The 72089-nt window shown below is 43.3% G+C and overlaps 1 pseudogene; it reads left to right on the top strand.

Moving 5' to 3' along the window:
* The first annotated feature begins 4681 nt into the window (after positions 1 to 4681).
* On the top strand, positions 4682 to 44648 carry LOC140198416 (H-2 class II histocompatibility antigen, E-S beta chain-like; annotated as a pseudogene).
* The last annotated feature ends 27441 nt before the right edge of the window (positions 44649 to 72089 follow it).

Consider the following 72089-nt stretch of genomic DNA (forward strand, 5'->3'; position numbering starts at 1 on the left):
TCACAAATAAATAATTTTATTTTGAATAAAGTACATTTTGTTAAAAAAATAACCTGTTTGTTACTTTCTCAAAACATTTGTCAGGTAAGATCTTCCTTTAGTAGGCTGTGGACCAAATGCTGACAAACGAGACTAGCTCAGGAAGGAATCATTGTCAGCTTGGATGAGCTGGGCCACAGGCCCTGTTTCTGTGTGGTATTACTCTGAAAAGCTGAGGAGTAGCACCTTGAAATACTTGAACAGGGTTGCAACTCTATGAGCATCTGCTTGACAACTAACAACACTGAACTACATTTAGGTACGATCATCAGTTTACTAATACTAATCTTACATAGAAACATAGAAAATAGGTGCAGGAGTAGGCTATTCGGCCCTATAAGCTTGCACCGCCATTCAGTACGATCATGGCTGATCATCCATCTCAGAACCCTGTACCTGCCTTCCCTCCATACCCCCTGATCCCTTTAGCCACAAGGGCCATATTTAACTTCCTCTTAAATATAGCCAATGAACTGGCCTCAACTGTTTCCTGTGGCAGAGAATTCCACAGATTCACCACTCTCCGTGTGAAGAAGTTTTTCCTCATCTCGATCCTAAAAGGCTCCCCCTTTATCCTCAAGCTGTGATCCCTTGCTCTGAACTTCCCCAACATTGGGAACAATCTTCCTACATCTAGCCTGTCCAACCCCTTTAGAATTTTATACGTTTCAATAAGATCCCCCCTCAATCTTCTAAATTCCAGAGAGTATAAGCCTAACCGATCCAGTCTTTCATCATATGAAAGTCCTGCCATCCCAGGAATCAATCTGGTGAAGCTTCTTTGTACTCCCTCTATGGCAAGAATGTCTTTCCTCAGACTAGGGGACAAAACTGCACACAATACTCTAGGTGTGGTCTCACCAAGGCCTTGTACAACTGCAGTAGTACCTCCCTGCTCCTGTACTCAAATCCTCTTGTTATGAATGCCAGCATACCATTCGCCTTTTTCACCGCCTGCTGTACCTGCATGCCCACTTTCAATGACTGGTGTACAATGACAGCCAGGTCTCGTTGCACCTCCCCTTTTCCTAATCGGCCACCATTCATATAATAATCTGTTTTCCTGTTCTTGCCACCAAAGTGGATAACCTCACATTTATTCACATTAAATTGCATCTGCCATGAATTTGCCCACTCACCTAACCTATCCAATTCACCCTGCATCCTCCTCACAGCTAACACTGCCGCCCAGTTTCGTGTCATCCGCAAACTTGGAGATGCTGCATTTAATTCCCTCATCTAAGTCATTAATATATATTGTAAACAACTGGGGTCCCAGCACCGAGCCTTGCGGTACCCCACACATCACTGCCTGCCATTCTGAAAAGGTCCCGTTTATTCCCACTCTCTGCCTCCTGTCTGCCAACCAATTCTCTATCCACATCAATACCATACCCCCAATACCGTGTGCTTTAAGTTTGCACACTAATCTCCTGTGTGGGACCTTGTCAAAAGCTTTTTGAAAATCCAAATATACCACATCCACTGGTTCTCCCCTATCCAATCTACTAGTTACATCCTCAAAAAATTCTATGAGATTCGTCAGACATGATTTTCCTTTCACAAATCCATGCTGAGTTTGTCCAATCATTTCACCACTTTCCAAATGCGCTGTTATCACATCTTTGATAACTGACTCTAGCATTTTCCCTACTACCGGTCTATAATTCTCCGGTTTCTCTCTCCCTCCTTTTTTAAAAAGTGGGGTTACATTAGCCACCCTCCAGTCCTCAGGAACTAATCCAGAATCTAAAGAGTTTTGAAAAATTATCAGTAATGCATCCACTATTTCTTGTGCTACTTCCTTAAGCACTCTGGGATGCAGACCATCTGGCCCGGGGTATTTATCTGCCCTCAATCCCTTCAATTTATCTAACACCACTTCCCTACTAACATGTATTTCCCTCAGTTCCTCCATCTCACTAGACCCTCGGTCCACTACTATTTCCGGAAGATTATTTATGTCCTCCTTAGTGAAGACAGAACCAAAGTAGTTATTCAATTGGTCTGCCATGTCCTTGTTCCCCATGATCAATTCACCTGTTTCTGACTGTAAAGGACCTACATTTGTCTTAACCAATCTTTTTCTTTTCACATATCTATAAAAGCTTTTACAGTCAGTTTTTATGTTCCCTGCCAGCTTTCTCTCATAATCTTTTTTCCCTTTCCTAATTAAGCCCTTTGTCCTCCTCTGCTGGACTCTGAATTTCTCCCAGTCCTCAGGTGAGCCGCTTTTTCTGGCTAATTTGTATGTTTCTTCTTTGTTACTTTGTTCATCTTACTACTGTTAGTATTGGCATTGTCTCTTCACATTTATATTCTTATTGAAAATTAAAAAGTTGGAAGTAGAGTTGATATTAAAATATGTATATGTTACCACATACTACCTTGAGATTCATTTTCTTGGGGGCTTTTACAAGATAAAAAAAATAGAATTTTATGGAAAACTATACATAAACAAAGACTGGTGCAAAAGAAGACAAACTGTGCAAATAAACATAATACTGATAACATCAGTTATAAAGAGTCTGAAGGTGTGCCTGTATGTTATATAATTGGTTAGAGTAGTGGTGAATGAAATTACCTATGCCTGTTCAGGAGCCTAATGTTTGTAGGGTAATAATTATTCCTGAACCTGGTGGTGGGGGACCTAACAACACACACAAACTGCTGGAGGAACTCAGCAGGCCAGACAGCATCAATGGAAAAGAATAAACGGTCGATGTTTTAGGACAAGACCCTTCATCAAGACTGTTTACTCTTTTTCATAGATGGTGCTTGGCCTGATGAGTTCCACTAGCATTTTGTGTGTGTTGCTTGGATTTCCAACATCTACAAATTTCCTTTTGTTTGTGGTGTGGGACCTGGGGCTTCTATGGTCATGTTTGGTAATACCACAGTTATCATATGCCTGTTACAAAGACAAGAGATTGCAGATACTGGAATCTGGTGCAACACACAAAATGCTGGAGGATCTCAGCTGGTCAGGCAGCATCTGTGGAGGGAAATGAACAGAAAATATTTCTAGTCAAAATCCTTCAACTGGACTGAAAGAAAGAGTGGTATAGAGGTGAAGAGAAGGGTTGAATCCAGAGCTGGCAGACAAGAGATTTCTCCAGGTGACAATAGTATAAATAGATAGGGGAGGGAGTGAGAATGTTGTCAGAACCTGAGAGATGATAGGTGGAAATGAAGAAGTGATGAAGATAATGGAATCTGACAGGAGAAAAAGGGGAGCTGAAATACACAGAGGGAGGTAGGAGGCAAAACCAAAGGGAGGAGTGTGTGGGTGATGGAGATGGTGGGATAGGGAGAAGATTTAGAGTGATATGGGCTATGTGGATCATGAGGAGATTAAAAAGAGGCAGAGGGGAGGAGCTACCAGAAGACTGAGATTTCCACATTCATGAAATCAGGTTGGAGACTGCCCAGGCCGAATATGATGCCTTTCCTCTAATTTTCATTTACCATCAATTTGGAAGGAGTTGGAGGAGACTAAAGAAAGACAGGTGTGGAAATGGGAATTAAAACGTTTGGGAGCTGGGAGACCCAGATGCCAATGCCAGATGGCTTGCACCTGGTTTATGAAGTAATTACCCAGTCAGCTTCTGGTCTTACCAATGTAAAGGAGGCTGAACAGAAGTACCATGTGTAATAAACAAGGCTGGAGGATTTGTATGCAAATATCTGCCTCGCCTGCAAAGTCTGTTTGTAGTTTTGTAGAGTAATGAGGGAGGAGGTGTGGAGACAGGTGTAACACTTCTTGTTGGTACAGAGGGCGGTGCATGGGTGGGAGAAAGAAAAGGGATGGATGGGGAGAGCTGAATGGACCGGAGAATAACACCTTATGGAAAGGGAAATGGGGAGAGAAAACTATGGTTGGTGATGGGATCATGTTTTGAAGCATTTTGTGTTCCAGTTAGGTATTCTACAACACAGCAGTCTGAACAATGAACAATTTCTGGTAACCATTCCCCCTCTGGCATTTTTCCTTTTTGCCCAGATCTATCTGCCCATTATCACCCTATCTCTTTCCCTTTTCCCCTCCCTCTCCCTATCATCAACACACTCCTACCACCAGTTCCTTTCCTATCAGATTCCATCATTTTAACTCTTGTGTCACCTGCACCTTTCACCTCCCAGCTTCTGTCACTATTCCCACTTCATCTGCCTATGAATCCCCACTCACCTCAATCCACCTATCGTCTGCTAGCTCTTGTCCCACCTGCTTATGCTGGCCAACTTCCTACTTATCTTTCAGTGTTGATGAAGGGTGACTGCCGAAACATTTACTGTACGTTTCTCTCCGCAGATATTTCCTGATCTACCACGTTCCTCCAGCACCTGATATGTTGTTGTTATTTGCATAATATATTTGGCCACATATAGAATTAATAGTCTGTGTCTGGCTGTGATTGGTGGGTTTTACATCATTGTAATTGCCACTACTTTGCTAAGCAGAGGGTGATTGGTTTTTCTCTGGCCGGCTGTGATTGGTTTTCCTCTGCCTGACTCTGATTGGTATTCCTCTGGCCGGCTGTGATTGGCTTGTCTGCACCCAGTTGTGATTGGTTTGTTCTGCCGGCTCCCTATTTAAAGCATGAGTGCCGCTCTACTTCCGTAGTTTCACAAGTGTTTAACAATGACAGACGGGGTTGTTTGGCTGCGCGTCCTGGGATTCAGGGGAACGGTTCTCCTCTGCATTGCGCTCTTCCTCAGCCAGCGGAAAGCCAGGGTCGGTAAGTACTGGAGTGTATCGTCGCTCTGGAATTGTCCCAGCTCAGGGATGCCTGTCACCTCTGTAGCAAACAGAAATCGCCTACGTACTGAATGGGTCCGATAGTACGCGTAGAAGCAAAGGATTGTCGGCATTTCGGGTCGCAGCGCTGCACGTTAACAGTCCCTCGGCGCTTTTTGCTCTAAAATCCAGTTCTTGAGTCTCCCTGTGAATGGTCCTGTCTCGACGCCCTGCTCATCATCCCCCGCCGGGTCTCGAGGTTCTCCAACGGTTCTCGTTCTCGTTCCACTGAGAAGTTAGGCAAAACGTATCTGGGTTGTGTGAGGAAAGACAGCAAATAATCCATGGAATGCTGCATTTGGCTCTATTTGTAAATTATATCCCTGTTATGACTAAATCGCCACGGTTCTCTAAAGAGCTCTAATCGCTCACGCACGCTCTAGTTTATTTTAGACTAAAATAGCATTAGATTAAGACTGGTCTCCTTTGCTTTGATCCTTGAGAGAATATTGTAAATTTAACATCTCATTCTTTCAATTTCTGGAAATTTTTAGCGCAATGGGTCAGTACCTCTCTATTTTCTCAGTTATGAATGGGATTCTATTTGTTGTTCTAATCCAGGGATCATTTCCAAAGCAGGAAGCTAGAGAGTCCAGTGTGCAGTCATCTTCCAAAGCTTGATGTAGACCACTGGCTCTTGAGATTTGTTGTGTTCAATCTTGCATTTTCAGACTACTGTATTTGAAATATAAATTCCAAAAAGAAAACGCATGGGTATCTGGGTGCCTTGAGTGCATGGTTTGTGCATGTTACTGTGTAGGTATGATAATTAGTCAAAAAACAATGTTATTTATTGTGCATTAGTGAAAATAAACCTGGGAGATTATACTTAATTTGTGGTGTCTTGGGGTAATGAGGTGACTCTGAACCAGATGGTGATCACAGATGAGGCAAGTAGTTTTGTCTTGTGATCACAATACACAAACTTGTAGAATATAGAGACATGTCTTGCAAACTGGCTTTTGTGGAAGTGGAGATGATTGTAGTGTGTTGTCTACAATGAAGATTTTACAAGGCAACTTGTAGGCTGATTGAAATGGTTAAGCCATACAACATCCATCATGATTGGTAGATTATATTCAAAATTGGATTGGTCATAGAAAATGACTGACTTGGTTTCAGTATTGACCAGTGAGAAGTACCTCGATATTTTAGGACAGTGTAAAACAGGCTGGTATACTTGAAGGAGGATGTGCCAGAAGGGGCAAAGTTGGTCCACTGGGAGTTCAGAGTGATAATCCATGTGTGGAGCTAAAAGGGGTGATTTTATTTTTTGCATCTGTATTTACTCAGGAGATGGACAGTTTATAGAAGTGAGGCAAAGCAGCATCAAATTAATGGTCCCTATACAGATTAGAGAAGGTGCTTGCAGTCCTGAGGCAAATTAAGGTGGTACAATCCCCCAGGGCCTGACAAGGTATTCCAATGGACCTGGGGGAGGCAAGAAATTGCTGGGGCTTAGCAGAGATATTTAAATTATCCTTGGCAACAGCTGAGGTACCAAAGGATTGGAGGATAGCCAGTGTTCTGTTCAAGAAAGGCTTTTTTTAAAAAAAACCTTGAAATTATAGACCAGAGATCCTGACGTCAGTAGTGGGAAAGCTATCAGAAGACATTCTGAGGGACAGGAAATACATGTATTTAGATAAACATTAAGGAAAGCTGGCATAGCTTTGTTGAAAGTTGTACTTTTATACTTTGTTGCCAAACAATTGGTACTACAATGTACAATCATCACAGTGATATTTGATTCTGTGCTTCCCACTCCCTTGATTACAAATATTAAATATTAAAAATATTTAAAATAGTAAAAATTAGTAAATTATAAAAAAATTAAATTATAAATCATAAATAGAAAATAGAAAAATGGAAAGTAAGGTAGTGCAAAAAAACCAGGAGGCAGGTCCGGATATTTGGAGGGTATGGCCCAGATCCGTTCAGCAGTCTTATCACAGTTGGAAAGAAGCTGTTCCCAAATCTGGCCATATGAGTCTTCGAGCTCCTGAACCTTCTCCTGGAGGGAAGAGGGATGAAAAGTGTGTTGGTTGGGTGGGTTGTGTCCTTGATTATCCTGGCAGCACTGCTCCAACAGCGTGCGGTGTAAAGTGAGTCCAAGGATGGAAGATTGGTTTGTGTGATGTAGGCAAGGCAGCAGGTTTTGTCTACAGACTTTAGCAAGGCATTTGACAAGGTCCTGCATGGGAGGTTCAAGAAAATTCTTTTGCACAGGATTTAAGATGAGGTAGTGAATTTGATTAGGTAGGGTGGGAGAAGCCAGAGTGGTAGTAAATGGTTGCCTTTCTGACTGGAGGCCTGTCATAGGGATCGGTGGTGGGTCTGTTATTGTTTGTCATGTATATCACTGATTTGGATGACAGTGTGCATGGAGTCCAGTGGACAGGGAGGAAGACTATCATGGCTTTCAGTAGGATGTGGATCAGGTTGGCAAATGGACTGGAAAAATGGCACATGAAATTTAATGCAGGTGAGTGTGAGGTGTTGCACTTCAGTAGGACCAACCACAATAGGATTACAATGAATGGCAGAGTACTGAGTGGTAGAACAAAATGATTCGGGAATAGAGATCTGTAATTCATTGAAAGTGGTGTCACATGTACATGGGGTTGTAAAGAATGCTTTTGGCACGTTGACCTTCATGAAATAAGTTTTGAGTACAGGAGAAAATCTGCAGATGCTGGAATTTCAGGCAACACATAAAAATTGCTGGTGAACGCAGCAGGCCAGGCAGCATCTATAGGAAGAGGTACAGTCAACGTTTTGGGCCGAGACCCTGTCTGGCCTGCTGTGTTCACCAGCAATTTTTATTTGAATACAGGAGATGGGATTTTAGGCTGAAGTTCTACAAGACATTGGTGAGGCCTAATGGATCAGAATCGGGTTCAATATCATTCAAGTATGTCATGAATTTGTTATGCAGTAGCAGTACAATGCAATACATAATTTAAAAATTACAGTAAGTGTATATTAAATAAGTGAAATTAAATAACTAGTTTAGAGGAAAATAGTGGGGTAGTGTTCATGGGTTCAATGTCCATTCAGAAGTCTGATGGCAGTGAAGATGCTATTCCTGAATGGTTGAGTGTGTGCCTTCAGGCTCCTGTAGCACCACCCTGGTGGTAGCAATGAGAACAGGCCATGCTCTGGTTGATGATGCCTTTTTGAAACATTACTCCTTGATGTCCTGGATGCTGGGGAGGTTTAGGTCCTGATGGAGCTGACTGAGTTTATAACTTTTTGCTGCTTATTTTGATCACGTGCATTCTTTCTACCCTGCCCACCCCTAATCTGATGGTGATGCAACCAGCTAGAATGCTCTCCACAGTACATCTGTAGAAATTTGAGTGTCTTTTGTGATATGCCAGTTCTTCTCAACTCCTAATGAAATTGCTGCTGTTGTGCTGCCTTTGTAACTACAGCAATATGTTGGGCCCAGGCTAGCTCCTCATATGTCGATACCCAAGAATTTGAAATTGCTCAATCTTTCCACTTCTGATCCTTCTGAAAATGGGCATGTTCTCTTGTCTTGCCCTTTCTAAAGTCTGCATTCAATTCTTTTTCCTTGCTATTGTGTGCAAGATTGTTGCTGCAACATCACTCAACCAGCTGATCTGTCTTCTGTATGCTTATTACCATCTGGAATTCTACTAACAATAGCTATCATCAGCAAATTTGTAGATGGTATTTGAGCTGTGCTTAGCCACACAGACATGGGTCATAGAGAAGAGCAGTTGGTTAAGCACACATCCTTGTCTGCCAGTATTGATTATCAAAGAGGTGGAGATGTTATTTCTGAGATGCATAAACTGGTCTTCTGAGGAAGTCAAGGATCTAGCTGCAGAAGGAGGTAGAGACCCAGGTTTTGGAGCTTTTTGAATAGAACTATAGGAATGCTTGTGTTAAACACTGAGCTGTAGTCAATAACAGCAACCTGATGCAAGTATTTGTATTGATCCAAGGTTGTGTGAAGAGCCAATGAGATCACAGCCACTGTAGACCTATTGTGGCTTTATGCGAGTTGCAGTGGGCCCAATTCCTTGGCCAGGAGTTGATTCTATCCATAACCAACCTCTCAAGGCACTTCATCGTAGATGTGAGACTACTGGATGATGGTGATTAAGGCAGCTCACCCTGCTCTTGGGCAGTAGTAAGATGGTTGCCTTTTGAAGTGGATGGGAAGGAGAGATTGAAAATGTCTTTGAACATACTTGCCAGATGGTTGACATAAGTTTTCAGAGCCCTAACAGGCACACCAGCAAGGCCTGTTGCTTTGCAGGGTTTCACCCTCTTGAAAGACATTCTGACATCATCCTCCAAGCCATGCTGCAGGGATCATTGGCTGTAATTTTATTCTCCCTTTCAAAGTCTGCATAAAAGGCTTTAGCTCTTCTGGGAGTGAAGCATTACTGCCATTCATATTAGATTTCACTTTGCAGAAAGTAATGATTGAAAACCCTACCAGAGTTGATGTGCTTTAAAATCTACCTCCAACCTGGTTTGGAATTGTTCCTTTCATCTCGATGGCCCTCTAAGTCATACCTGTATTGTATAGTCCTGAGTCACCAGGCTTGAATATCACAGATCTAGCCTTCAGCAGACTATGAATCTCCTGGTTCATCCAGTGTTTGATTCAGTAATGTACAGTATGTTCTCCTAGGCACACACTCTTCGACACAAGTTTTGAAGAAGTTGGTGACAATTGTAGCATATTCATTCAGACCATAAGATAAATCCTTGCTCAGAGTCCACTGACTCAAAGTATTTCTGTAAGTGCTTGTAAATCATGACCAAGATTCTTAGACAGGATTTGCAGGCATTTAGAGAAGTATAATCTATTAGAGACAGTCAGTATGGCTTTGAGTGGTAGGACAACTGCAAAAGCCTAATTGAAGCAGATTGTTGAAGGTGGAACAGTGAATGTGGCTTGTATGGATTTTAGTAAGCTGTTACTTTTCCTCATTCAGAAACAGGTATGTGGGATACAGGGAAATTTGGCTGTCAATACAGAATTAGCTTGCCCATGAAAGGTGAAGAATGGAGGATCTGTTGGACTCCTGCTTTGTGGATTTTTAAAAAAATGTGTATAAATGACTTGGATGATGAAGTGGAAGGGTGGGTTAATAGATTTGCAGATGACATAAAAGTTGGAGTTGTGGAAAGTGTAGAGGTTTGTTGTTAATTACAACAGGACATTGAAGTGGTGCAGAGCTGGGCTGCTGTGGCAGATGGAGTTCAACTTGGAGAACTGTGAAGAGATGCACTTTGGGAGGTTGAATTTGAAGGCAGAATGTAGACATCATTCCTAAAATGTTTCAATCAATTCAATATTGATTTTGCATTTGAAGTTCCTGTATTGCCTCCAAATAGTAACCAAGATGTGGGGTTGAGATTGCAAAGGGAGCTGGAAAAAGTATGTAATAAGGTTAATGACACAATTGTAAGGGATTGGGGAAAATCAGGTTGGCATCTGATTGCAAGAGGGGAAATTGCTGAATGTCTATGAGATGAATTTTTAGAGCAGCTTGTGCTTGAGCCTATTCAGGGAAAGGCTATCTTAGATTGGGTGTTGTGTAATAACCTGAATCTTGGGGAGCTTAGTGTAAAGGAATCTTTGGGAGGCAGTGATCATAATGATTGAATTTGTATTGTAACTTGAGAGAGAGAAGCATGACTCATGCATCTGTATCACAATGGAATAGAGGGAATTAGAGGCAGGTGAGAGGAGCTTGCCCAGTTGATTGGAGGATGATACTGGCAGGGATGATGGCAGAACAGATGGCTGAAGTTTCTAGGAATGGCTTACAAGGCACTGGATAGACATGTCCCCCAGAGCAAAAAGCTCAAATGGCAGAACTAGCCAACTGTGGCTGACAAGGGAAGTTAAGGATTGAATAAAAGCCAAGGAAAGGGTATATAAGGTAGCAAGTGCATGGGAAGTTGAATGATTGGAAACTTTTAAAATCCAACAAAAGGCAACTAAAAATGCAACAGGGGAAAAGATGAAATGAGGGCAGACTAACAATAATATAAAGCAGGACACAATTTTTTGTATAGAGTAAAAGGGAGGTGAGAGTTCACATTGGACCACTGGAAAATGATGCTGGTGAGGTAGTAATGGACAAAGAAATGGCAGATGAACTCAATGGGTACTTTGCATCAGTCTTCACTGGATGACACTAGCAGTGTGCCAGAGGTTCATGAGGGTCATTGTTATTTCAAATAAAGGTGCTAGGCAAACTCAAGGTCTTGGGGTGGATAAGTCACCTGGGCCAGATGGACTATATCCCAGAGTCCTGAGAGGTTGCTGAAGGGATAACAGATGAATTCGTCATGATCTTTCAAGAATCACTTGATTCTTGTGTGGCCTTAGAGGACAGGAAAATTGCAAGTTTCACTCCACTCTTTAAGTAAGGAAGACAAAATAAAGGAAATGAAAGGCCAGTTAGCCTAACCTCAGTGGTTGGGAAAGTATTGGAGTCTATTAAGGATGAAGTTTTAATGTTCTTGGAGACTAATGATAAAAGTCAGTCAGCATAGTTTCTGTGAAGGGAAATCTTGCCTGACAAATCTGGAATTCAAGGAAGTAACAAGCTGGGTGGACAAAGGAGAGGAAGTGGATGTCATTTGCTTGGATTTTCAAAGGTATTTGATAAGGTGCCACACATGAGGCTGCTTAAAATAAAATCCTATGGTGTTTCAGGAAAGGTAGTGGCTGATGGGCAGGAGGTAGTGAGTGGGAATAAAGGGGACTTTTTTTGGTTGGCTGCCAGTGACTAATGGTATACCTCAAGGGTCAGTATTTTGACCACAGCTGTTCACATTGTAGCAGTGTTCCTCAGGTCAATATTGGGATTGCTACTTTTTGCATTGTTTGTCAACCATTTGGGTAATGGAATTGATGGCCTTGTGGAAAAGTTTGTGGATGATACAAAGATAGGTGGAGGAGTAGGTAGTGCTGAGGAAACATTATGATTGCAACAGAACTTGGACAAATTGGAAAAATGGGCAAAAATGTCAGATGGAATAGGTCTGGGAAATGTATGATGTATTTTGGTAAAAAAACTACAGTGCAGACTACCTAAATGGGGAGAAGGTTCAAACATCAGGTGTTGAGGGACTTGGGAGTCTTTGTGCAAGACTCACAGCAGTTTAATTTACAGGTTAAGTCTGTGGTAAAGAAGGCAAATGCAACATTAGCATTTATTTCAAGGGGAATGGAATATAAAAACAATGAGATAATGCTGAGCCTTTATTAGACACTAGTCAGACTGCGCTAAGAGTATTGTCAACAGTTTTGGGCCCCATGTCTCGAAGGGTGTGCTCTCATTGGAGAGAGTCCAGAGGTCCACAAGGATGATTCTGGGAACGAAGGGGTTAATATCAGAGGGGCATTTGGCAGCTTTAGGCCTGTACTCGAATTTAGAATGTGGGGTGATCTCATTGAAGCCTACTGAAGGTTTAAAGGACAAAGATGGATGTGGAGAGAATATTTTCTCTGGTGGGGGTGTCCAGAACTAGAGGGTATAGCCTCAAAATTGAGGGATGACCCTTTAGAACAGGGGTATGGAGGATTTTTTTTAGCCAGAGTAGTAAATCTATGGAATGCTCTGCCACAGACTATGGTGGAGGCAAAGTCCATGCATGTATTTAAAGTGGAAATTGATAGTTTCCTGATCGGTCAGGGCATTGGAGGATATGGTGAGAAGGTGGGTGTATGAGGTTGAGTGGGATCTGCCATGATGAAATAGTGGACTGGACTTGACAGACTGGGTGGCCTAATTCTGCTTCTGTCTTGTGGTACCTCTTTCCTGGTAGTGGTAATGAGAAAATGGTATGTCCAGGGTGTTAGAGGTGTATGGTATGTTTGGGTTTGTCCATTGGTGTTGAATAAGTTTACTAGAGCCACATTTGGAGTATGGTGGGCAACTCTGGTCACTGTATTCCAAGGATGTGGAGGCCTTGGAGAAGCTGAGCAAAAGGTACAACTGGATGTTGCCTGGATTAGAGTATTAGCTATAAAGAAGCAAACTTGAATTGTTTTCTCTGTACTATGGGAGGCAGTGGGTAGACCTAATAGATGTTCAAGGTACATTTATTGCATGTTTACTCTACTGTATACAACCTTGAGATTTGTCATCTTGCAGATAGGCACAAAACAAACAATAGAATCATTTAAAAGCCAATAGAATGAAGACTGTCAAAGACCCAATGAGCAGAAAAATTCTGTAAACAATAAAAGTAAACAAGTAATACTCAGAGCATGAACTAGAGCTCCTTAAAGTGAATCCACAGCCACGAAGCCAGTTCACTGGTGTAAAGCCTGATGGCTGTAGGCCACAACTTCAGAAGCAAACAAATCTCATGGAGCAGTGAGCTGAACACCGGTCCATCCCCCATCCCTGGGTTCAATACCCTGACCTGTTCAATCTGGACGGGCTCTTAAACTGGCCAAACTTCAGCTCAATCCTTTATCTTGGGCCTTGGCCTGGGCCCCACTGCCTCAATCTGACCCCAAGTCTGCTTCAGCAAAGGCCACTGCAACCGTACCCCCAGGACTTCAATTCGCTAAATGCCCCAAGATGAAGCATAAACACCAGGTTGTACAGTTGGTTCAAAAGTAGCTTGCAAGGGGAAATGGCAGCCTGATAAAATATATTTTGAAGCACAGGCAGATGTGTCTTGAGATTAGAGAATCATAAAGGACAATATTTGGTCAGGCATGATCTTGCTGACTTAAAGTATTGATCAGCCTGGTCTGGTTTGATCTTGAAGTGCTGCTTAAGATTAATTGAATGGCTGCTGCATTTGACCCTGTATCCTTTTTCCAAAAGATTACATTATTTGTTTTTCTCCAGTGCTTTCCATTTTTTCTTATGGAAAGACTGGCAGGTATCTTTGCAATTTCTGCTCCACCTTCCTCAGTGAAGGACACACCATCTGGACTTGTTCACTTTGTACTTGATCTCAGTTGTTGCCCCATTTCCCTGTCCTGTAGCAACTCGCTGAAATCTGCTTTCAAGGCCTCCACCCTTTCTCTACCTATGTCATTGGTACCAATATGTACCATGACCTCTGGCTGCTTGCCCTCCCATTTCAGGATATTGTGGACATGCTCTGAAATATCATGAACCCTGGCACCTGGGAAGCAAACTACCATCCTTGCTTCTTTGACCTGTGTTCAGCCCAGTTCAAACTTGTATTATCAACTTGATATCACATTGTTTCTAATTTGTCCTTTTATTTGGGGATGCCAAGTATTGCATAAATATACTTAGTGATATTATTTGGCATCTGGAAGTAGCTGTCATGAGCAATGTGCATCTCTAATTGCTTTAGGTGAGTCAGTGCCTTGAACTGGTGAGGGGGGTAGGGCTGTTAAGGTGGGAATTCCTTAGTGTGTGCATGTTGGGGCATCAGGAGAAGTCGCTCACTACTGGATACCCAGTCTCGGAGCTGCTCTTTAGCCATAGTATTTCAGTGGGTAGGTGGTCAATGCTATTTCCCAGAATGTTATTGGTGGTGGGGCAGGGGCTGGAGGTGACAGTAATATCACTAAATGTCAAAGGGAGGTTAAACTTGCATTGGAGACCATGCCTGGCAGTTGTGCCAGGAATGTTGCCTGCTACATCAGTCCATTGAATATTGTCCAGATTTTCCTGCCTATAGGTGAGCCCTGCTTCATTTGGTGAGGAATTGTATTTAGATTTAAACCTTGTGACATTGTTATTGAACATCCCCTATATTCCTGACCTCACAATGGAAGGAAGGTCACTGGTGAAGCAGCTGTAGCTGGCTGGTCCCAGGGCCCTGTCCTGAGGGACTCCTGTAAGATATCTTGGTACTGAGGTGTCTGACCTCTGTCAACCACAATTTGGTTGTCTGTGTGTGACCTTTGATCGGGGCTGGCAAGGGACATTGTGATGACCTAAGGTGGTTTCTCTCCACAGATGCTATCTGCCCTGTGGATTTTAACATTTGTAATTTTTGCATTGGTTGCTCTAACATCCTCTGTGGGAATGTACCTGGACTGAAAAATCTCCCTACTGAAGAATAGCTTCAGTATTTTAGATTGCCAACCTGTTTCTGGTTTACCTGAACCAGATCCTCCTGTCCCACTGGAGTATTTGTCCTGCTGTACTCCATTTCCTCCTTGCTGTTGGACTACTTTGCACAGAGGAGGCCATCCTGGGCTAGTTGTGGTATTTACTGTTTTTGGATTTGGTGGTTTACACAACTGATGTATACATGGAAGGCAACATCAAATGCAAATGCAGTTGTCCTCCTGCTGTGTCTCTGACAGTGAGATGTTAATTGGCCATTATGTTCAAAATTTTGCACCTCAACTGTAAATATTACAGGGTTCAACCAATGCTGACAGTTCCCATTTGCCCTGCAAGGAACATGCCTTGTATTGAGCCCTGCTGTTTAAACCAGGGGCCCAATCTGCCTCATTCCAGCACTGAGGGAAAAGCCAACACTTGGGCCATGATTTATTTCCACAACAAATGACCATGGCTCTGTAAAACAAGCTTCATTGAACTGCAGGCACCCAGCAGCAGAGTGCAAGTGGTGCTTAATGGCTGTAAAAGATTCAGACAGTAATCCTTGTAGATTCCAGCACAGATCTGGTGTACCTGCCAGAACTTGACTGAGGGCTAGGGGAGATGCTGCTCACAATGTCAGTAGTATTTAATACATCAATCCCACACAGATCTCAACCCACTTAATACTAAAAATCCCATCATGCCAAACTGAGCAAGGTTCTGTTAGGAAAAAAATTCTTCCAGACCACCATTTGCTCTGCCTCATGCTCATTGTTGTCTCTGAGCATTCCATATCATCTTACCCAGTCACCTCCTCTGCTTATCTTAGCTTGCAGTCCCTCCAATTAAATCTAGGCCTAGTTTCACTACACATCCCAATTGCCATCAAGCTCCACTACCTTGTGCACTAACACTGTTCAGTCTCCCTCAGATGTTCAAGTAGCTTTATTATTAAAGTACATATACTATATGATGTGCTATCCTGAGGTTATATCAGGCATTTAGAGTATATGCAAAGAAACACAGTAGAATCAATGAAAAACAAAGATGAACAAACAACCAATGTGCAAAAGACGAACTGTGGAACTACAAAAATAAGCATTAAATACAGAATTTCCCCCACCATCCGAAGGTAGAACGTTCCTATGAAACAGTTCGTAAGCCGAAATGTCGTAAAGTGAAGAAGCAATTACCATTTATTTGTATGGGAAAATTTTGTGAGCGTTTGCAGACCCAAAAATAACCTAAAATAACAGTAACATATAGTAAAAGCAGGAATGATATGGTAAATACACAGCCTATATAAAGTAGAAATACTTCTCTACGACGATTGCCTGCACAGATCTCCGTAGCGAAAATCTCACGCAAGTGCTCTCGGCAGAAAATCTCACACAAGCGCTGTTGGCATAAACGTGCTCTCCAGTAACCTTTAAACTATGAGCTGCCGAATCTACCAACAACATGTAAAAATACACAGCCTATATAAAGTAGAAATAATGTATGTACAGTGTGGTATCACTTACCGGAATTGGGAAAACAGCGCTGAGCACACTGATGATGGTGTGTTAGGCTGAGTCGTCGCAGGCTGGGTGGTGCAGTGGCCCCCCACCCTCCAGGCCGCCAACTCGATACATTGCGGCGAAGAACGCAGCAGTAGCCAGGAGGCACACAGCACATCTTTAAGAAAAAAAGCCGAAATAAACATGCTAATTAATTACGTGCCGCCTGACACGTAATTGTCGGCCAGATCAGTGCCGATTGCCATTGCATCGCCTTTGATCTGGGCTGACATTTACATGTTGGGTGGCACCTAATTAATTAGCATGTTTATTTTGGCTTTTTTCTTAAAGATGTGCTGTGTGTCTCCCAACTTCTGCTGCATTCTCCGCAAATCGGTATCTGTACGTGGCCTGGGTGTTGGGGTGGTGGGACACTGGGATGTCATCTCGTCATCTGTTTCCATTAGAGCAGGCAGCTCATCTTCTCCTGTGACTACCTGCCTCGATATCAAATTTCGTCGTCTGCTTTGGCTGATGTGGAAGCTTGCTTGACTGCTGAGCCTCGTGTATTTTTCTATCATACAGTTCTTTGTAAGCACTCAAACCATCTTGCAAATGCTGTATCCCTAAACCGATGTACCCTTTGAAAATTAAAGTTGTACTTTATCATTACCATTCGGTTTCGATTGTTATCCTTTCCTCTTCCAATTGCATCAGCTCTTCATCTATCAGTTCTTGGTCATGGGATGCCAAAACCTCTTCAACAACATCTTCGTCAGCTTCACAAGCCAAACTCACGTTGTCCTTACTTCGTTCACCATGATCAAAATGCTTTATTGTGTCTAGTTTTACACTAAGTGTAACACCTTATGAGCTCTTTCAAGCTTTCCAATACCTCAGAACTCATCTTGCAAACGGCTGCTCACAGGCATGTGTTAAAGCAATGCTGTTCCGAATCTGAGGGGACAGTGGCTGCTTGGGGCGCGCGCTGCCTTTTATCGTGCTCTAGATTTTTTTCATAACAGTGAAAACACCTGTTAGGCGAAAACGGTACTAATGTAGGTCTTTCATAACAGTTTCGTAAAGCAAACGTTCAAAAAGCGGGGGACACCTGTATCAGAGCATGTTGATAACTACTTGAAAGTGAGTCCATAGATTGTGGAATGAGTTCTGTTTGAGTGAGTGAAGTCAGACCCTCTGGTTCAAGGGTCTAATGTGGGATCTAAGGCTCCAGTACCACCACCCTGATGGTAGCAGCAAGAAGGGAGCATGGCCTGCATGGAAACTGCTTTCATGCAGCAGTGCTTGTATGTAATTTTCAAATTGTGCCTTTCCCCAAAACTTCCACGTCCCTCCCTTCCCTGCCTTGCAAACAGCTGACCCCCTAGTATTATCTCTGTCCAGGATCTTGACAGGCACTCCCTGAATTAGTTCCCACAACCCTTGCCCCCAATGTGGAAACAGCTGGAACAGTGACATAGGCACCAGTGGGCTGGGGTAGATTTGCTATTTATGGCAACAACTGCCCCTCCTGCTCCCCCCCCCTCCAGTTGGCTCAGGCCTTTGGTTATGGGATGGGAGTGTCGGGGACCACTCGGGAGGTGCAGGTTGCACAGGTCAGTGTGGGTGGGAAGAGATGACCTGCCATCCTCCGGGAGAGTGGCTCCTCTGAACCAGGGAAGTGGTGTCTGGTGTGGGAATAACTGTCTTTCTTCCAGGGGCGAACTCTGTTTACCACAGGCAGGGCTGTCTGTTTAACAGTAGTGCCACCGGAGATGGACCTTCTTCTATCAGGATTACTACAACAGAGAGCTGATTTTCCTACTATGACTTTGACCAGAAGAAGTTTGTGGCAGCAAAGCCATGGATGCGGGGGAATGGGGACAGGTGGAACAAGGCTGAAGCGGGCAGCGACGTACCAGGGCGGGATCCGTGTGTGTGAGAACAACATCCCATTGTTGAAAAATGGGTGCTGCCCCGGAGAGGTAAGTGGTATTGTGGTGTGAGGAAGCAAATGGTGGCTCCCTGGAACTGTTCCAATGCTGGGGAGGTCCCCAGTATCTAGGCCATCCTGGGTGGGAGATACGGTATGTACACTGCAGCCCTAATGGCAGCTGTTAACACTGAAACCATAGCCCCTCATCTCCTCCTTTTCTCTGCCCCCCACTCCACCCCCCCCCCCCAGGGTTTAATCTACCAGGCTCTAGTTTCTAACCCTGCTTTAAAAAAAACTAGTGGGTGGCCTGGCATTCCAGATTTGGAGGCCTGAATCGTGAACCAAACTGCAGAGACTGGGGGTTCTGTGGGTCAGTTACGGAGCACAGACAAGCCTTTGGCCCACTGTTTCAATGCTGACCAGTCCACATTTCTACTAACACCAAATGAGATGCCTGATACATTTGGTGTGTCAGTTTAAGGCAGGATATACCTGTAATGGGTAGTGCAACAGATGTTCACTAGGTTATTTCCCAGAATGGTGGCCTTCTCTGCCCAGAAGGATTGCTGGTTGTTCTGAATTCCTGGAATGGATTGCTATTTAAAGGGATTGAGTATGAAATTGGTGCAGAAGTAGAAAATAAGCCATTGTCTAACTGAATAATAGTTGGCACAGGGATGAAAAGCCTTCTGTTTCATTCCCTGGCTTTGAACCTGCCCAAGTGTATTGTCCTTGTCTTTGTCTTTCTCCCCACCACACCCCCCCCCCACCATGTGGCCATTTCTTGACTGAAGTCAATTAGTTAGTAGCTTCCCAATTCATTCCTTCCTTTATTCATGATCCAGTGGTAACAGTTCCCTTTTATGATCTAGTCATGTCAGTCAAAAATGCATCATACAGTTTCTTTTCCCAGTTTTGGAACAGAAACAGACCTTTTTGACCTCATAACTGCAACAAACCAAATGCCAGAAGTAAACTAAATGCAATGCTCTGCAGATGCTGGGGTCAAAGCAACACTCACAACATACTGGAGGAACTCAGCAGGTCGGGCAGCATCCGTGGAAACGATCAGTCAATGTTTCAAGCCGGAACTCTTCGTCAGGACTGAAGAGGGAAGGGGCAGAGGCCCAATAAAGAAGGTGGGGGGAGGGTGGGAAGGAGGAGGCTGGTAGGTTCCAGGTGAAAAACCAGTAAGGGGAAAGATAAAGGGGTGGGGGAGGGGAAGCAGGGAGGTGACAGTCAGGAAAGGTGAAGAAGGAATAGGGGAAAACACAATGGGTAGTAGAAGGAGGCAGAACCATGAGGGAAGTGATAGGCAGCTGGGGGAGGGGGCAGAGTGAAATAGGGGAAGGGAATTACCAGAAGTTGAAGAATTATGTTCATACCAAGGGGCTGGAGACTACCTAGACAGTATACCCCCTCTTCAGTCCTGACGAGGGGTTCCAACCTGAAACGTTGACTGATCGTTTCCACGGATGCTGCCTGACCTGAGTTCCTCCAGTGTGTTGAAAAGTAAACTAAATCTCTTCTGCCTGTACACAAGTACCATCTGTCATTCCTTGTATATTCACATTGAAGTTACAGCTGTACCTGCTTCTAACATTCTCTTGATAGTAAGTTCCAGGCAACTGCCCCTCTGCTTATAATTTTAAAAACTGTCCTGTACATCTATCAGGTCTCCCCTTGATTTCTGAGTGGGTTGGGAGGGAAAGAAATCGGTTTGTCCAATCCCCTTGCCCTCACTGATGTAAATGGCATCCTAATGAGTCTCTTCACACTCCAATGCCCCCACAACTTTCCTGTAATGGGGTGACAGTACTCCTAATGCACTCTAACCTAAATTTTATACAATCGCACCATGACTTGCTGTTACCCAGTGCACTATTCAATAAAAGCATCCACATGCCTTGCTCAAACAAGAAAATCGCAGATGCTGGAAATTCAAGCAACACACACAAAATGCAGTGGAATGCAGCAGGCCAGGCAGCATCTATAGGAAGAAATACAGTCAACCTTTCGGGTCGAGACACTTTGTCAGGACGAATAGAAAAAAGAGATCGTAAGAGATTTGGGAGGGGGAGACCCAAAATGATAGAAGACAGGAGGGGGAGGGATGAAGCTAAGAGCTGGGAAGTTGATTGGCAAAAGGGAGAAGGGGAGTATCATAGGATGGAAGGCCTTGGAAGAAAAAGGGGGAGGGGAGCACCAGAGGAAGATGGGGAATAGGCAACAGTTATTGTGAGAGGGAAAGAGGAAAAATAAATAAGGGATTGGGTAAGAAGGGGAGGCAACACTTCACCTGTGAGTCTGTTGGTGTGATATACTGTGTCCGGTGTGGCCTTCTATATATTGGTGAGACCCGGCACAGACTGGGAGACCATTTCGCTGAACACTTATGCTCTGTCCACCAGAGGAAGCAGGGTCTCCCAGTGGCCACACATTTTAATTACATGTCCCATTCCCATTCTGATATGTCAATCCATGGCGCCCCTACTGTCGAGATGAAGCCACTCAGGTTGGAGGAACAACACCTTGTATTTCGGCAGCACACACAAAATGCTGGAGGAACGCAGCAGGCCAGGCAGCATCTATAGGAAGAGGTACAGTAGATGTTTTGGGCTGGGACCCTTAGTCAGAACTAACTGAAAGAAGAGATGGTAAGAGATTTGAAAGGGGGAGGGGGAGATCTGAAATGATAGGGGAAGAGCTGGAAATTTGATTGGCAAAAGGATACCAGGATGGAGAAGGGGGGAGGATCATGGGACTGGAAGCCTGGGGAGAAAGAAAACAGTGGGGGGTGGGGAGGGGCTAAGAGGAAACCAGAGGATGGAGAGCAGGCAAGGAGTTCTAGTGAGGGATAGGAGAAAAATGTATATGAAAAATATTAACTAAGGGATGGGGTGTGAGGGGGAGGAGGGTCATTAGCAGAAGTTTGAGAGGTCAATATTCATATCATCAGGTTGGAGGCTACGCAGACGGAATATAAGGTGTTCCTCCAACCTGTGTGTGGCTTCATCTTGACAGTAGAGGAGGCTGTGGCTAGACATATCAGAATGGGATGTGGAATTAATGTGTGGGCACTAGGAGATCCTGCTTTCTCTGGCAGACAGTGTAGGTGTTCAGCAAAATGATCTCCCATTCTGCGTCGGGTCTCGCCAATACATATAGAAGGCCACATCGGGAGCACCGGAGGCAGTATATCACCCCAGCCGACTTACAGGTGAAGTGTCGCCTCACTTGGAAGGACTGTCTGGGGCCCTGAATGGTGGTGAGGGAGGAAGTGTAAGGGCATGTGTAGCACTTGTTCTGCTTACAAGGATAAGTGCCGGGAGGGAGATTGGTGGGAAGGGATGAATGGACAAGGGAGTCAAGTAGGGAGCGATCTGTGTGGAAAGTAGAGGTGTGTGGGGGGGGAGGGAAAGATGTGCTTGGTGGTGGGATCCCGTTGGAGGTGGCGGAAGTCACAGAGAATTGTATGTTGGATACAGAGGCTGGTGGGGTGGTAGGTGAGGACTAGGGGAACCCTATTCCTGGTGGGGTGGGGAGGATGGAGTGAGCAGATGTACGTGAAATGGGAGAGATGCATTTGAGAGCAGAGTTGATGGTGGAGAAAGGGAAGCCTCTTTGTTTTTATAAATAAAAAGAAAGAAATCTCCTTCATCCTGGAATGAAAAGCCTCATCCTGAGAGCAGATGCAGCAGAGATGGAGGAATTGTGAGAAGGGGACGGCATTTTTGCAAGAGACTGGGTGGGAAGAGGAACAGTCCAGGTAGCTGTGAGTCCGCAGGCTTATAGTAGTCATCAGTCGATAAGCTGTCTCCAGAGATGGAGACAGAAGGATCCAGAAAGGGGAGGGAGGTGTTGGAAATGGACCAGGTAAATTTGAGGGCAGGGTGAAAGTTAGAGGTAAAGTTAATGAAGTCAACGAGCTCAGCATGCGTGCAGGAAGCAGCACCAATGCAGTTGTCGATGTAGTGAAGGAAAAGTGGGGGATAGATACCAGAATAGGTTTGGAACATGGACTGTTCCACAAAGCCAACAAAAAGGCAGGCATAGCTGGGACCCATACGGGTGCCCATGGCTGCACCTTTAGTCTGGAGGAAGTGGGAGGAGCCAAAGGAGAAATTGTTAAGAGTAAGGACTAATTCTGCTAGACAGAGCAGAGTGGTGGTAGAGGGGAACTGGTTGGGACTGGAATCCAAAAAGTGGAGAGCTTTGAGACCTTGTATCCTGTCTGGATAGCCTCCAACCTGATGGCATGAACATTGATATCAAACTTCCGTTAATGCCACCCTCCCCTTACCCCATCTCTTATTTTTCCTCTCGTTCCCTCTCTCAGTAACTCCTTGCCTGTTCTCTATCTTCCTCTGGTGCTCCCTTCCCCCTTGCTTTCTTCCAAGGCCTTCTGTCTTATGATACTCCCCCTTCTCCCTTTTGCCAATCAAGTTCCCAGCTCTTAGTTTCATCCTCCCCCCCCCCCCCCCCCCACCCAGTCTTCTATCATCTCGGGTCTCCCCCTCCCACTTTCAAATCTCTTAACTATCTTTTTTCCGTTAGTCTCAACCCGAAAATGTCGACTGTACTTCCTATAGATGCTGCCTGGCCTGCTGCATTCCACTGGGGGGGGGGGGGGGGGGGGTGCTACTTTCAAGAAGCAATGGACTTGAACCTCAAGATCCCTCTGTCAATGCTGTTAAGGGGCCTACCATTTATAGTATACATCCCCTTGAGCATCTCAAAGTATAGCATCTCACCTCAGATTAAATTCCTCTGCTATTTCTGTCCATATCAATAACTGCTCTATTTCCTCTATCCTTTGAGAGACCTTGCACTGTCTCTAACTCCACTAAACATTGGGTCATCTGCAAACTCACTGACCCACGATTCACATTTTCATCAGTTATTAATATACCTGTTGAAGTATTGTGTTCTGCAGGTACTGGTTATATGTAATCTACTAGTTAATATCCTACCTTTTGACTCTTGTACATGTTGGGATTAAATTTCACCTGTTCATGGAATTTAGGGATTTACTATTTCATGAAAGAAAATTGCCTTTGGTCGCTAGCTGTCAGTACCCCCATTCTAAAACACTCGCTGAAGAATGGATGGGGAATCCTCTGGACATTCAGTAACAGCATCTGATGCTAGACTTCTGAACAGTTGGTTTCTGCCTCTGACTGCCACAACATTGGGCTACTGTTGGACAAGTTTTAGGCACAGTGGGGATCGTGGGCTCAATGCAGGAGTTTTGTAAATCGGGAAAGCATTGGGTTGTTGGCTGCTTCATAATGAGCTGCTTCTATGACAGTGGATAAATACTGTGCAGTTGTGGCAAAGCCTGAGATGATGTGCTGCCCCTATAATTAGTCAATTGGAATCTCCACCTTCTCTGGATTAATCTCCAGAATCAGTATCTTAATCAGTATTCAGCAGCTGGGTGATAGTGGAAGTTTTTGGTAAGTGGTGACCACTCAGGTGGTCTGAGGTTGCCATATTCCATATGTTTAACTTTATCTCTCCTCCAGTTGAACCCGAGATCACCATCCGACCTAAAGTCTCGCCCTCCCAGTCAGGGCAGTTGGCCCTGCTCACCTGTCATGTCACTGGGTTTTACCCTCCGGAGATTGAAGTCAAGTGGCTGAAGAACGGAGCCCCAGTCCCCGCTGGAGCCATCAATACGGTCCTGTTGTCAGATGGTGATTGGACGTACCAGGTGGAGGAACTCCTGCAGTATGACCCAGTGACTGGGGATAAATACACCTGTCACGTGGAGCACAGCAGCCTGACCGAGCCCATGACCATGGACTGGGGTAAGTGCAGAACAGCTGGAGCCAGTGCTCTGTGCAGCCTTTGTCTTTGCTTGTCTACTAATTTCTTCATTGTCTTTGTGCCTTGTCTGTTTTTAGTAAAAAGTACATCTCTTCCAAAGGAACTTTCCAAATATCTTTTTGGACAATGTCATTCACTAGGCCTGCTATGAATTCAAACATATCTTCCCTTTGCCCTAACGTAAATGTGCACAATATCTTTCCATCAGAGCTAAGTTTGCATCTATGGAAATAATAAATATTTACTTTCTCCTCCACTCTCTTTATTCCAGTTTATCTCCCCCCTAGCCTTTTCCAATAGTTCTGACAGACTTTGCCATAAATAATATATTTTAGTGATAGTGTGGAGTAGGCCCTTCCAACTCTTCAAACCACACTGCCTCAGTGGACCTCTTTCTCTCTCTCTTCCCCCCCCCCCCCCCAAACAAACCTGATTAACCCTAACCTAATCATGGCTCAATTTACAATGAGCAATTGACCTACTTGGTATATCTTTGGGCTGTGAGAGAAAGCTGGAATACTTGGTGATAATCCACTTATTCCAAGCAGACTGTGTACAGACTACTTACTGATGGCACTGAAATTGAACTTTGAACTCCAGAATGCCTTGCACTAACCACTATGCTATTACAGTATTAATGCAGGATAAGAAAATTCTGTTCCAATGTTTCTAATACCATTTCAAAAGCAGTTTTGATCTTGGAGGAAATCTACAGATGCTGGAAATTGAAGCAACACAAAATGCTGGTGAATGCAGCAGGCCAGGGTCTTGGCCCAAAATGTCAACTGTACCTCTTCCTATAGATTCTGCCTGGCCTGCTGCGTTCACCAGCAGTTTTTGTGTTGATGTCAGGAATTAAGTACAGGATCCTCTAGACCCACCACCAGGTTCGGGAACATTATTTTCCCCTCAACCATCAGGTTCTTGAACCAGAGGGGATAACTTCTTCCCAATCACTGAACTGTTCTCACATCCTATGGACTCTTTAATGGCTTCTTCATCTTGTTCTCTATTTATTGCATATATATTTGTACAATTTGTCTTTTGCACATTTATCATTTTTGTTGTCTTTGTGAGCAATGTTTCATTGTATCTTTGTATTACTGTGAATGCCTGCAAGAAAATTAATCTGATATGTTGATGTGAATGTACTTTAATTTTACTTTGAACTTTGTGTTCCTATTCTGGACCACAATGGACTTTCATTACACAATAGATACTTAACCAATTGGGAACCTGATTATTGTAATTACATCTGGAGAATTGGCCCTTGCCACATAACACACAGATGGAAGCAGCAATCCTGACCAAAAAAAAACTATCCTCCAAAACTGAGGTATGAATGGTCCCTCTGACCTAAGTGTCACTTCTAGTCACAGGAGTGGTTCTGAAGAACTGGAGGAGTGCTGTGCTGGCCCACTTGTGATAACAAGATTGACATCAATGCCTTCACCTGCACAGATTTTGACAATTGTTGCATAGAATGTTCAAGTTAAATGCCCATGGGATACAGGAAAGGAGAAGTTGGATTGAAATTGTGACAGGAAGTGAGTGGTAATGGTAGGTGAGTGTCTGACTAAGTGTTTACCAGTAGTGATTTGTAGGGTCGGTACCGTTCCTTGCTTTCTGTACCATGTCAATGTTTTGGTCCTAACTGAGCAAGTGGTTTACAAGTTCAAAGTAAAGGAGCTTTAAATTGCAAATGGGAAATGAAATGTTTAAGAAACCTAAAGTTGTTAGGAAAAATTAACATCTAAGTACTGACTAAACTAACTGGTGTTATTGGCCTGAACAGAATCAATTAGTGAAATGTCTCCAGGAAACTGTCAATATAGAGGGTCATATTCAGGAAGATGCAATACTTAACCTTGGATGTAGTGAAGTGGCAGTCAGAGAGCACTTTGGCTTTAGTGATACTAATTCTGTTGGATGGTGATGGGCAAAGATGGGATAAGTTCAGTTTAGAGTACTAAACTGAAGCATGGCTAATTGTGGGGGAACTAATGAATCTGGAGGTCAATTAGGAGAGCCTGTTTGAAGGGAAAAGAATGAATGGCGAGTGGGAGGCTTTTAAGAGCAATATATCAAATGTCCAGGTGCACCATCTTGTTCGTGTGAAGGAACCCTAGTCAAAAGTGAAGCTGTGGTCAAGAAATAGAAATGATACATTGGGTTTAGGAGGTAGGAGATGAGTGAATCCTTTGAATAAGGATATTCAAGGGAAATTGAGTAGTTATAACATTGATCTGACTAGTGAGGTGAAGGAAAAGGGGTTCCTTGGTGATAAGGGTGGCTAGGGAGTGATTATGTCCCTTTAGAGATCAGCCAGCTGGCATATGTTTTGAGCTACAGAAAATGATTTTCAACAAATTACTGAGAGAACATAGCCACTCCATAGTAATGAGAAGTGGAGCTGCTTTGGGCAACATTCACATTACCAGGAGGTATTTGAAGCCTTGCAGTGCATCATGGTGAATAAGTCCTAGCACCTGAAGTCTATCTTTGGACTTTGAGAAGCTAGAGATTCAATTGTAGAAGCCCTTGTGATATTTTTAGCCACCAAAATTCCTGAATGCTAGAAGATGGCTTACGTTTTCTTTACAAAAGCTGGCAGGACAAAGCTAGGGAACTACAGCCCAGTCACTCTGACCTCAGTGAGGAAGTTACTGGAGGGAATTGAGTGATGGGACTTGCCAGTATTTGAATAGGTAGTCTGATTGGAGTATGCATGGCTTTTTCATGGAAGGTCATGGCTGATATTTGTTTTTGAAGAGGTAAACAAAAATTGGAAGGTAGTGTAATGGATTTGTTCATGTTGGCTTTAAGACCTTCAAGGTCCTGCATGCAGGGCTTTTCTGAAAGGTTAGATCTCATTAAATCCAGAGCTAGTTATGTGGGTTCAAAATTTGCTTGGAGGCAAGAAGTAGAGGGGGTAGTTGTAAATTTTGTGGAATTGAAACTGATTAGTTGTCATGATAACCAGTGTGTGGGTGGTGGAAGCTTGTAAATTTCATCCAAATCAAAGTTTGAGCAGTAAATTTGCGGATGGTATGAAATTGGGTGTTGATAGTGAAGGTTATCGTAAGATTACAGAAGGATTATCAGTTAGGGAAGTCTGCTGAAGAGCGGTAAACAGATTTGATACAGAAATGAGGACAACATAGGGGTCAGGGTAAAGCTGTTAGTGCTCGCTGTAAGATGGGATTCAATTGTCTGTAAGGTGTTTGTACACTCCCCATGACAACAGAGGTTTCTTCCAGGTGCTCTAGTTTCTTACATTTTTTTAAAAAGTGTTTGGGATAGTGAGTTGTACCCTTGCTATGTTGGCATCAGATTTCGGTGATACTTGCAGCTGTCCTAGCACAATCATCATTGATTTGACATAACATTTTGCTGTATGTTTTGATGTACGTGTGACAAAGCTAATCTCTGCATTTGGGAAAATCAGGCCAGTGTAGGGCTTCTATGAATGGTAGGGCACTAGAGGGTAATTGCAGGCCAAGATCCCTCTATTCAAATGCATTTCATTGTATGCTGCATCACGGGTAGGCGAGGTGATAAAGCCTTCAATAGTCAGGGTGTTAATGAGTTGGAATGTTAAATTGCTATTGTATGTTATCAGTGAGGCTGCACCTGGAGTACTGTGTGGTTTTGCTCATGCCCAGTTATAGAGCCTTGGTTAAATAGCAAGGGTGCAGAAAAGTGAGTATTGCCAGTACTGGATTGCCTGAGTGATCTCAGCTTTTTTTGATCATAGGAGAATGAGTGATCTTGTAGAAGTTTATATGGATGGTACATGGATGGTAACAATCTTTACCCCAAGTTGGTCTGAAACTAGGGGTATAGATTTGGGGTGAGGACAAATGTTTAAAGGCACAGCTTTACATGGGGCAGTGAGTGGTGAATTTATGTAACAAGCTGCCAGAGGAAATGGCTGAGGCAGGTAGAATAGTATATCTTGAGAAGCCTATGGAAGAGCAGTTCTTGGAGGGATAGGGGCTGAATGCAGGAAATGGGTACAAAATGGGTGGACACTATAGTTAGAGTGGATGCTGAGCTGAAGGGCCTCTATCTGCGCTATATTGCTCTGACGCTTTTATATTATATAAAAATAATTTGGAAACATTCAGCAAATAGCATCAATGTTTCTCATTTGGGGCTATACACCAGCACCAGGAAATAAGTTGCTGACTTTTCATTGTTGTCAGATGCTGATTAATGTGACAGTTAATGTGCTGCACAGTTAAACTAAGTATAATGTTCTGTGTGCAGAAAGTTGTGTAAAATGTAGCCCTTCCCCAGTCTACAGGGCCTGGTGTAACACTCATCCAGGCACAGACCCTATACTGCACTACCCCTAAGATCCTGATAGATTTCACTCCTCGGGCAGAGCCTTCACTCAAGTCAGTGTCCAGCAGAACACAGTACCCTGGGAGCAACCAAATGTTTCCCCTGAACCAGCTCCTTACCACAAACTCCCACATCCCACAGGATTTCTGCATTGCGCTTCTGATGGCCCCGGAAAAGGTGTGTGGGGGAGGGGTTAATTTCTCCACTTTCTGATTGAATATCTCCAGCTGTAGTATATGTGGACAGTGGCTGAGAGTTATTTCCCTGTTACAGATGGGGACTACTCCAGTGTCAGATCTTGCTGGTTGCAGTGTCTTGGTCCCAGACATCTCCCCATCCTGCTCTAACAAATTGTTTCCCTTGGACAGAAGTGCAGATCACGCCAGAATCGGAGAGAACAAAGATCATTGTGGGAGCATTGGGATTTGTGCTTGGGCTGCTCATCCTACTGGCAGCAGTTATAATGAAGCTGAAGAATGCTAAAGGTGAGCTGTCTGAGGTGGGCACTGTATGTTCTGCTTTGGGGTCTGGCTAACATGCATTCCTTTTATTCATCCACTCTACAAAGTCATAAATTGTCAAAACATAGTAGAACTATTTTAGTGAATTATCTGCCTTTTCCCAGGATCAGCATGGATGTGATGGGCTGGAGGGTCTGTACCTGAATTTTTTTCTTCCTCCCCACACCCCCAATCCTCTGGGGCAGGGTGAAGCTTAGAGTGGGGGGTTGTGAATCTGGACCCTCCATCTCTGCTCCATCAATATCTGGATATTGGCTCCAGCTTCCTGTTTCCATCCCAGACTGGTGCAAGTCCAGGATGGGCTAGGACTTTTCCCAAATCAGCAGTCATTCAATTATGTCTTGGCTGAGGACTGAGTATTCCACCCCCTGTGAATACAACTGGTCTTTACTCCAGTAGTGAGGCAGAGATCAACCTGGGGCATGGTCAGTTGATACTGAGATTCTCTACATTGTGCTTCCAATGGGCCAGAAAGGAAATGGAAATTCCTTTAGCTAGAATTTCTGGTCAAATATTACCAGCTGTTGCATGTTTAATGCTTCAGAAGCATTAAACTGAGAAATGGATTAGAGATAAGTGGTGAGTGTTTGAGTGACCGTACTCAACTTGGGTTTTGAATGCCGAAGGTGCAGTGGCTATTCCTGCTTGAATTTTCTCAGTAGCTAAGTGTTAATCTCCAAAATCTAGTGCAGTACCTATTGCAAGAGTTGAGCAATATAAAAGTGGAGCATTGGACAGGATATGCTGACATTGGAGTAAGTAGGGAATGTTCAGTTCTTCCCTGGGATGAAGGGGTTAAGTGTGAAAAGGAAGAGCTGAATATCATTACTACCAAGTGATATTGGGACAAAATTGAGGGAATGCACAGTTTATGAAGAGGAGCTGCCCTTTCAGGAGAAGAATTTCTTTCAGAGCAATACTGCATGGATGTAGGTCCAGATATCAAGTTTGGAGAGGGTGAAAGGCAGGAGCAGGTCGCAGCAGCATAAGACCTGTGACCAGCAACCAATTGCCTTTTGGGCTGGTTAGTGAGAGCAAATTGAAGGAAGGTGGGGGCAAGCACAGCATGTATGTCTGAGAATACATAGAGTGGTGATCTCAAGGCTTCAGCTCTTTGAAGCTTTCATGAAGAGGCTTCAGTCAGAAAACAAAAAAGCTAAAGTTTTTCCCCTTCTCTTTATAACTGCTCAGCTAGGACAGTAAGGATGACAGGCAGGATAGTGAGATGCTCCTCTTGTGGGACATGGGAAGTCAGGGAGACCTCCAGTGTCTCTTGCAACTGCAAGAAGTGCATCCAGCTGCAGCTCCTAACATCCCACGTTAAGGAGTTGGACCCAGAACTGGACGAACTCCGGATCATTCAGGAGGCTGAAGGTGATGGGCCAAAGAAGTAGTTACACCCAAGGTGCAAAACACAGGAAACTGGGTCCCAGTCAGGAAGGGGAAAGGGGTTAAGGAACCAGTGCAGTGCTCCTGTGACCATCTACCTCAACAGGTATATCACTTTTGATACTGTTGGAGGGGATGAACTAACAGGCAAGTCAGTTGTTGGGTCTCTGGTACTGAGTCTGGCCTTTCCTCAAAGGAAAGTGTGAGAAGAACTCTGTGGTGATGGAGGATTCATTAGTTAGGGGATCAGACAGGTTCTATGTGGGTGAGAATGAGGTTCCCAGATAGTATGTTGCCTCCCAGGTGCCAGGGTCTAGGACATCATGGATTGAGTCCTCAACATTAAGTGAGAAGTCGTGGTCATGTAGGTACCAATGACTGAGGTTCTGCACAGGGAGTTAGGTGCTAAGTTAAAGGGCAGGACCCCCAGGGTTGTGATTTCAGGATTGCTACCCATGCCACCTGCTTAGTGAGGTCAGAACCAGGAAGACCCTCCATAGTGAGGTTTAGATGGGGTGGAGTTTGTTGGGTGTGTTGACACAATGTGTAGATAAGCATCAAGAAGAGAAGCTGTACTTGATCTGATATTGGGAAATGAGCCTGGTCAGGTGTCAGGTCTCTCAGTGGGACAGCATTTTGGAGATGGTGATCACAATTCCATCTCCTTTACCATGGCACTGGAGAGGTATAGGAACAGACAAGTTGGGGAAATGTTTAATTGAAGTGAGGGGAAATATGAGGCTATCAGTCAGGAACTTGGAAACCTAAATTGGAAACAGATGTTCTCAGGGAAATGCATGGAAGAAATGTGGCAAGTGTTCAGGGTTCAGTATAGGTACATTCCAATGAGATGGAAAGATTGGTAGGGTACAGGAACCATGGTGTACAAATGCTGTTGTACTTCTAGTCAAGAAGAACTTTGAAAGGTTCAAAAAAAAACTAGGTAATGATAGAGATCTAGAAGATTATAAGGCTAGCAGGAAGGAGCTTAAGAATGAAATTAGGAGAGCCAGAAGGGGCCATGAGAAGGCCTTGGCCAACACGATAAAGGAAAACTCCAAGGCATTCTACAAGTATGTGGAGAGCAAGAGGATAAGATGTGAGAGAATAGGACCAATCAAGTGTGACAGTGGAAAAATGTGTATGGAACAGGAGATAGCAGAGGTACTTAATGAATACTTTGCTTCAGTACTCACTACAAAAAAGGATCTTGGCAATTGAATGGATGACTTGCAGCAGACTGAAAAGCTTGAGTATATAGATATTAAGGAAGAGGATGTGCTGGAGCTTTTGGAAAGCATCAGGTTTGATAAGTAACCGGGACCAGATGAGATGTACCCCAGGCTGCTGTGTGAGGCAAGGGAGGAGATTGCTGAGCCTCTAGCAATGATCTTTACATCATTAATGGGGATAGGAGAGGTTCCAGAGGATTGGAGGGTTGTGGATGTTGTTCTCTTATTGAAGAAAGGGAGTAGAGATAGCCCAGGAAATTATAAATCAGTGAGTCTTCAGTGGTTGGTCAGCTGATGGAGAAGATCCTGAGAGGCAGGATTTATGAACATTTGGAGAGGCATAATGATTAGGAATAATCAAGGTTTTGTCAAATTTGCATTGAATTTTTTGAGGACGTGACTAAACACATTAAAGGTAGAGCTGTAGATGTAGTGTATATGGATTTTAGCAAGGCATTTGATAAGATACCCCATGCAAGACTTATTGAGACAGTAAGGAGGCATGGGATCCAAGGGGACTTTGCTTTGTGGATCCACAATTGGCTTGCCTTCAGAAAGCAAAGAGTGGTTGTAGATGGATCATATTCTGCATGGAGGTCAGTGACTAGTGTTGTGCCTCAGGGATCTGTTCTGAGACCCCTACTCTTTGATTTTTTTTTTTTAAATATAAATTTTTGTATCCATGGGGATAAAACAGGTAAATTATTGGCTAACCAAATTAAAAATATTAGTGCTAAACAGCAGATTAAAGAAATTTATAAACTTAACGGTACTAGGACAACTGATCATTTAGAAATAAATGATACTTTTAGAGAATATTATTCTAAACTTTAGCTCTGATCTTAAAGATATTATAATGGATAACTTTTTAGACCAAATAAATATCCCTATGCTTTCTGATGACAGAAAACAGTTGGATCAGTATTTCTGATGAAGAAATAGCCGAAGCTGTACGTTCATTGTACTCGGAAAGCTCCAGGTCCTGACGGATTTTCTGGAGGATTTTATAAGGCTTTTTCTTCCTTGCTTATACCCCATTTATGATCAGTTCTTTCAGATTCTTTTAAGTTAGGTAGGTTACTGCAATCCTTTTACGAAGCTTCTATTTCACTTTCAGAAGAATAAGAATCCAACTGAATGTTCTTCATATAGACCAATTTCTTTACTTAATGTTGATGCTAAAATTTTAGCTAAAATTCTGGCCCGTTGAATGGAAAATCTTACCATCTGTCATTTCTGATGATCGGACTGGCTTTATTAAAAATTGATATTCTCATTTTATTCACCAATTATTAAATCTTCTAAAGAGATATCGGAATGTGTGATATCCTTAGATGCTAAGGAGGCTTTTGATCGGGTAGAATGGCATTATTTAAAATTTTAGAAAAATTTAATTTTGGGTCCAACTTTATTCAATGGATTAAATTACTGGATTTATCTCCTTTTGCTTGGGTTCTTACTAACTCTTAGAATTCTAAACCATTTAAACTTCAATGTGGAACCAGACAAGGTTGCCCTTTGAGTCCTTTGCTCTTTGACCTGGCTTTAGAACCTTTAGCTATTGCTTTGAGAATCTAACGATATCACTGGTATTTTACGGAAGGGTACTATCCGCAAAGTTTCACTTTAGAAATGTAAAGCAATAAATTTGCATAACGTCGAAACTTCATTACCTTCTGTGCTTTCTTTACTATCCTGCTTTAGTCAATTTTCTGGATATAAACCGAACCTACACAAGTGTGAACTTTTCCTTTTGAATAATTTGCCATTAACTGATAATAACCATCCTTTTAAAATTGTAAGAAACCAATTCACTTATTTGGGTGTAACAATTACTAAGAACTATAAACACAAAGTAAAAAAATTTCTTTAAATAAATTGTATAAAAAGAACATTATCAAATTGGTCACCCTTTTCATTATCATTGATTGGCCAAATTAATTCTATTAAAATGAATGTTTTACCTAAATTCATATACCTCTTTCAGGCATTACCAGTTTTTACTCCTAAATCCTTTTTTTGACACTCTGGACTATTTTATCTTCCTACATATGGGGAAAAATAAATGTCCTCGACTGAATAAAGTCCATCTCCAGAAAGTTAAAGAATGGAGGTTTAGCCTTACCAAATTTTACATTTTATTACGTGAATTGATTATGGGGAGCAAGGACATGGCAGACCAATTGAATAATTACTTTGGTTCTGCCTTCACTAAAGAGGACATAAATAATCTTCTAGAAATAGTAGGGGACAGAGGGTCCAGTGAGATGGAGGAACTGAGCGAAATACATGTTAGTAGGGAAGTGGTGTTAGGTAAATTGAAGGGATTAAAGGTGGATAAATCCCCAGGGCCAGATGGTCTGCATCCCAGAATGCTTAAGGAAGTAGCCCAAGAAATAGTGGATGCATTAGTGATAATTTTTCAAAACTTTAGATTCTGGACTAGTTCCTGAGGATTGGAGGGTGGCTAATGTAACCCCACTTTTTTAAAAAAGGAGGGAGAGAAACTGGGGAATTAGACCAGTTAGCCTAACATCAGTGGTGGGGAAACTGCTAGAGTCAGTTATCAAAGATGTGATAACAGCACATTTGGAAAGTGGTGAAATCATCAGACAAAGTCAGCATGGATTTGTGAAAGAAAAATCATGTCTGACGAATCTCATAGAATTTTTTGAGGATTTAACTAGTAGAGTGGATAGGGGAGAACCAGTGGATGTGGTATATTTGGATTTTCAAAAGGCTTTTGACAAGGGCCCACACAGGAGATTAGAGTGCAAACTTAAAGCACATGGTATTGGGGGTATGGTATTGATGTGTATAGAGAATTGGTTGGCAGACAGGAAGCAAAGTGGGAATAAATGGGACCTTTTCAGAATGGCAGGCAGTGACTAGTGGGGTACTGCAAGGGCTCAGTGCTGGGACCCCAGTTGTTTATAATATATTAATGACTTGGATGAGGGAATTAAATGCAGCATCTCCAAGTTTGCGGATGACACGAAGCTGGGTGGCAGTGTTAGCTGTCAGGAGGATGCTAAGAGGATGCAGGGTGACTTGGATAGGTTAGGTGAGTGGGCAAATTCATGGCAGATGCAATTTAATGTGGATAAATGTGAAGTTATCCACTTTGGCGGCAAAAACAGGAAAACAGATTATTATTTGAATGGTGGCCGATTAGGAAAAGGGGAGGTGCAACAAGACCTGGGTGTCATTATACACCAGTCATTGAAAGTGGGTATGCAGGTCAGCAGGCGACGAAAAAGGCAAATGGTATGCTGGCATTTATAGCAAGGGGATACGAGTACAGGAGCAGGGAGGTACTACTGCAGTTGTACAAGGCCTTGGTGAGACCACACCTGGAATATTGTGTGCAGTTTTGGTCCCCTAATCTGAGGAAAGACATCCTTGCCATGGAGTACAAAGAAGGTTCACCAGATTGACTTTTGGGATGGCAGGGCTTTCATATGATGAAAGACTGGATGAACTAGGCTTATACTCGTTGGAATTTAGAAGATTGAGGGGGGATCTGATTGAAATGTATAAAATCCTAAAAGGATTGGACAGGCTAGATGCAGGAAGATTGTTCCTGATGTTGGGGAGGTCCAGAATGAGGGGTCACAGTTTGAGGATGAAGGGGAAGCCTTTTAGGACCGAGATGAGGAAAAACTACTTCACACAGTGGTGAATCTGTGGAATTCTCTGCCACAGGAAACAGTTGAGGCCAGTTCATTGGCTATATTTAAGAGGGAGTTAGATATGGCCCTTGTGGCTAAAGGGATCAGGGGGTATGGAGGGAAGGCTGGTGCAGAGTTCTGAGTTGGATGATCAGCCATGATCATACTGAATGGTGTTGCATGCTCGAAGGGCTGAATGGCCTACTGCACCTATTTTCTATGTTTCTGTGTTTCTATTACTGGGCAGCTAATATACAGAATCTCACGTTTTGGTTATACTATATTAACCATGAGGACTGTCCCAGGTGGGTTTCTTTAGAAACTAACTTGGTTAATAAATTTTCTATTATCTCCCTATTGGAATCTTCACTTTCTTTATCCTTGAGCAAGATAACTGAAAATGTGGAAGTCAAACATACTTTAAGGATTTGGATACAATTTGGAAAACACTGGTTTATTGAGATTCTCCCTTTCTAGTCCTTAAATTTTTTTTTTTAAGCCTTCTATGACTGTAGTCTTTAAACATTGGGAAGGATTGGGCATTACATGTTTTCAGGATCTGTTTGTAGGAGGATGTCTGTCTTTGTTTGAACAATTGTCAATTAAATACAGTTTACCCAAAACTTTTTTTTTGTACTTACAAATCAGATTTTCTGAGATCTCAATTATATACATTTCCCAATAGATCTGATAAGAACATATTAGATGAAATTCTTAATATGAAACCATTCTATAGTGGTTCAATATCCAATATTTATGATGTTGGGAATGAGAAATGATTCTTTAGACAAGATTAAGAATCATTGGGAACAAGATTTACAGACCTCAATTTCTGAAGAAACTTGGAATGAAATTTTTAAATTGGTTAATACTTCATTACTATGTGCTTGTCATTCCCTCCTACAATTTAAAGTGGTTCATAGGGCTTATATGACAAAGGATAAATTATCTTGTTTTTATAGAGATATATCTCCCTATTGTGATAGATGTAACAATGGAGAAGCTTCACTTATTCATATGTTTTAGACTTGTCCAAGTCTTAGAAAGTATTGGAAGGAAAATTTAAACTTTTTCTGTACTCAAAGTAAATTTTAAGCTTAATCCTTTGACTGCCCTATTTGGTATTGTTGGAAGCAAAGATATCATTTTGAGGACATCTGATCTGAACATTCTGGCTTTTATCTCTCATGGCTAGAAGGGCACTTCTGTTTAAATGGAAGGATGCTGTTCTGCCTAATCATGCCCGGTGGTTATGGGATGTTATGGCATGCCTAAATTTAGAAAAGATTCATTTCTCCATTTCTGAATCTAACCAAGATTTTCAAAATCTGTGGGGGCTGTTTTTAAATTATTTTCATAATCTTTGATTTCTTGTTAAAGTACAGAAGGTGGTTAGTAGTACATTTATTATCTGAAAATTTTCTTTGTCCCAAATAGCTTTGGCTTTGGTAGTGGGTGTAGATCTTTTTCTTTTCTTAAAATTGTTTATATTCCAATATGAACTAATCTATCCATATGAATATAGAGTAAGGAGTTCATTAATGTGATTTAATATACTATATTTGGTATTTTTGTTTTATAATGTATTCTCTTGAACTCTTGATTTCTATATACAAGAATACAATCAATAAAAATATTGAAAAAGAATATAAATGACCTGGATGAGGAAGTGGAGGGATGGGTTAGTAAATTTGCTGATGACAAAGTTTGGGGATGTTATTGATAATGCGGAGGGCTGTCAGATTACGGCAGGACATTGATAGGATGCAAAACTGGGCTGAGAAGTGGCAGATGGAGTTCAACCCAGATAAGTGTGAGGTGATTCATTTTGGTAGGTCAAATATGATGGCAGAATATGGTATTAATGGTAAGAATTTTGGCAGTGTGGAGGGTCAATCCATAGGACACTCAAAGCTGCTAATGTTGCAGCTATATAGGACCCTGGTCAGACCCCACTTGGAGTTCTGTGCTCAATTCTAGTTACCTCACTACAGGAAGGATGTGGAAACTGTAGAAAGTGTGCAGAGGAGGTTTACAAGGATGTTGCCTGAATTGGGAAGCATGCCTTATGAGAATGGGTTGAGTGAACTTGGCCTTTTCTCCTTGGAGCAACGGAGGATGAGAGGTGACCTGAGAGGTGTACAAGATACTGGAATGAGAGGCATAGATCATGTGGATAGTCAGAGGCTTTTTCTCAGGACTGAAATGACTAGCACGAGAAGGCATAATTTTAATGTGGTTGGAAGAAGGCACCGAGGAGATGTCAGGGGTAAATGTTTTTATGCAGAGTGGTGAGTGCATGGAATGGGCTGCTGGTGACGGTGGTGGAGGCAGAAACGATGGGTCTGTTAAGAGACTCCTGGATGGGTATATGGAACTTAGAAAAATAGAGGGCTATGGGTAACCCTAGGTAGTTAAGGTAAGGACATATTCAGCACAGCTTTGTGGGCTGAAGGCCCTGTAAGGTGCTGCAAGTTTTCTGTTTCTATATTTCTATTATACAGTTTAATACATGGTCAGGAGTTGGTATAGAAGAGAGGACATATGATTTTTGGATCATTGGGCTCTATTTTGGGGAAGGTGGGCCCGATACAGAAGGGAAGGTTTGCACTTGAACTGGCTGGGGACTTATCCTAGTCAGAGGGTGTGTTAGTGCTGCATGTTGGGGTTTAGAGTTGTAGGGGATGGGAAGCAGTGCCAGAACAGTTGGTGGAGAGGCTGTGAAGGCAGATATTGGTAAGAGCTCTAAGTCAGTAATCAAAAGGTTGAGCATGGTGTGACTACTGTCCTGAGCTGCCTATTTCAATACAAGAAATATTGTAGGAAAAGCAGATAATGCTGAAGATGAGGTAGCTGGTTTACAAACAGACAATGTGTACTGAGGAGAGGCTGAATGGGTAAAATTGCAGTCAACAAGATGAGTTGCAATGTAAAAGGCAGACAAAATCACATGGTGAATAAAAGACAATGTATTGTATCTGAATATGTGCAGTGTATGGTATGGGTAGATGAACTTACAGCACACTTGCAAATTGGCAGGTATGATTTGGGTATCACTGAATCATGGCTGGAAGATTATTAAGGGTTCTGCAGTTTACTGTGTACTGAATGAAATTGAGGATGGGGTGAGGGGAATGAACTGAGGGTGGGTCAGAGGCTGGATAGGGGAGGAAGGTGTTGAATCATTGTGAATAGAGCTAAAGATCTTTGTGTAAAAAGGCCCTGATGGGAGTTGTATATAGACCCCAAACCAGTAGTAAGGATGTGGCCTACAAGTTACAATGAGGGATAGAAAATGCATGCCAAAAGGACAATGTTACAATAGTCATGGGGGACTTCAATATGCAGGTAGATTTGGGGGGGAAAGTCAGGTTGGTGCTGGATTACAGGAGGGGAATTTCTAGAGTGCCTACAAGATGGCTTTTTAGAGCAGCTCGTGGTTGACCCCCCTAGAGCATCAGCTATTCTTGATTGTGTTGTGCAATGAACCAGAAATCATTAGGGGAGCTTAAGGTAAAAGAACCTTCGGTGAAGTGTTCATAATATAATTGAATTCGCTCTGAAATTTGAAGCTAAAGTCAGATGTATCAGTATTACAGTGGAGTAAAGGGAATTGCAGATGCATGAGGAGTTGGCCAGAATTGGTTGGAAAAGAACACTGACAGGGATGATGGTAGAGCAGTAATGACTGGAATTTCTGGAAGCAATTCAGAAGGCACAGGGTGTACACCCCAAAGAGGATGTATTCTAAAGGAAAGATGGCACAACTGTGGTTAGCAATAGAAGTTAGTCAACATAAGCCAGAGGGTATATGAGAGCAAAAATTGGTGGAAAGTCAGGATTGTGAAGCCTTTATTAAACCAACAGAAGGCAACTTCAAAGGTCACTGAAGGCAAAGATGGAAAATGAAAGTAAGTGAGCCAATAATGGAGGATACCAAGTTTCTTCATTTACATAGTGTAAAAAGTGAGGCTGGATATTGAACTGCTGGGAAATGATGCTTGAGGTAGTAATGGAACAGCAAAATAGTGGACACACTGAATAAATATTTTGCATCAGTCTTCACTGTGGAAGACACTAGCAGTATGATGGAATTTCCAGGTGTCAGGGGTATTGAAGTATGTGAAGTTAGCATAACTAGAGAAGGTTCTTGGGGAAACTAAGGTCTGTAGGTGAGCAAGTCACCTAGACCAGATGGTATGCACTCCAGAGGTTCTGAAAGAGGTGGCTGAAGGATTTGTGGAGGCATTTGTAATGATCTTTGAAGAATCACTTGATTCTGGAGTGGTTCTGGGAAACTGGAAAATTGCAAATGTCACTTTCCTCTGAGAAGGGAGAGGCAGGAGAAAGGAAACTAGTCTGACCCCCAGTGGTAGGGAAAATGTTGGAGTTGATTAAGAATGAGGTTTCAGCATACTCGGAGGCAAGGGTACATGGTCCATAGTCAGCATGGTTTTCTGAATGGAAAATCTTCCCAGACAAGTCTGAAATTCTTTTGAAGAAATAACAAGCAGGATAGACAAGGGAGAATTAGTTGTGTACTTGGATTTTCTGAAGTCCTTTGACAAAATGCTATACATGAGGCTGCTTAACAAACTACAAGCCCATGGTACTACAGGAAAGATTCTAGCATAGATAATACAGTGGCTGATTGGCAGGATGCAGAGTGGGATTGAAGGGATTACAGAAGGACTTGGACAGATTAGAAGAATGGACAAAGAAATGGTGGATGGAATAGTGTGTGGCAGTGCATGGTCATGCACATTGGTAGAAGAAACGATAGGGTTGATTATTTTCTAAATGGAGAGGATACAAAAAACTGAGGTGCAAAGGGACTTGGGTCCTTGTGCAGGATCCCCTAAAGGTTAATTTGCAGGTTGAGTCTGACAAGGAAAATACAACGTTGGCATTCATTTCAAGAGGACTAGAATATAAATGCAAGGATGTTATGTTGAGACTTTGTAAAGCACTGAGGCCTCACTTGGATTATTGTGAGCAGACTTTGGCCCCTTGTCTCAAAAGGTGTGCTGAAATTGGAGAGAGTTCAAAGGAGGTTCATTATGATGATCCAGGAGTGAATGGCTTGTCATATGAAGAGTGTCTGATGACTTGGGACTTTCACTGAGAAGAATGAGGGGTTGCCTCATTGAAACCTATGGAATGGTGAAAGACCTTGAAAGTGGATATGGAGAGGATGTTTCCTCTGGTGGGTGAGTCTAAGACCAGAGGTCAGTCTCAGAATAGAGGGGTGTCTTTCTAGAACAGGTGAGGAATTTCTTTAGCCAGAGTGAATATGTAGAATTCTTTGCCATAGGCAGCTATGCAGGCCAAGTCTTTATGCATATTTAAAGCAAAGCTTGACAGATTCTTGATTGGTCGGGGCATGAAGGGATATGGGGAGAAGGCAGGAGATTGGGGCTGAGGAAAATTAGATGGTGGCAGTTTCAATGATACAAATTGCCTAATTCTGCTCCTATATATTGTGGTCTTGGGCCCAATCAGTACAATTTCAGGGTGGTTATGCTGGGAATTCTTTTCTCCAGAACTGGAGGTGGAATAATTGAAAAATATTCAAGTGGTGATTGCTGGGAGGTTAAGCTACAAGAAGCCAAAGGTTAATAGGAGGTGAAATGACTTGTGCCAAGATTAGATTGGCCATATTGAGCATTGGAGTGGATCTGAATCCATTCCATCACACTCTGCAGCAGTTGCGAGTCCGTAAGATTAAGTTTCTTGATGAAACTGCCGAGTGCTATACTAGGCTTGACCCTGTCACTGACCACACCTACTTTCTCTTTCAGCTATTCTGGATTCCAGCAGTCACGGCCCACGTGAGTATCCCAAGGGAAGATTTGTAGTGACCCCGGTGGTGTGGGAAGGAATGTGGTACTTATTGGTGAATAAAGCTTGTTTGAAGGAAGTGCCAAGATCAAGTGGAGCTTCTCATGTGTCACATTTACAGCACTGGGGCCTTTCAGTCCATTGAGCTACTGCCAGCCCATGGCAATTCCATGACCTCACTTCACTGTAATGCACTCTCTCCCACATCCATCACCTTCCCCTCATTCCCAAAATTCTCTAAGCTACAGCAGCCAGTTAACCCACACTGACCTGCACAATGTTAGGATTTTGGAGGGAAGTAGAGCTTGGGGGTGGGGGGGGGGGTTGTGTATCTGTTCTCCCCCCCCCCTCCCCCCCCCCCCCCCCATATGGTCACAGGGAGAATGCAAACTCCAGAGTGCTGGAGGTCAGGATTGAACCTGTCACTGGATTTGAGGCAGCAACACTAAATGCTGCCTGTGGAGCTCCCTGTAGAGTGGACATGTCATGTAACCAGTGGGGATGGGGCAGGGAGTATAAAGATGGCACTGTCACTAGGGACCCTGTGTGCAGTACAGAGGTCAATGTAATATTAGGAGGAGCTTTGTAAAGGTGGGATATTCCCCATGCTCTTGTCTGGACACTGATATCTCTCCATCCTCTGTTCCAGGTCTGATGGGCCCACAAATCAGTTAACCCAGTCTCAAGCACAGTGCAGTTTCTACCCTCCGTGGTGGCTTGAACCTGCTGGCTGCCCCAGGACTCCGGCCCAGTGGGTAGGAAGCTGCTCTGTTGGCTTTGAAAGCAGTTCCCTCTACGCAACAATATAAAGGTTCACTGAAAGCTCAACCCTGCTGAACACCCAGTGTGACTGTAGCTTGTATACTGCAGTTAATCTATTTCTCACTGGTTTGGGGATCATTCCCAAATGTCCTGTAATAATCCTTCCTGTCTTGCTATAACACCCTTCAATCTCTAACTGTAAATTGGCATCTTAAATATTACTGTTCTCCAGTTTAAATGATTTTATTGCAAACATTGATCTTCGTATCTACTGATGGCATGGTTTAGATTAAACACTTTGCAATGCCAACTCTTGCTTGCTGTCATTGTTCCCCAGTATTTGTCACTCTGATTCTCCCAGATGTTCTCACCCACATGGCATTTTAATTCCTCAGTAAATGTTACCCACTGGGCAGTGGACCTGCCATCCACAACACTCCAAGTATTTGGGGTCCATTGTGAAGTTTAATCTGTTTCATTCTGCAAACTCCTCCCTGCCTGGGGTAGAGTGGTTAAGTAGAAAGGATGGGCTTCCAATCTCCCTCAGTGAAGGAACAGCCATTGACTCAGACTTCAATGTTCTTCCTGATGGCACCAAATGATGCCAGTCCTGGGATTGGAGAAACTGGGGGAGAAGCAACTGGAAACTAGGTGTGGGTTGTCTAATGAGTCCAATTGATTCCTTTCCCTACTGTCCTTTCCTCCAGCTGAGCCACCCTCCTCCAGGGCAGAGGCAAATCAGTGTGGAAAATCAAGGCAAATGATGTTGGAAATGTAAAATAAAATCAGCATTGGGAACTCATTATGGGTTGCTGCTGATTACAGTGATGGGGAATTTTAATAATCTGACTGAGTACAGAAGGGGAAGGTGCCCTCAACTGAAGGGAGGGCAGAATGGAACATCCCAATTGGTGGTTGGGTGGGGAGGGGTATATTGGGACTTCACCAGGGGTAGGAGAAAGCCCTTTGCTCCACAGGAGCAGTCTGGGAAGTATACAGTCCCACTGAGCTATACATCCTTGTCTGAGTGTCCTAGACAGGGAGCACACATTGTCCACTGCCACTCTGAATACCCTCCAGTGCCAGTGATGGGCACAGGAGCTGGTGTGCACCCTGGAAGATGAGGATTGTATATCTTAAATGCAGCTGTAATGTGGAATTGTATCTCATCCTACTCAGTGGGCACTTTATTGGGTAAACCTGTGTAGCTGCTTGTTAATACAAATATCTGTCATCCTATGATGTGGCATTAACTTGTGTTAATGATGTGAGCATGGTCAAGAGACCAAACTTCAGCAAGGGGAAGAAATGTGATCTAAATAATCTTGACCATAGGTTGGTTGATGGTGCTGGACAGTGCAGCTTGAGCATTTCGCAAGCTACTGATCTTTGAGATTTTTCATGCAAACTATTTTGAGTTTATGGAAAATAGTGCAAAAATTAAAAAAAAACAAAAAAACCTGTGGCAGTTTTGTGGGTGAAAATGCCCCGTTAATGAGGGAGGCCAGAGGAGAATGGCCAGACTAGTTCAAGCTGATGGGAAATGACTAACTCAACTACACATTACAGCAGGCATGCAGAAGAGCATCAATGAATGCACAACACATTGACCTTCAAAGTGGATGGGCTACAGCAGCAGACCAAGTTCCATTCCTGTAGCTTAAAGTGGCCCCTGAGAGCCCTATAGCATTTGTCAGTTCCATCCTGGGAAACTGTCAATACAATCTTCACCTCTTGTAATATGATATATCTGTCAGGTATATTGTCAGTTTCTCTCACAAGAGGAACCAAAGCAAGTTTGTTCAACTTCTCAGCAAAAAAAAAAAAAAAAAATCTCCAAACCAGGCAACATCCTTTTGAACCTCTTCCACACCCTCTCTGGACATTGATGGTGTTTTTCAGCCAATTGAGTGATCTGGTGGTTTGCTGTCTGAGGGAGTTTGAGGTTTCAAGTAGTGTGGGGCCTGAAGGTCAAGAAGCCTGGAGATGGGGGTGTGAGCTGATGATCAACTCCATTTCTTGCTGACCTGACTGATTAAATCATCAAACAAGATTGAAATCAATGGAGATGAGAGCAGAAGGTGAGATGGTGTCCAGTGCCATCTGCCTGCATTTGACCCATCTCTTATGTGCTGCTCCTGGAGGAAGATGTCTGCATGTGAATGAGAGACCAGTCACCGCTTCTGGAGGAAGGGACCTGTGTTTGACTGGTCTTGCTTAATGCTACCAGAGTCCTGGGTTTTGGGAAAAGTTTAATCAAAAATGGTTTGTAGATTGGACAATGTGTTTGATTTCTGGTTACTCTTTTATTTTTATTGTTTTTGTGATTGGTTGGGGTGGACGGGCTCTGCAGCCTGCAGTCAATGAGACATCACCAGATTGATCTGAAATAAAACTAGTGTCCTTAGACTGTTTCAATGTGGTTTCATGTTTTATAATTTTTTTTTTGCTTTTCTGTGGTTTGTATGATTTGTTTTTGGGTATTTTGATGTTTTCTTGAATGGGTTGTATCATGGCTGTCTGTGGAAAGATGAAGCAGTACACAGTGCTGAAGGAACTCAGAAGACCAAGCAGCATCTATGGAAAAGAGCACAGTTCTCATTTTAGGCTGAGACCCTTCATCAGGACTGGAACTGGAGGCCTACCCTGTGGAAAGATGAAATGTGGGGTTGTATACCACATGCATAATTTGATAATAAATGTACTTTGAAACATTCTCTCTTCCATGCAATGAATTCATTTGTATGCACTGTATGCAAGACAAGCTATTCACTACACCTCAGCAAACTGTGCAACGATAATAAGTCAGTTCCAGCAGTAATTACTCCTCTGATGCAGTGACTGGAACTTTACACAATGCTCCCAATGTTGCCTGCACAAAGTTTTATACAGCTGCAACTGCATCCTTGCCCTGACCAATGAAGGCAAGTATACTGTCCACCTCCTTTACCACTCTGTCAGCTTGTGTGGTCACACTGTCAGTGAGCTGAGCCCCTCCACCCCAAGACCCTAGTGTACAGCAAGGTTCTTAAGGGTTCTGCAGTTTACTGTGTACTGAATTAAAGTGTGAGGACAGAGGGTGAGGTAAATGAACTATGAGGGTGGGTCAGAGGCTGGATAGTAGGGGAGAACAAGGAAGCAGTATTAGGGACCAGTGCCAATCTGACAGATCAGGTTATTTCAGGGAATGGGAGGATTGGATTGGAATAGATGGGACTTCATTGCAGGATCTGCTAGTGTCTATTTGTGAAACACTGGGGAGGGTGTGGCTAGAAAATCCCCAATTACAAGCGGTAGAGAACAGACTGCATTCTTGTAAACCACAGAGTTATTAACATGCAATAACAAGCCAATTATATGGTGCGGTTAGTTTTGTCACCTGTTGCTGGGTAGGGTTTCTTTCTGAAGCCTCGATGAAGTTTATTGTCAAGTGCAGTGAAGTACAGGGCCAACAAAACAACTGCAGAGGCATTACCGCCATGCAGGCACAACATAAATTATATATAAATTATAGCAGGCGGTGAAGAATAAAGTCTGTGCAAATCAAGACATTAGTGAGGGGAAAAAAATACCAGAGACAGTTTCCTGATAGTCAAAGAGGTGGGCCATAGACTTCCATTGCTGAGGTAGCAATAGGGTTGTGCAGTAGGTTCAAGAACCTGATGGTTGAAGGGAAATAGCTGTTTCTGACCTGGTGGTGTGAAACTGCAGGCTTCTGTGTCTCCTATCCAAAGGTAGCTGTGGCAAGAGGGCACAGAGTAAACAGTAGGGATTGGTGATGGCAGGTGCTGCATTCTTGAGGCAATGCCTCCTGTAGATGTGAGTGCTGGGAGGGCTGTGTCCTCTACTCTCTGTAACCTCTTCCATTCAGCGGTGTTGCAATTGCCCCAACAGTCTGTGATGCAACAAGTTTTCTTCTTGGGATCTGACAGATAGTCAGGAAATTCACCATCTCTTCTCATTTTTTCCCACCCTCAGCTGTGGATGCAGCTTTGAGAAGAGGGGTAAAAGGGTGAGGGGATAGACAGCAGGAGAGGGGTAAATAACAACATTGGGGCAATGAGAGGAACAATAGTGCAGGATGTTGGAAATGGAAATTAAAGAAGAATGCGGGTAATACCCAGCATAGCAGGCAGCGGCTGTGAGGAGAGGAAACCTGAACTTGTTACAGTGGGTGATCTTGCATCACAGCTGGTCATCTACTGGAAAGGCTGGTTATTTGAAGGAATTCACAGAGGTTCATAGTGTCGCATAGCATAGAAACGGGCCCTTCAGCCCATCATATTCATGCCAACTATCCAGGAACTGTTTGTACTAATCCCAATTGCTGCCACTCAGTCCAGAACCTTTTTGTCTTGGGGATGATGGAGGGGAGGGTATGGTTGGCTTGGTGTGAAGTTGAATAATGAGGAAAAGATGGAGGAGTGGGAATGGGTGAGAATAGTACACCAGAGAATCAGGGCATTATGCATATCTTGTCAATTCTGACCATGAAACCAATCCTACTAACCCCATCTACATGCAGATGATCCATATCCCTTCATTCTCTCTGTCCATGTGCCTATCTAAATATCTCTTAATGTAAAAGATGCAACTGCATTAAATTGTGAGGAAAGGATAGAGTGTGGGGTTGTAGGATTGATCTGATGGGGGAGGGCAGGAGACAGGGAATACTAATGGGAGAGAGAAGGAAAAAAAGGGTCAATGATTGTCCTAGGAATGGGGATGTCTCAGGAAACCGAAGAGTGGGAGTGGAGTGGATGGGACTTTGTTCCAGAGATGCTGGTGTGTTTTTCAAGATTGGGAAGCAGAGGCTTCCTGTTCATATGGGACTGGGAGGGGCTGGCTGTAAAATCCTCAACTACAAGCAGCAGAGAAACAGATTGCAGTCTCTTGAACTGCAGGGTCAACGTGGGATAAACATTCCAATTAAGTGGTATGGCTACAAGTTGTCACCTGTTGCCAGATAGGGTTTGTGTGCGAGGCTTCCCATCAAGTTTATTGACATGTGCACAAGTGCAGTGAACTACAATGAAATGGTTGTAGCAACATCACAGGGATGTGGACTCAGACAATGTCCAGAGCATAAATTATACTAGACAAACTCTATACTAGACAAATTACACTAGATAAACTCTGTGCAACATTACAGAGCCAACTTCTTGGTAGTGCATGAGGTGATCAATAATGTCCTATTGCTAAGGTGGGGTTAGGATTGTGCAATTTGATCATTAGATATAGGAGCAGAACTAGACCATGCGGCCCATCGAACATACTCCACCATTTCATCATGGCTGACCCATTTCCCTCTCAGCCCCAATCTCCTGCCTTCTCCCTGTATCCAATATACCGCATGACTTAGTCTCCACAGCTACTTGTGGCAATGAATTCCACGGATTCACCACTCTCTGGCTAAAGAAGTTTCTTCTCATCTCTATTCATAAAGGATGCCCCTCTTTTCTGAGGCTGTGTCCTCTGGTCTTAGACTCCCCACCAGAGGAAAGACCCTCTCCACATTTACTCTATCAAGGCCTTTCAACATTTGAAAGGATTCAATGAGATCCCACTCCCCCCAATCCTCCTAAATTCCAGCGAGTATAGACCCAGAGCTATCAAACGTTCCTCGTAGGATAAACCTTTAATTTCTGGAATCATCCTTGTGAACCTCCTCTGAACCCTCTCCAATGCCAGCACATCTTTTCTTAGATAAGGAGCCCAAAACTGTTCACAATACTCAAGGTGAGGCCTCACCAGTGCCTTATAAAGCCTTAGAATTACATCCTTGCTCTTGTATTCTAGACCTCTTGAAATGAATGCTAACATTATATTTGCCTTCCTCACCACCAACTTTATCTGCAAGTTAACCTTCAGGGTGTTCTGCACAAAGACTCCCAAGTCCCTTTGCATCTCAGATTTTTGGATATTCTTCCCGTTTAGAAAACAGTCTGCACATATATTTCTATTACCAAAGTGCATGACTATGCAATTTCCAACATTATATTTCATTTGCCACTTCCTTCCCCATTCTGCTGATCTGTCTAAGTCCTTCTTCATCCTGCCTGTTTCCTCAACACTACCTGCTCCTCCACCAATCTTCTTATCATTTGCAAACTTGGCAACAAAGCCATCTATTCCATCATTTAAATCATTGATATACAGCATAAAAAGAAGCAGTCCCAACACCGACCCCTGCAGAACACCACTGGTCACTGGCAGCCAACCAGAAAAGGATCTTTTTATTCCCACTCTCAATGTCCTACCAATCAGTCAATGCTCTAAACGTGCCAGTAACTTTCCTGTAATACCATGGGCTCTTAGCTTGGCCTTCTGAAAGTCCAAATATACAACATCCACTACATTCACTTTACTTATCCTACTTGTAATCTCCTCAAAGAATTCTAAGAGGTTCTTCAGCCAAGATTTTCCCTTAAGGAAACCATGCTGACTTTGTCCTAAGTTGTCCTGTGTCACCACGTACTCCATAACCTCATGCTTAACAATTGAGTCCAACATCTTCCCAACCACTGAGGTCAGGCTAACTGGTCTATAATTTCCTTTCTGCTGCCTTCCTCCTTTCTTAAACAGTGATGTGACATTTGCAATTTTCCAGTCCTCTGGCACCCTGCCAGAATCCAATGATTTTTAAAAGATCATTACTAATGTCTCCACAATCTCTATCGCTACCTCTTTCAGATCCCTAGGGTGCAGTTCACCTGGGCCAGGTGACTTTTATACCCTTAGGTCTTTAAGCTTTTTGAGCAGCTTCTACCTTATAATAGTAACTGCACTCACTTCTCTTCCCTCACACCCGTCAACATATCGCACACTGTTAGTGTCTTCTACAGAGAAGACCGATGCTAAGTACTCATTTAGTTCATCTGCCATCTCCATATCTCCCATTATTATTTCTCCGGCCTCATTTTCTAGTGGTCCTGTATCCACTCACATCTCTCTTTTATTTTTTACATACTTGAAAAAGCTTTAACTGTCCACTTTGATATTATTTGTTAGCTTGCTTTCATATTTCATCTTTTCCTCCTAATTTTTAGTTGTTGTCTGTAGGTTTTTAAAAGCTTCCCAATCCTGTCTTCCTGCTGATTTTTACATTGTTGTAGGCCATCTCTTTTGCTTTTACATTTGCTTTGACTTCCCTTGTCAGCCACAGTTATACTATTTTGCCATTTCAGTTTTCCTTTGATTTTGGAATACATTTATCCTGCACCTTTCTCATTTTTCCCAGAAACTCACACCATTGCTGCTCTGTTCATTCCTGCCAGCATATCCTTCCAATTTATTTTGGCCAACTCCTCTCTCATACCACTGTAATTTCCTTTACTCCACTGAAATACTGCTACATCAGACTTTACTTTATCCCTATCAAATTTCAATTTAACCGATTTTCCCCTGGGATCAATAAAGTATGACTATGACTATACTATGACTAATTCAATCACATTGTGATCACTGCCTCCTTAGGGTTCTTTTACCTCAAGCTCTCTAATCACCTCTGGTTCATTACATGACACCCAATCCAGTATAGCTGATCTTCTAGTAGGCTCAATGCCAAACTGCTCTAAAAAGCCATCTCGTAAGCATTCAACAAATTCACTCTCTTGAGATCCATTACCAACCTGATTCTCCCAATCGACCTGCATGTTGAAATTTCCCATGACTATCATAACATTGCCCTTTTGTCTCGCCTTTTCTATTTCCCATTGTAATCTGTGGTCCACATCCCAACTACTACTGGAAAGCCTGTATATAACTGCTATTAGGGTCCTTTTATGCTTGCAGTTTCTTAACTCAATCCACAAGGATTCAACATCTTCCGATCCTATGTCACATCTTTCTACTGATTTGATGCCATTCCTTACCAGCAGAGCCATGGCACCCCCTCTGCCTACCTTTCTATCCCTCTGATACAATGTGTAGCCTTGGACATTCAGCTCCCAACTACAACCATCCTTTAGCCACGATTCAGTGATGGCCACAACATCATACCTGACAATCTGTAATAGTGCAGCAAGATCATCCACCTTATTTCTTATACTCCATGCATTGAGATACAACACTTAGAGTGCTGTGTTTGCTACTCTTTCTGATTCTGCATCATGAATGCACTGACTCATATCCTACTGGCTGCAACTTTGTCCCATCATCTGCTTGCTCTTCCTGACAATTTGTGGGCATGCTATCTTTTTTTGCCATCTTTCCTATCCTGAGTCCCTTCATCCTAGTTCTCACCACCCTGCCAAATAGTTTAAATCCTCCCCAAGAAATCTAACAAACCTGTCCTCAAGAATATGGGTCACCCTTGGGTTCAAGGTGATGGGACCAGGGGAGAAGAAAGAGGAGCCTGTGCTATAATTAGGAGGGCTTCAGGGAATGAAAGGCAGTGGTTGGGAGGTGCTTAGATTAGGGAGGAGAGGGCATTGAGTACAGGTGTTATGACATTCTGTGAGTTTGCACAGATTTGTCATGCCATCTAAAAATTTGACAAACTACAATAGATGCACAGTAGAAAGAATCCTGAGGGGTTGCATCATGGCCTGTTAAGCAAACAATCACCAGTAGCCAAGAACAGAAAAGCCTATAAAATTGTTGGACACAGTGCAGTCCATCACAGGAAATGTCCTCTCCACCACTGAGCAGGTTTACTAAGAACACTGCCACAAGAAAACCACATCCATCACCAAGGACCCCCAGCATCAGGACATGCTCTCTTCTCACTGCTATGATCAGGAAGGAGGTGCAGGAGCCTCAAGTCCCATACCACCAGATCAGGAAAAGTTATCCTTCAGCCATCAGGCTCCTGGACCAACGTGGACACCTTCACTTAGCACAGCACTGAACTGATCATCGAACACAACCTATAGACTCACTTTCAAGGATTCTACAATTCATATTCTTTCTATTGCTTAATTATTTGTTCATTTACTATTATTATTTGTCTTTTCTGTATTTGCATAGTTTGTCTTGTTTTACACAATAGTTGCTTGTTAGTCTTTGTGCGTAGGTTTTCATTGATTCTGTTGTGCTTTGTTCTATGTGAAAGCCTGAAAGAAAATGAATCTCAGGGTACATCAGGTGACATTGACGTATTTCTGGTAATACATTTGCTTAGAGCTTTGAACTTTGAGAAGTGCTGGTGAGGTTGCATCTGGAGTACGTGTACAGGTTTTGGCAACCTTATTAGAGGAACAAAGTAGTGGAAATACCATTGAAATTTGAAGCAACTCTTTTCCATAGATGGTTCCAGCATTTTGTGTGTGTTGCTTGGATTTCTAGCACCTTTAGGTTTTCTCTTATTTGTGACTGAAATCTGAAGGCCTGAGTTAAGGGTGAGATTGTTCAGGCTGGGAATTTCTTCCTTGTGCTGTTTTGCAGCAGGAGTTACAGTACAAAGGCACAACGTTATAAATCACAAAATAAATAGTGCAATAAAGAGAAGGACATAACATTCATGGACTCAGAAATCTGATAGAGGGAAAAGATGCTATTTTTGAATCATTCTATGTGGGTCTAATGGTGGTAATGAGAAGAGGACAAGTTCTGGAATGTGAGGATCCATGACCATGGATGCTGCCATCTTGAAGCAGTGCTTCTTGAAGATGTCCTCAAAGGTGGGGAAGGTTGTGCCCATGATGGATTTGGCTGAGTTGACGACCTTTTGCAGTGTCAGGTTCCGATGTAACCAGTCAGAATGCTCTCCACTGTACATCAATAGAAATTTACTGACACACCAAATCTCCTCAAATTCCTAATGAAGTAGAGCTGGCATGTCTTCTTCATGATTGGTTCAATGTGCTGGGCCCAGACAGATTTTCTGATATGTTGACAAGCAGGAACTTGAAGCTGCTCAGATAGATGGGGCGAATGCACACAGTTTTATCCAGGGTAGGGGAAAGAAAACAAAAAACTGGAGGACATAAGTTTAAACATATGTTTAACTCTGGGGTGACAGGTTACTGGGGTGTAGGACGGTAAAGTTGGAGATATACCTGACTCATTGCTCCACCACCGTTGAGCCGCAGTTTAACAATCAAGGTGCTTCCTACACCACCTTCACACACACACCCCCACCCCAGAGGTTGTGAGAGCTGATGACAAGATTCTGAAGTGGAGCAATTCTGCACTCAGCAAGATCCCATGCACAGCAGTGTAATCATCACTGGAGCACTGACTTCACTGACATTGGATGGGGCAGCCACTGGTCCAGGAACCAGTGGGACTGTCCTGCTCTCCCCAACAATGAACGTGGGATGTTTCTGGATGACCGTGAGATGACACATAGTCCCACAGCTACAGGAAGACAGTGCCCCCCCCCGGCATCCCTGCAGTGTGGAGCCAGCCTGGACTGAGAGACTGGGAACAACAGCCTGGAGATGGGGAGGGGGTTGGTTACTGTCATCACTCTGTGTCCCACTCCAATGCAAACGCACACACACATGCACGTACTCATACACTTAATCATAACCACTGCACTCAGATACACAGGGTAAGAGGTAGACACACTAAGTTCAGGAGACCCTGACTGATAAGAGATATCAAGACTGTCATTAGGGAAAAGAAAAGAAAGAAAAGAAATGTAACAGGTTAAGCCATTGTATCTGAATTTCCAAAATCCGAAAACCTCTGAAATCTTAAATTTCTTTCACTGCTGACATGATATCACAAATGGAGAATTCCACAAGGCTCTGGGAAGGTTCCCAGACGATGTGCACCACAGACAGTGCTGAGAAGTGACCTCACATATGTAATGAACAGAAGTTAATGGAAATTAGAAAAGCACTCCATTAAGTGAAAAATGAAGATCTCGGTCGTGTATTGCAAGAGTGGAATCGTCAGTGTCGGAGTGAACACATGCAGCTTAACAGTATGCTGATCATGAAGCAAGCAAAGAGCTTGTTCATTACAATGAATTGAAAATTGAAAGGAATTGTGAATGTTCAGCAGGCTGGTTGCAGAAATTTAAGAAAAGGTGCAACTTTAATTTTTTTTAAAGATTTGTAGTGATAAAGTATCTATTGATCATGAAGCAGCAGAGAAATTCATTGATAGGATTGCTAAGGTTGTTGGTGATGAAAATCTGACATGTGATTGACTGCATTAGGCCATACTGTATGTGTGATGAACAAGTGTAAGACAAAGAGTGCTTACCAGTAGCACATAAATTCAGAGTCGGGATGATAGTGATGCCAAGCAACCACTGACTGTCTACCTGGGTAGCCAAGGTAGTGACAGCTTACCTTTCTGATGGCTCATGCACAAAATTATTAAAAGTATTATATAAAGCTACCTTCAGTGTATATGTAGAAGCTATAAATGCAATGTAAATGGATTTTGTGTTTCGACTTGTAACTCTTCCCCAGGCTCAAAGCTTTGTCTGGAGGTCTGGGATAGATCATCAGATTGAGCAGTTTGTCATTCACTGTTTGAGATGTGAACATGTCCAAAAGCTGCCCAAGAGAAGCTCCTTTCCATCCCTGGGAATGGCCGGCATTACCCGAGCAGAGGACCCATGTGGGTTTTGCCAGACCGTTCATGGGCTCGAGTTTCTTGGTAGCAGTGAATGCAGCTACAAAGCGCCCAGAAACGTTCACAATATCCTCCACTACAGCATTGTAGACTGTTGATGTGTTGATAAGCTTCTTCTCTGGGTCTGCTGTTCCACAGTACTTAGTGAAAATAGATCACAGTTTGTTGCAGAACAGTTTCAGTCATTCCTGAAAATGAATGTAATAAAACATATTACATCTGGACCATGCCGCAAATGGCTTGGTGGAGAGGTTTGTCCAGAGTCTGAAGAATGTCAGCTGAAGACACAACACTAATTCTGAACCAGAAGCTTGCCAATTTCTTGCTTCCACCTCACACAGTAGCACACTCCACAACCAACAACTCACCAGCTTGGATCTCCTCAAACCTAATCTCAGAAGGATTATGCAGGACAAACAGTTGAGGCAAATTGAGGGCTCCTTAAACAAGGAGGTTCGATGTTTCACTCCTGGTGAAGAACTATAGAGGTGGTCAAAATTGAGTACTAGGAAAGATTAAAGACAGAACTGGACCTCTCTCGTATACTTTGGAGATTGCATCTGATATCATCTCGAGATGATACATTGATCGTTGAGTAGAGCAGAGTTAATTGTTAGGGAAGAAAGGTGACCAGAGTGTGAGAACCATTCCTGCAGTCCCAGAGACAACTCTTACAACCACCACGGAGAATGCCCGAGAAGCTGAGATTGCTTCAGAGCCATAAGTCTGTCATGCCAAGCAGAGTGACTCACTTGTCAGGAAAGATGTTATCCCACAAGAGTAAGTTATCCCTCAAGAGTAAGCCATCCTCCACAGTTAACATCTCTGTTTGTTGAAATAATTTGTTACGGGTTATACTGTATGTAAATGTACGTGAATGTCATATGTTATTACACCAGTATGTCAAATATGTGTGCCTCTCTAAAAGTAAGAATGAACGTACATACATTAAGTCCCACCCTGTATTTTTTATTAGTTTTATGCTTTGGAGTTACAAAACATTACATGACCCATTGGACACATTTCACGAAGCAAAAGATGGTTCTACTGACTACCAAGTGTGAGCAGTGGGGAACAGGCCACATCAGCACCAAGTACAGCAGCTCTGAGAGCACATTGCAACTAATAATAAAGTTCTTCCCAGTTAAAGACAGTGGATGCCATATCCATTGACTTAACTATTTGTTTGACCTTTCCCACCAGCTCCAGAAAAATCTTGTTACATGCCTCAACCTCTCCAAATCAGATCTCCAACACCTTCAGGTCATCAAACCTGATGGAAATGGGAACCAAATGGAATCTAGTTCATATGGGACACTGGGAGATGGGCTGGCTGGAAAATCCCCAACTACAAGTAGCAGGGAAATAGACCGCAGCCACTCCAACCACAGGTTTATAAACAAGCCAATCAAATGGCAATGTTACAGTTTGTAACCTGTTACTGGGTAAGTTTTGTTTTTGAAGCTCCAGTGAGATCTGGGATGTTTTACACTGAGTTCAGATCTGCAGAGACATCTCGGCCTGAAACATCTAAGCAAATTAAGAGCTCCTCAAACAAGGAGGTTCAATGTTTCACTCCTGGTCAAGCAGTCCTGGTGAGGGACTACAGAAGTGATCAAAATTGGGTACTTGGAAAGACTAAAGACAGAACTGCACCACTCTCATATACTTTGGTGATTACATCTGATATCATCTGGAGATAACACATTGATCAGTTGAGGAGAGCAGAGTTAATTGTTAGAGAAAAAAGGTGATCATAATGTGAGAACCATTTCCTGCAGTCCCAGAGACAAATCTTACAACCACCACAGAGAATGCCCAAGAACCTGAAATTGTCCTGCATAACCCTTTCCAAAGATGCTGCCTGGCCTGCTGAGCTCCTGCAGCATTTTGTGTGTGTTGCTCGGATCTGCAGAGGCACGGCCCCACTCCCTCTGTTGTTGATGCAGCTGGTGTGCCTGGGATAGGGATAAGTAGAGGAGTTGAAGGAAGGCAGAGAAGGGTAAATGTCCATTGCAGAACTGTGAGAGGGACAACACTGCAGATGCTGGATGTCTGAAATAAAGAAGAATGCTGGAAATACCCATCAGGTCAGGCAGTGGCTGTGGGGAGTAGACCTGAACTCATATTACAATTGAATTGAATTGAATTCACTTTATTTCTTACATCCTTCACATACATGAGGAGTAAAAATCTTTACGTTACGCCTTCCCCTAAATGTGCAATGTGCAATCATAGTAATTTTAAAATAATTTATAATAAATAGAACAGACAATGTAATATAGAGTACATTCAAGTCAGCATGAGTTCATCAGTCTGATGGCCTGGTGGAAGAAGCTGTCCCAGAGCCTGTTGGTTCTGGCTTTTATGCTGCGGTACCATTTCCCAGATGGTAGCAGCTAGAATAGATTGTGGTTGGGGTGACTCAGGTCCCCAATGATCCCAGCCCTTTTTACACACCTGCCCTTGTAAATGTTCTGAATCATGGAAAGTTTACAACTACAGATGCGCTGGGTTGTCCACACCACTCTCTGCAGAGTCCTGTGATTAAGGGAGGTACGGTTCCCATACCAGGCAGTGATGCAGCCAATCAGGATGCTCTCAATTGCGTCCCTGTAGAAATTCTTAGGATTTGGGGCCCATACCAAACTTCCTCAAACGTCCGAGGTGAAAGAGGCGCTGTTGTGGCTCTTTCACTACACAGCTGGTGTGCACAGACCACGTGAGGTCCTCGGTGATGTGGATGCTGAGGAACTTGAAGTTGTTTACCTTCTCAACCCTAGATCCATTGGTGTCTATGGGGGTTAGCCTGTCTCCATTTCTCCCATAATCCACAAGCAGCTCCTTTGGTTTTGCGACATTGAGGGAGAGGTTGTTTTCTTGACACCGCTGTGTCAGAGAGATGACTTCTTCCCTGTCGGCCACCTCATTATTGTTTGAGATAAGGCCAATCAATGTAGTGTCATCAGTAAATTTTATTAGCAGATTGGAGCTGTGGGTGGCAACACAGATCCTAAAGCACACCTGGCCAGTCCCAGCAAAAGTGGGAATCAAAGATTCAGAGGACATTTATTTTCAGAGTACGCACACAGATTACAACACTGAGATTCCACTTCCCATTGGCAGCCATGAAACATAGAAGCATCATGGAACCCATTCAAGAAAACATCAAACACCCAACGCGTGAAAAAAGAAAGAAGTTACGCATCGGAAAAAAGAGAGCAAACAGCACATAGGCTATCAACCATCAAAGTAATATTATTCAGTTTAGTTCATTTCCACGCTATATTCTACCAGTCAGTGCAGGCTGCAGGGCCATTCTTCACCAACCGCCCCACGCTTCATCGATCACCCATATCAAACTGTTCAAAAACAGCAAAAATAAGAAAACCAGAATCTAGGAACACATGCAATATGAACCTCATATTGCCCCAAGACTTTATGCTTTATACTTTATACTTTATTGTCGCCAAACAATTGGTACTAGAACGTACAATCATCACAGCGATATTTGATTCTGCGCTTCCCACTTCCTGGATTACAAATATTAAATATTAAAAATAGTAAAAGTAATTAAAATCAGTAAATTTTAAAATTTTTAATTATAAATCATAAATAGAAAATAGAAAAATGGAAAGTAAGGTAGTGCAAAAAAACCAAGAGGCAGGTCCAGATATTTGGAGGGTACGGCCCAGATCCGGGTCAGGATCCGTTCAGCAGTCTTATCACTGTTGGAAAGAAGCTGTTCCAAAATCTGGCCATACAAGTCTTCAAGCTCCTGAACCTTCTCCCGGAGGGAAGAGGGACGAAAAGTGTGTTGGCTGGGTGGGTGGTGACCTGGATTATCCTGGCAGCACTGCTCTGACAGCGTGCGGTGTAAAGTGAACAAGTAAACAAGTCTATACCCTCGCGAATCAATCCTGACAATATAGATCCCAGGTCTCCTCCACTTTCCTCTGACAGCATCTAGGGAGAGGGAGAGGAAGACTGTCAAATGCAGGTAAATGGCGCTGAACACCCGCCCATCCTCTACTCTCATCCTCATCAATTTCAACCTTGCTCGATGTCTCAGTCAGAGAGAAGCAATAGAGTCGATCATGCGTAATGCCGTCGATGCCTCAGTCGGAGAGAAGCAATGGAGTTGATCATGGGCTCGTACCCTGTCTCCAGGTTGCATGGCCTCCAGGCTGCCCACTCTGGTCCAAACCTCATCGAACTCCCCTCGAAGACAGCAACATGCCAGACCATTCAATCAGCTCCAAAACACGCCATCAAAATGTAAATCACAGGTTCCAATCGCACACAAGTAGAATCATATCTGAAGAAAGAAGATGTAAATGAAGTATTTTCATGAAGTGTCAGTAGGACATCGCCGTTGGTCACACTGTTCACTGGCACCATCTTGTCAACCAGTCATTGTCATAGTGACACACAGCACAGGAACAGGCCCCTTGAACACCATGTCTGTGCTGACCGTGATGTTAATCCAACTAATTCCATCTATCTGTATATTTTCAGTATCCCTACATCCCCTCCTTGTCAATGTGTCTGCCTCTCATACATTGCTATCCTATCTGCCTTCACCACCAATGCTGGAAGAACATTCAACTCAATCACTTCACTCAATCCAATTCAAGTTTAATTGTCATTAAACCATACCTGAATACTCATGAATACAGCCAAACGAGACAGCATCACTATGCCCACCAGCTGACACCGTGGCTTTGAGGCTCAGTCCTCACATATACAAGCACATAGAGTTTTGTTAAAACACAACCAGACAAATATATAATTGTATAGTCCAGACAAGCAGTCCATTTAAAATCTTCAGTCGCTTCAACTGCGTTACACTGCCCTGGTAGAGCGTGATGGCTCGGGCGCCTCACCTTCGGCAGCAGAAAAGCAAATAACCCCACAGCTCGAGGCCTGAGTCCATTGACTGCCACTAAAAAATCTGCAGTCGGCCACAACAGAGCTTGTCTTCTGCCGACTGAATCTCTGGGAGGGCAGTACCCACTCCATTCTGGACACCATACCACACGCCCTAGTGAAGCACAACAGCTTCGTCCCCTCACGCCAAGTGGCTGCAAACAGGTGACACCGTGGCTTCAGGCCTAGTCTGCACTACAGCTTAGAACTAGGCCCCCTCCATCTGCCCCACTCACATCCAATATATCAGCAAATCAAACTTGTGGCATACCATATCAACAATGTCCAAAGGGGTCTTGCACTCACAAGAAAAGTGACCATGATGGTCACTCACTATTAGACTATAAGCTGCCGTCAAATCAGGCAGCAGCACGTTGTGCAGCTCTTTCATTATCTCCACCAGTGAGCATCTTGCTGATAGTGTAGACCTGCAGTACTTTGTGTTCTTTTTGTGTAGCAGGATCCTGCGATCATTGGACATATGTGTAGGTAGATCGATAGTGCTTTTTATTGGCTCCGTAGAAGCTGCTGTGACCAGTCGCTCTGCCATCTTGCTGGAAAAATATCTACCGATATTCAGGGCACTAACCACTGTCTGTGTAAAACCCATGCACTGCAGTCTTGTTTAAACAACCTCCCCTCACACATTAAGCCTGCACTTCTAGTATTTAACACTTCCACACTGAGAAAGAGACTTTTATCTGCTATATTTTTGTCTCTCATAACCTTAAATACTTCCATCAGATCAATGCTCTGCCCCCGATGCTCCAGAGTTTGTCCAATCTCTCCATGTAGCTAATGTTCTCTAATCCAGCCAGCATCCAGGTGAACATTTTCTGTACCCTCTCTGAAACCTCCACGTCTTTCCTGTAATGGGGTGACCTGAAGGCAAGTATGCCGTCTGCCTTTTTTACTGCCCCATCAACCGCTTGCATGCAGCTAGAGATTTGCATGTGAAAATCTCTACGTATATCAATAGTCCTAAATTTACTGGATACTGGATTCAACTGTGAGGAATCGGAGTCTGGGTTCGCAAGAGCAGAAACAACAGGGGATATCCAGGTGGAGGGACCAGGGAGAAAGAAAGAGGAGGAAGTGCTTTAGAGGGTTTCAGGGAATGAAAGGGAGAGTTAGGGAGGTGTTTAGATTGGAGAGTAGAGGGCATTGACTTACATTCTGCTGCAGTTGTACAAAGTGCAGACTGAATCTGGGTTTGCATAGATTTGGCATGGTATCTGAAACTTTGACAAACTATGATAGATGCACAGTGGAAAGTATCCTGACTGGTTGCATCATGGCCTGGTAAACAAACACCAGTGGCCAAAAACAGAAAAGCCTGCAAAAAATGTTGGCCACAGTGTCGTCCATCACAGGAAATGTCCTCCCCACCACTGAGCCTATCTACAAAGAACACTTCCACATGAAGCCATCATCCATCATCAAGAACCCCCAGCATCAGGACATGCTCTCTTCTCACTGCTGTGATCAGGAAGGAGATACAGGAGTCTCAAGTCCCATACCACCAGATCGGGAAAAGTTATTATCCTTCAACCATCAGGCTCCTGGACCAGCGTGGACATCTTCACTCAGCACAACACTGAAATGATCATTGAACACAAACTGTGGACTCATTTTCAAGGATTCTACAACTAATAATATTCCTATTATTTATTAATTTATTTATTCATTTGTTATTATTATTAGTCTTTTCTGTATTTGTGTAGTTTGTCTTCTTTTACACAAGAGTTGCTTTGTGTGTAGGTTTTCATTGATTCTTTGTTCTTTGTGAATGTCTGAAAGAAAATGAATCTCAGGGTGGTATTTGGTCACAGAGATGTATTCTTGATAATAAATTTACTTTGAACTATGAAAAGTGCTGGTGAGGTTGCATTTAGAGTACTTGTACAGATTTGGCAACGTTATTAGTGGAAAAAGTACAAAGAAGGTTTATGAAAATATTGTTGGAATTCGAAGGCCTGGGTTACAGGGTGAGATTGTGCAGAATGGGAATTTATTCCTTGCACTGTAGGAGACTAAGGGGTGATGTTATAATGGTGTTTAATGTCATGAGGGGAAATCAGAATAGGAATCAGGTTTAGTAACACTGTCTTATGAGGTGAAAAGGTTGCTTTTTTAACAGGAAGTACAGTACAAGCACATAGCATGGCTATAAATTACAAAATAAATAAATAGTGCTATAAAGGGGAAGGTGTATACTATTTTTGAATCATTGTATATGATACACCACTTCCTTCCCTGATGGTAGCAATGAGAAGAGGACATGTTCTGGGTGATGAACATTCATAATGATGGATTCTGCCATCTTGAAGCAGTGCTTCTTGAAGATGTCCTCAATGCTGGGAGGGTTGTGCCCATGATGGAGTTGACTGAGTCTACGACCTATTGCAAAGGCAATAGGTTCTGTCAGGTTCTGATGCAGCCAGACACAATGCTCTCCACTGTACATTTGTAGAAATTTGCTGACACGCAAATCTCCTCAAATTCCTAATGAAGTAGAGCTGGTATGCCTTCTCCATGATTGGTTCAATGTGCTGGGCCCAGGCAGATCCTCTGACATATTGACAAGCAGGAACTTGAAGCTGCTGGGATAGATGGGGTGAATGCACACAGTTTTATCCAGGGTAGGGGAAAGAAAACAAAAGCTAGAGGATAAATGTATAAACATAAGTTTAACTCTTTCTCTTGAGAGAGAAAAGTTTCACAAGGAACATGAAGAGCAACTCCTCCACTCAGAGCGGATTAAAAATTAAATAATGTGCCACAGGCAGTGGTTGAACCAAGTACAAGAATAATATTTAAAAGACATTTGAACAGCCAAATGAATAGGAAATGTTAAGAGTGATATGGAATAAATGTGGACAAATTGGACTTGCTTAGATGGGCATCTTCATCTGCATTGACGATTTGGACCTAAGTCTTGTTTCTGTAATGTGTAACTCCATGACAATATGACTTTGAGGGGGAGGGGCAGGCTGTAAAATCCCCAAATACAAGCAGCAGAGAAACAGACTGACTGACATCTCTAAACCACGGGACCTTAATGGAGAAGCAAGCCAATGAAATGGAACAACTACAGTTTGTCATCTGTTGCTGGGTAGGGTTTGCTTCTCAGGTCCTGGATCTGCAGGGACGCCTTTCAGTGTCAGAGTGAGGGTAAATACTCAATGTGAAGGAGGGCAGGGGAGGGGGGTAAATAACAAAGCTGGAACTGTGAGAGCGATGACACTGGAGATGCTGGAAATCTTAAATAAAGGAGAAGTCTGGTAATCAGCAACAGGTCAGATAGCAGCTGTGGGGAGAAGAAACCTGAACTACAGTGGGTGATCTTACATCACAACCGGCTGGTCCCAGAACAAACTAGAATGGCTGGTTGTCTGAAATTGTTGTAGTTAATGTTTTATCCACAGTTCCGTTCAGCAGGGACTGTCCCTCAGAGACTGTGGACTGAGCTCCGGACAGTGAGGGCCACTGTGCACAGCATGATCCCACCCATATCACTGGATCATTCATAAACTGTGGAGATCACTGGCTGTATGGATCTGAGAGGGATCTGTCAAGTAGTCAGAATCAGAATCTGAATCAGGTTTAATATCTCCAGCATATGTCATGAAAATTGCTTTCAGGCAGCAGTACAATGCAATACATAATAATAAACACTGTTAATTACAATAAAAAGTGAATATATGTAAAATATAAATCAAATAAATAGTGCAAAAATAGAGGGAAAATACTGAGGAAGTGATCATAGGTTCATTGTCCATTCACAAATCGGATGGTGGAGGGGAAGAAGCTGTTCCTGAAATGCTGAGTGTGTGTTTTCTCTCTCCTGTAACTCCTCCTTGATGGTAGCAATGAGAAGAGAGCACGTACTAGGTGATGGGGCTCCTTAATGATGGATGCTGCCTTTTTGAAGCATCACCTTTTGCTGGTGTTCTCGATCCTGGGGAAGCTAGTGCTCATGATGGAGCTGACTGAGTTTAAAACTTTCTGCAGCTTATTCTGAAAGACCCTCAGAGACGTTGACACCCAGGAACTTGAATGTGTTCACCCTTTTCACTTCTGATCCCTCGTTAAGGACTGGTGTGTGTACCTCATCTCACATTTTTGAAGTTCACAATAAATTCCTTGGTCTTACTGATGTCGAGTACAAGTTTGTTGCTGTGACACCACTCAACCAGCTACTGTGTGATTCTCATGCATGTCTCCCCATCACCATCTGAAACTCTGCCAATCTGAAAATCACCGGAACTCGCTCCTTCAAAGGATGATGGAAGCAGAGGCTTTAGGAATTTTTAAGGCAGTGGTGGAAGGATTGTTTATAGGGGTGGAAAGTTTATCAAGATGATAGACAGGTATCAGGGTGAAAAATTACCAGAGTGACAGGTTACCGGGGTGACAGCACCCCCATCCCACCCCTGTTGTACATCCCAGAGGGGTGAGAGCTGATGAAAGGATTCTGAAGTGGATCAATTCTGCACACAGCAAGATCTCATGAACAGTAGTGTAATCATCACCAGAGGACCTGCTTCAGTGACATTGGTTGGGGCAGTCACTGGTCCAAGTGCCAGTGGGACTGACCTGCTCTCCACAGCACTGACTGTGGGATGTTTTATTGTTGGGACACACTGACGCACAGCTACAGGAAGGCAGTGGCCCCACCCTCTGCATCCCTCTAATGTGGAGCCTGCCTGGACTGTGGGACTGGGAACAACAACCTGGAGATGGGGAGGGGGCTGGTTACTGTCATCACTCTGTGTCCCACTCTGATGCAGACACACACACACACACACACACACACACAAACACACACACACACACACACACACACACACACACACACACACACACACGTACTCATACACTCAAACATAACCACTGCACTCAGATACACAGGGTAAGGGGTAGACATACTAAGTTCAGTGGACCCTGTTGATAAGATATATCGAGGCTGTCATTAGGAAAAAGAAAAGAAGAGAAATATAACAGGATAAGCACGCTGTGTCTGAAATTCCATAATCCGAAAATCTCAGGAATCTGAAATTTTTTGAATGCTGACATGATATCACAAATGGAGAATTCCACAAGGCTCTGGGAAGGTTCCCAGGTGATGTGCACCACAGACAGTGCTGAGAAGTGACCTCACATATGTAATGAACAGAAGTTAATGAAAAATAGAAAAACACTGACTGATAAACAAGTTCTTCCCAGTTACAGACAGTGAATACCACTTCCATTGACTAACTATTTGTTTAACCTTCCCCACCTGCTCCATAAAAATCTTGTTACATGCCTCAACCTCTCTGAATCAGATCTCCAGCACCTTCAGGTCGTCAAACCTGATGGAAATGGGAACGAGATGGAATCTAGTTCAAATGGGACACTGGGGGATGGGCTGGCTGGAAAATCCCCAACTACAAGTAGCAGAGAAATAGACCGCAGCCACTCCAACCACAGGTTCATAAATAAGCCAATCAAATGACAATGTTACAGTTTGTAACCTGTTGCTGGGTAGGTTTCATTTTTGAATCTCTAGTGAGATCTGGGATGTTTTACACTGAGTTCAGATCTGCAGAGACATCTCAGTCTGAAACATCTAAGCAAATTGAAGTCTCCTCAAACAAGGAAGTTCAATGTTTCACTCCTGGTCAAGCAATCCTGGTGAGGGAGTATACAAGTGATCAAAATTGGGCACTTGGAAAGACTAAAGAAAGAACTGGACCACTCTCATATACTTTGGAGACTGCATCTGATATCATCTGGAAGGACACATTGATCAGTTGAGGAGACCAGAGTTAATTGTTAGAGAAGAAAGGTGATCAGAGTGTGAGAATCATTTCCTGCAGTCCCAGAGACAAATCTTACGACCACCATGGAGAATGCCCAAGAACCTGAAATTGTCCTGCATAACCCTTTCCATAGATGCTGCCAGACCTGTGAAGTTCCTCCAGCATTTTGTGTGTGTTGCTCGGATCTGCAGAGGCCCAGCCCGACACCCTCAGTTGTTGATGCAGCTGGTGTGCCTGGGATAGGGATAAGTAGAGGAGTTGAAGGAAGGCAGAGAAGGGTAAATATCCATTGCAGAACTGTGAGAGGGGCAACACTGCAGATGCTGGATGTCTGAAATAAAGGAGAATGCTGGAAATACCCATCAGGTCAGGCAGTGGCTGTGGGGAGTAGACCTGAACTCATATTAGAAGCACATGATCCTAAAGCACCACTGGCCAGTCCAGCACAAGCGAATATCAAAGACTAAAAAGAAATTTATTTTCTGAGAATGCACACAGAATACAACTCTGAGGTTTGTCTTCCCGCAGGCAGCCATGAAACATAGAAGCATCATGGAACCCGTTCAAGAAAACATCAAACACCCAACGCCTGAAAAAAAGAACAAATTGAGCATCAGAAAAAGTGAGCAAACAACACATAGACTATCAAGCATCAAATTAGTTGTATTCATTTTAGTTCAGTTCTGTGCCAGATGCCGCCAGTCAGTGCAGGCTGCAGAGCCATTCTTCACCAACCGCCCCAGGCTGCATCGATCACCCAGATCAAACCGTTCAAAGACAACAAATATCAGAAAACCAGAATCTGGGAACACATGCAACATGAACTTTAAATTCTCCCAAAACAAGTCCAGAGCCTCACCGACTGATCCTGACAATATAGATCCCAGGGCTTCTGCACTTCCCTCTGACAGCATCTAGGGAGAGCAAGAGAAGGACTGTCAAATGCAGGTAAATGGTGCTGAACACCCGCCTGTCCTCTACTCTCATCCTCATCAACTTCAACCTTGCTTAACGTCTCAGAGAGAAACAATGGAGTCGATCATGGAAAATGTTGTCGATACCTCAGTCGGAGAGAAGCAATGCAGTTGATCATGGGCTTGTACCCCATCTCCAGGCTACACGGCCTCCAGGCTACCCACTCTGCTCCAAACCTCATCCAACTCCCTCGAAGACAGCAAATTGCCAGACCATTCAATCAGCTCCAAAACACAACATCAAAATGTAAATCACAGGTCCAATCGTACGCATGTAGAATCATATCTGAAAGAAGAAGATGTAAATGAAGTATTTCATGAAGTGTCAGTAGGACATTGCCATTGGTCACACTGTTCACTGGCACCATCTTGTCAACCAGTCATTGTCATAGTGTCACACAGCACAGGAACAGGCCCCTTGGACACCATGTCTGTGCTGACCATGATGTTAATCCAACTAATTCCATCTATCTGTACATTTTCAGTATCCCTACATCCCCTCCTTGCTCATGTGTCTGACTCTCATACGTTGCTATCTTATCTGCCTCCACCACTATACCTGGAAGCATGTTCAACTCAATCACTTCACTCAATCCAATCCAAGTTTAATTGTTATTTAACCATACCTAAATACTCATGAATACAGCCAAACGAGACAGCGTTACTACGCCCGCTTGGTGATACTGTGACTTTGAGGCCCAGTCTCGCCCTGACTCTCAACTCCCACTCAGCAAATCCGTGGCTTTGAGGCCCAGTCCTCGCATAGACAAGCACACAGAGTTTTGTAATAACACAACCAGACAAATATATAGTCATAGAGTCCAGACAACCGGTCTATTTTAAAATTCAGTCGCACAAATGCGCTACACTTTTCCCGGTAGAGCGTGAAGGCTCGGGCACCTCACCTTCGGCAGCAGAAAAGCAAACAACTCCACAGCTCGAGGCTTGAGTCCATTGGCTGCCACTAAAAATTCTGTAGCTTAAAACTATGCCCCCTCCATCAGTCCCTGCTCACATCTAGTAAATCAGTGAGTCAAACTTGTGGCATACCAGATTAACGATGTCCAGAGGGGTCTTGCACTCACAGTGACCATGACGGCCACTTGCTATTTGACTGTTAGCCACCATTGAATCAGGCAGCAGCGCGTTGTGCAGCTCTTTCATTATCTCAACCAGCAAGCAACTCGCTGATGGTGTAGACCTGCAGTACTTTGTGTTCTTAACATATACCAGGATACTGCATTCATTACATGTTCGTGTACGTAGAACGGTAGCGCTTTTTGTTGGCCCCACGGAAGCCGCTGTGACCAGTCACACTGCCGTCTTGCTAGAAAAATATCTACTGGTATTCAGGTCACTAACCACTGTCTGTGTCAAAACCTTGCACTGCAGTCTTGTTTAAACATCCTCCTCTCACACCTTAAGCCTGCGCTTTCTAGTATTTAACACTTCCACACTGAGAAATAGACTTTAATCTACTATAGTTATGTCTGTCATAAAATTAAATTCTTCCGTCAGATCAACGCTCAGCCCCCAATGCTCCAGAGTTTGTCCGATCTCTCCGTGTAGCTAATATTCTCTAATCCAGCCAGCATCCAGGTGAACATTTTCTGTACCCTCTCTGAAACCTCCACATCTTGATTGGAACTGCACAGATTATTCATAATGTGAGTGACCTAAACAAAGTGTTATACAGCTACAAAATGCCTGGTTAACTGCTATGTTCAGTGCCCGGACTGACGAAGGGAAGTATGTCGTCTGCCATTTTTATCGCACCATCCAGCTCTTGCATGCAGCTACAGATTTGCATCTGAAAATCTCTACGTACATCAATCATCCTAAATTTACTGGATACTGGATTCAACTGTCAGGAATTGGAGTAGGTGTAGGCAAGGGCAAAAACAACAGGGGGTATCCAGTTAGAGAGACCAGGGGGAAAGAAAGAGGAGGCTGTGCTATAGAGGGTTTCAGGGAATGAAAGGGAAAGGTTGGGAGAAGTTTAGATTAGGGAGTATAGGGCATGTTATCTAAAACTACTATAGATGCACAGTGGAAAGTATCCTGACTGGTTGCATCATGGTCTGGTAAGCAAACACCAGTGGCCAAGAACAGAAAAGCCTATAAAAATTGTTGGCCAAGTGCAGTCCATCACAGGAAACGTCCTGCCAAAAGAAGCCAGCATCCATCATCAAGATCCCCCATCAGGACATGCTCTCTTCTCGCTGCTATGATCAGGAAGGAGGTACAGGAGCCTCACGTCCCACATCACCAGTTCAGGAAAAGTTACTATCCTTCAACCATCAGGCTCCTGGACCAGCGTGGACATCTTCACTCAGCACAACAGTGAACTGATCATTGAACACAAACTATAGACTCACTTTCAAGGATTCTACAACCATATTAGACCATAAGGCCATAAGATATAGGAGCAGAAGTAGGTCATTCGGCCCATTGAGTCTGCTCCGTCATTCAATCATGGGCGTATCCAATACTTCCTGTCATCCCCACTCCCCTTTGATGCCCTGGTTAATCAAGAACCTATCTATCTCTGCCTTAAATGCAACCAATGACTTGGCCTCCACAGCCACTCATGGCAACAAATTCCACAGATTTACTACCCTCTGACTTAAGTAATTTCTCTGCATCTCCGTTCTAAAAGGACGTCCTTCAATCCTGAAGTCGTGTCCTCTTGTCCTAGAATCCCCTACCATGGGAAATAACTTTGCCATATTTAATCTGTTCAGGCCTTTTAATATTCATAGAAACATAGAAAACATAGGAAACCTACAGCGCAATACAGGCCCTTCGGCCCACAAAGTTGTGCCGAACATGTCGTACCTTAGAAATTACTAGGCTTACCTATAGTCCTCTATTTTTCTAAGCTCCATGTACCTATCCAAAAGTCTATTAAAAGATCCTATCATATCTGCCTCCACCACCATTGCCGGCAGCCCATTCCACACACTCACCACTCTCTGAGTAAAAAGCTTAGCCCTGACATCTCCTCTGTACCGACTCCCCAGCACCTTATACCTGTGTCCTCTTGTGGCAACCATTTCATCCCTGGGAAAAAGCCTCTGACTATCCACATGATCAATGCCTCTCATCATCTTATACACCTCTATCAGGTCACCTCTCATCCTCCGTCGCTCCAAGGAGAAAAGGCCGAGTTCACTCAATGTATTCTCATAAGGCATGCTCCCCAATCCAGGCAACATCCTTGTAAATTTCCTCTCCACCCTTTCTATGGTTTCCACACCCTTCCTGTAGTGAAGTGACCGGAACTGAGCACAATAGGGTCTGACCAGGGTCCTATATAACTGCAACATTACCTTTCAGCTCCTAAATTCAATTCTACGATTGATGAAGGCCATTACACCGTATGCCTTCTTAATCACAGAGTCAACCTGCGCAGCTGCTTTGAGCGTCCTATGGACTCGGACCCTAAGATCCCTCTGATCCTCCGCACTGCGAAGAGTCTTATCATTAATACTATATTCTGCCATCATACTTGACCTACCAAAATGAACCTCTTCACACTTATCTGGGTTGAACTCCGTCTGCCACTTCTCAGCCCAGTTTTGCATTGTATCAATGTCCCGCTGTAACTTCTGACAGCCCTCCATACTATCCACAACACCTCCAACTTTTGTGTCATCAGCAAGCTTACTAACCCATCCCTCCACTTCCTCATCCAGGTCATTTATAAAAATCACGAAGAGTATGGGTCCCAGAGCAGATCCCTGAGGCACTACACTGGTGACCGACCTCCTTGCAGAATATGACCCGTCTACAACCACTCTTTGCCTTCTGTGGGCAAGCCAGTCCTGGATCCACAAAGCAATGTCCCCTTGGATCCCATGCCTCCTTACTTTCTCAATAAGCCTTGCATGGGGTACCTTATCAAATGCCTTGCTGAAATCCATATACACTACATCTACTGCTCTTCCTTCATTAATGTGTTTAGTCACATCCTCAAAAAATTTCAATCAGGATCATGAGACACGACCTGCCCTTGACAAAGCCATGCTGACTATTCCTAATCATATTATACCTCTCCAAATGTTCATAAATCCTGCCTCTCAGGATCTTCTCCATCAATTTACCAACCACTGAAGTAAGACTCACTGGTCTATAATTTCCTGGGCTATCTCTACTCCCTTTCTTGAATAAAGGAACAACATCCACAACCCTCCAATCCTCTGGAACCTCTCCCGTCCCCATTGATGATGTAAAGATCATGGCCAGAGGCTCAGCAATCTCCTCCCTCCCCTCCCACAGTAGCCTGTGGTACATCTCATCCAATCCCGGCAACTTATCCAACTTGATGCTTTCCAAAAACTCCAGCACATCCTCTTTCTTAATATCTACATGCTCAAGCTTTTCAGTCTGCTGAAAGTCATCACTACAATCAGCAAGATCCTTTCCCATAGTGAATACTGAAGTAAAGTATTCATTAAGTACCTCTGCAATTTCATCCGGTTCCATACACACTTTCCCACTGTCACACTTGATAGGTCCTATTCTTTCACGTCTTATCCTCTTGCTCTTCACATACTAGTAGAATGCCTTGGGGTTTTCCTTACTCCTGCCTGCCAAGGCCTTCTCATGGTCCCTTCTGGCTCTCCTAATTTCCTTCTTAAGCTCCTTCTTATTAGCCTTATAATCTTCTGGATCTCTAACATTACCTAGCTCTCTGAACCTTTTGTAAGCTTTTCTTTTCTTTTTGACTAGATTTATTATAGTCTTTATACACCATGGTTCCTGTACCCTATCATAACTTCCCTGTCTCATTAGAACGTCCGTATGCAGAACTCCACACAAATATCCCCTGAAGATTTGCCACATTTCTTCAGTTTGGAATGTTTCTTCCTATTACTCATTTACCTGTTCATTTATTATTATTATTTGTCTTTTCTGTATTTGTGTAGTTTGTCTTCTTTTACACAAGGGTTGCTTCTCAGTCTTTGTATGTAGGTTTCCATTGATTTTTTGTTCTTTGTGAACGTCTGAAAGAAAATGAATCTCAGGGTGGTATTTGGTGACAGAGATGTATCCTTGATAATAAATTTACTTTGAACTTTGAAAAGTGCAGGTGAGGTTGCATCTGGAGTACTTGTACAGTTTTGGCAACCTTATTAGAGGAAAAAATACAAAGAAAGTTTATGAAAATATTGTTGGAGTTCAAGGACCTGGGTTACAGGGTGAGATTGTGCAGACTGGGAATTTATTTCTTTCACTGTAGGAGACTGAGGGGCAATGTTATAGTGGTGTTTAAAGTCGTGACGGGCAAATCAGAATAGGAATCAGCTTTAGTAACACTGTCTTATGAGGTGAAAAGGTTGCTTTTTTAACAGGAAGTACAGTACAATCACATAGCATTGCTACAAATTACAAAATAAATAAATAGTGCTATAAAGGAGTAGGTGTAACTTTCATGTGTTCAGAAATCTAATCACAGAGGGAATGATGCTATATTTGAATTGATGTATGTGGGTCTCAAGATACAGTACTACCTTCCCTGATGGTGGCAATGAGAAGAGGACAAGTTCTGGATGATGAGGGTCCATAATGATGGATGCTGCCATCTTGAAGCAGTGCTTCTTGAAGATGTCCTCAATGGTGGGGAGGGTTGTGCCCATGATGGAGTTGACTGAGTCTACGACCTTTTGCAATGCCTCCAGACATTGATGCATCTGCTGTAACCAGACACAATGCTCTCCACTGTCCATCTGTAGAAATTTGCTGACACACCAAATTTCCTCAAATTCCTTATGAGGTAGAGCTGGCATGTCTTCTTCATGATTGGTTCAATGTGCTGGGCCCAGACAGATCTTCTGACATATTGACAAGCAGGAAATTGAAGCTGCTCAGATAGATGGGGCGAATGCACACAGTTTTATCCAGGGTAAGGGAAAGAAAACAAAAAACTGGAGGACATAAGTTTAAACATATGTTTAACTTTTCTCTTACCAGAGTGACAGGTTACTGGGACGGAGGACAGTGAAGTTGGAGATATACCTGACTCATTGCTCCACCACCGTTGAGCCGCAGTTTAACAATCAAGGTGCTTACTACACCCCCTTCACACACACACACACACACACCCCAGGGGTTGTGAGAGCTGATGACAAGATTCTGAAGTGGAGCAATTCTGCACTCAGCAAGATCCCATGAACAGCAGTGTAATCATCACCGGAGCACTGACTTCAGTGACATTGGATGGGGCAGCCACTGGTCCAGGGACTGGTGGGACTGTCCTGCTCTCCCCAACAATGAACGTGGGATGTTTCTGGATGACCATGGGATATCCCGTAGGTGTGGGACAGATAGTCCCACAGCTACAGGAAGGCAGCGTCCCTCCCTGCATCCCTGCAGTGTGGAGCCAGCCTGGACTGAGAGACTGGGAACAACAACCTGGAGATGGGGAGGGGGTTGGTTACTGTCATCACTCTGTGTCCCACTCCAATGCAAACACACACACACATGCACGTACTCATACACTTAATCATAACCACTGCATTCAGATGCACAGGGTAAGAGGTAGACACACTAAGTTCAGGAGACCCTGACTGATAAGAGATATCAAGACTGTCATTAGGGAAAAGAAAAGAAAGAAAAGAAATGTAACAGGTTAAGCCATTGTATCTGAAATTCCAAAATCTGAAAACCACTGAAATCTTACATTTCTTTCACTGCTGACATGATATCACAAATGGAGAATTCCACAAGGCTCTGGGAAGGTTCCCAGGCGATGTGCACCACAGACAGTGCTGAGAAGTGACCTCACATATGTAATGAACAGAAGTTAATGGAAATTAGAAAAGCACTCCATTAAGTGAAAAATGAAGATCTCGGTCGTGCATTGCAAGAGTGGAATCGTCAGTGTCGGAGTGAACACATGCAGCTT

Source organism: Mobula birostris, chromosome 5 (assembly GCF_030028105.1).
Source record: "Mobula birostris isolate sMobBir1 chromosome 5, sMobBir1.hap1, whole genome shotgun sequence".
In the NCBI taxonomy this organism is placed as follows: Eukaryota; Metazoa; Chordata; class Chondrichthyes; order Myliobatiformes; family Myliobatidae; genus Mobula; species Mobula birostris.